This window comes from Scomber japonicus, chromosome 17 (assembly GCF_027409825.1).
Source record: "Scomber japonicus isolate fScoJap1 chromosome 17, fScoJap1.pri, whole genome shotgun sequence".
Classification (NCBI taxonomy): domain Eukaryota; kingdom Metazoa; phylum Chordata; class Actinopteri; order Scombriformes; family Scombridae; genus Scomber; species Scomber japonicus.
The window spans coordinates 29,015,294-29,086,946 of record NC_070594.1 but is presented as its reverse complement, the minus strand read 5'-3'; the positions used below and the strand labels follow the sequence as shown (position 1 = coordinate 29,086,946).

At 40.1% G+C, this 71,653-nt stretch overlaps 5 protein-coding genes across 5 annotated transcripts; 2 read left to right on the top strand and 3 right to left on the bottom strand.

Moving 5' to 3' along the window:
• Positions 1–466: 466 nt before the first annotated feature.
• ephx1 (epoxide hydrolase 1, microsomal (xenobiotic)) lies at positions 467–4,816 on the top strand. Its single transcript, XM_053337043.1, has 8 exons — positions 467–649; positions 857–1,037; positions 1,135–1,353; positions 1,741–1,870; positions 2,004–2,218; positions 2,573–2,681; positions 2,855–2,977; positions 3,072–4,816. The coding sequence occupies exons 1-8, from the start codon at positions 467–469 to the stop codon at positions 3,280–3,282; spliced, it is 1,371 nt and encodes a 456-aa protein (XP_053193018.1). The 3' UTR covers positions 3,283–4,816.
• A 1,602-nt stretch (positions 4,817–6,418) lies between these two features.
• LOC128376896 (transcription factor 24-like) lies at positions 6,419–11,851 on the top strand. Its single transcript, XM_053336751.1, has 4 exons — positions 6,419–6,571; positions 7,234–7,386; positions 7,540–7,704; positions 11,546–11,851. The coding sequence occupies exons 1-4, from the start codon at positions 6,419–6,421 to the stop codon at positions 11,681–11,683; spliced, it is 609 nt and encodes a 202-aa protein (XP_053192726.1). The 3' UTR covers positions 11,684–11,851.
• Positions 11,852–22,382: 10,531 nt separating this feature from the next.
• Positions 22,383–30,256, bottom strand: slc5a6a (solute carrier family 5 member 6a). The gene is made up of 16 exons (XM_053336784.1): positions 30,023–30,256; positions 29,710–29,931; positions 29,089–29,154; positions 28,328–28,379; positions 27,766–27,833; positions 27,472–27,626; positions 27,244–27,384; positions 26,993–27,122; positions 26,796–26,884; positions 25,441–25,553; positions 25,150–25,217; positions 24,810–24,896; positions 24,483–24,667; positions 23,683–23,786; positions 22,731–22,852; positions 22,383–22,620 (listed from the first exon to the last, which is right to left on the bottom strand). Exons 1-16 carry the CDS (start codon positions 30,146–30,148, stop codon positions 22,417–22,419), a joined length of 1,932 nt encoding a protein of 643 aa, XP_053192759.1. The 5' UTR covers positions 30,149–30,256; the 3' UTR covers positions 22,383–22,416.
• A 10,916-nt stretch (positions 30,257–41,172) lies between these two features.
• rpl7l1 (ribosomal protein L7-like 1) lies at positions 41,173–46,698 on the bottom strand. Its single transcript, XM_053336539.1, has 6 exons — positions 46,664–46,698; positions 46,030–46,138; positions 45,393–45,556; positions 42,865–43,002; positions 42,660–42,769; positions 41,173–41,992 (listed from the first exon to the last, which is right to left on the bottom strand). The coding sequence occupies exons 1-6, from the start codon at positions 46,675–46,677 to the stop codon at positions 41,784–41,786; spliced, it is 744 nt and encodes a 247-aa protein (XP_053192514.1). The 5' UTR covers positions 46,678–46,698; the 3' UTR covers positions 41,173–41,783.
• An 18,920-nt stretch (positions 46,699–65,618) lies between these two features.
• Positions 65,619–71,300, bottom strand: stxbp6l (syntaxin binding protein 6 (amisyn), like). Its single transcript, XM_053336750.1, has 6 exons — positions 71,147–71,300; positions 70,300–70,430; positions 69,833–70,160; positions 69,633–69,751; positions 66,004–66,153; positions 65,619–65,642 (listed from the first exon to the last, which is right to left on the bottom strand). Exons 1-6 carry the CDS (start codon positions 71,298–71,300, stop codon positions 65,619–65,621), a joined length of 906 nt encoding a protein of 301 aa, XP_053192725.1.
• Positions 71,301–71,653: the final 353 nt, after the last annotated feature.

Below are 71,653 nucleotides of genomic sequence, written 5' to 3'. Positions count from 1 at the left end.
ACATTGCATGGTCAGTTTAATCATTTAATTGCTTCAAATTAAAAAAAAGAAAAATCTCAGTTGCATCCTTCTCTGTTGGCTATGTCTAGTGGTTACTCTTCATATTTAATAACTTATATGTGCTTTAGTTTTTTAGTGACTTCATATTTGCCATTTAATCCATGTATTTAGTGATAGTGAGATGATTTCACAGCTAGCTACATTTCTGAGTTCTGAATTTCATTATTTTTTATATGAATCAGCTGAAATAAAAATGCAAGAGAAAACATGTTTACTCATTAATAAAAGCAATAACACATTTATGAATGTATTAAAGAATTGATAATTCCTTTTTTGACAAACAATTTTTTTTTAATTTAATTAATTTCTTCCTCTTTCTCCATCTATCCCACTCCTCATTCCCTTGTCCAGTGTTACTACATCCATCCCTCCCTCAATCCCAGTTTCGTAGCAGACACTTGGCACCATGTTCACAGAGTTGCTGCTTTGTCTGGTGGTTGGAGGACTGATCTATTTCCTGGTTCAAAGGAACAGGAGCCAGGTTCTGACGACAGAGGATGGCTGGTGGGGGGCCGGAGCCCCCCCTGATGGTGGAGAGGACGACAGCATCCGCCTCTTTAAAGTCACCACAAGCAAAGAGGAGCTGGAGGTTAGATTTTCTCAGTTTGTCACTCAGGTTAGTCACTCTGTAGTATTTAATAATGAGTTTGCAGGGCAGGTGACATGATTCTGTTTTAATGTAAGTATGTAAGTATGTAAGTATTTATTGATTTGTAGAAGAACATCACATAGATTACAGTATTATAGAAGACAAATGGTCAGAGCCTCCATCATGTTTTCTCTCCTCTTCTATCAGGACCTCTGCAGGAGGATAGACCTCACTCGTCCTGTAGCCTCACTAGAGGACAGTCAGTTTCAGTATGGCTTCAACTCCCACTACCTGCAGAAGGTGGTCTCTTATTGGAGGAATGACTTCGACTGGAGGAGACAAGTAGACAAACTCAACCAGTACCCCCACTTCAAAACCAACATCGAAGGTTAGTTTCCACTGCTGACACATCCTCATTTATCATCAACCAATACTAAGTCAGTACTTCATCTCTAACTTTATCTTACTTATGAACTCCCGCCCAGGCATTGACGTTCACTACGTGCACGTGAAGCCCAAGAGGGTGCCAGAGGGGACCAGTGCTGTTCCTCTGATAATGGTTCACGGCTGGCCCGGCTCCTTCTACGAGTTCTATGGGATGATCCCTCTTCTGACGGAACCGTCAAACCCAAATGACATCGTGTTTGAGGTGGTGTGCCCCTCCATACCTGGGTACGGCTTCTCGGAAGCGCCGCATAAGAAAGGTGTGTCCGAGTTCTTGCACTGGACATTATGTATGAAAATTCCCAGCATCACCGGAGCGTTTTATGGTTGTGATGTTTTGGTATTCAGAGATTTCCAACAAAGAGGAAGGTGTTATTTCAGTGCAAATGTTTTTCTTTTTGTTTGAATAAAGAGAGCAAGTTTTTATAGGTCTTTACCATAAGTTAAGTGCCATGAGTCCATTCATATAAAAATGTATATAACAGAGTAAAAAGATCAACTAAAATGTACTGTATGTAGGACAAGCACACATATTTCAGGGCTGTTTTAGTCTCAGTTAGGTGTCCCTAATAAACGGAGTGTGTTTTTCCTGTGTGTGTGTGTGTGTGTGTGTGTGTGTGTGTGTGTGTGTGTGTGTGTGTGAGCAGGTTTTGATTCAGTGTGTGCAGCAAGAATCTTCCACAAGCTGATGAAGCGTCTGGGCTTCCAGCAGTTCTACGCTCATGGAGGAGACTGGGGCTGGCTGGTCACCACTAACATGGCTCAGCTGGAACCCAAGTGAGACACAAAACAACTTCCCCAACACCTGAAACTATCTTTGTGCTTACAATCAAAGATTATTCAGTATGTGTGTTGAATCATTTTACTTTGTAAGAGTTTTATCTATTGCTACATGTTTTTTCTTACTCAGGACAATCAAAGGATTGCATGTGAACTTTGCCCCGCCTTCCAAGCCGGGGCTGCCCATGGCTTTGTCCATCATGCTTGGCCGACGCTTCCCCAAGATGTTCAACTTCACAGATGTAGACATTCAGCGTCTCTTCCCCTGCATGGACAAACTGGTGGTGGAATCCATCAAAGAGTCTGGCTACATGCACATCCAGGCCACTAAGCCTGACACTGTCGGTAAGAACTGAGAGCAAGCACATTTGACTTTTTAGTTTTATATCTTAGGTAGAGCCTTTTAGCTGCTACCTAGCAACTCATTTAACCATTTATCAGGTTTTAACCATCACCCTACCAACATATTTAACAAAGACCCCAAGAATAAACTACTGTCAGAAACAACCGTAGCAAAATTCTATTTCTTTTCAAAATATTATTCATTATGTAATCATTTGGAGAAAAAATCTAACCAATCATTTGGTTTTTGGTGATTTGAGTGATTCTTCAATCACAGCAAATGCAGTTTTTATTCACTGACCAATCAAATATTGTTTCTAAGAATTCGTATCAATGATTTGATGCTCTGTTGCTCAGGTCGAGGACTGAATGATTCTCCTGTGGGTCTGGCTGCCTACATTCTGGAGAAGTTCTCCACATGGACAAGCAAGGACTTCAGGGACCTGGAGGATGGAGGACTCACCAGGTCAGTGCTGCAGTGTGCCACCACCCATTTCATGATTTTGTAGTATGTAGTTTTAGCAGTGGCTCTGAGATGCAGAGTTTATCGAAGTATGGCCGTTCCTAAAGTTGCCATTCCTGGTGTATTTAATCACTGAGGTCATGATGTGCTCAGCTTGTATGCGCGATACGTTACAGGAAGTTCTCTCTGGACGACCTGCTGACTAACGTGATGATCTACTGGACATCCGGCTGCATCACTTCCTCAATGAGGTTCTATAAGGAAAACTTTGCCAAAGGCCTGGACCAACCCCACTCTAAGTGAGTTACAAACAGTCTCAGTCCAATGAAATACCTGTAGACAACTCTTCATCTCTGCCCTACCTAACACATCATCATCATCATCTCTTCCCAGGATACCGGTGCAAGTCCCCACTGGGTTTGCCTGCTTCCCAGACGAGCTGATGCACACACCCAGGCTGTGGGTCAAGCAGAAATACCATCAACTCTTGACCTACACACCCATGGGAAGCGGAGGGCATTTCGCCGCCATGGAAGAGCCCCAGCTGATGGCTGAAGACATCCATCTGTTCACTAAGATAGTGGAGAAGAAGAAGAAGAAGTAGAGAGAGGATTGATAAACACCTGAATGGCAATGAGAATGAATAAAACTGCAACTTTGTGGTGAGCAGTGATTGTAGATAGTTGAGTAAACACTTTTTCAATGAGGTGAGGTTGATTATAGACTGTAGCATAGCTCTAATAAGACTTCTTCATGATTGACTCAGTCTTGTTGACTCGCAGTGTTGGTACTAGAAGATGTAGCTTTTAGGAAACATTTGTAACATTGACTGATGAAAAGAAGCAAAACAGAAGAGAGTCAGAAAGAAGCATCCTTTTGTTCTTCCTCCTGCTGCTGTTCATAGTCTCTTTCTTCTTCAAAACCTCCCCTCAGTCTTGCAGTTTTGGGCAAGGTCGAGCAAGCAGCTGCAGATGGGAGGTCAGTGTGTAACTGCTGTGTATTGACAGCACTGAGAAGGTACCAAGCATTCCTCTGACTGATAACACTAAACCCTCAAATTATATTTACATTTCTTTTTTCTGTCACACCCTTTCACACTCATGTAGTTTCAAAGCTTCGATGAAGTCAGATTAAGTATTTTTAAACAAGCCACAACTTTACATTTTGTCTTTTTTTTTGGTTATGTACTGCTTTGAAGCATTAACTTCTTAATTATTCTTATAGTTAATACCTTAAAAACATTTGGTATTTAGTAGTTTTGATGTATAATACTTAGAAAATCAGCATCAGAGGTGTATTTCTCTGAAATGAGTCTTCCTCTATAACCTAATTCGAATTTCATTCCTTATTATTTTCAACAATTAAATTACATTTGAGTTTTTAATGCTCATATTTTAGCCTATTATTAATATGTAATATGCATATACACACTGTATGCACAGGCTTACGCATCAGCAGTGCCACTATCAGCATGTGGTCGTTATACATTCTGTCCACTAGAGGGCTTTTCAACGTTATCTCTATACAGGTGTTAGCTTCCTTTGCTAATTAAGCTTAGACACAAAATGAATAACACTAACTAAAATATAAATATTAAATAAGCTTTGGATCATAATTAACTACACACTTAACTGAAATATAAAAAATCCAGGTCAGTATGTGTTACGTGATGTATTATTTGTGTGGGAATGCACTGCAAGCTCAAATGTTGCCTTGTTGTTTCATTTTTCCGTTTGTGAACCAAAATCCAAAAAACTTTTCACACATTGGTTTTACACACTGCATGACTGACAGGGTCTCACACTACAAGATCTTTCATCAGGAGGAATCCCTGATGAATGTGTTGGACTCCTAACTATGTTTTGTCATGAAAACACATTAGCAGCACAGGAAATGATGCAATACCATGTGTGAATAGGTTGTTTTTTGTTGTTTGTGCACTGGAATAAAGACAATTAAAAATCCTCCCCTGCATAGTATTGCATCATTTCCTGTGTCACCTCTCACTTGTGTTTTTGGATTCTTATAGTTTGGTGCCATTACAAGATGAGCAGAATGACATGTTGTAGTTCAGATCATGGACACAATGTTTCTTTTTTTTTGACCAAATAAAATTCATATGGAGAAGTGCACACAAACACTGTGAGTCTCTTATTCAAAACAAAGCAACCCAGATCTTATTTAAGTTGATGACTACATCAGTATGGTGGTACCTCTGACTGGTGATCTTGATATCTTGGGTACAAGACCAGTGTGATGCTGTGTGTGTGTGTGTGTGTGTGTGTGTGTGTGTTGGGGGGGGGGGGGGGTCACTTTTTCAGGCTTGATAAATTACATTATTACAATAAATTGACAATGAAATAATTGATTAAATCTGACTTAGGGACTTTATATAATGAAACTTAAAGACAATGCAACATCTCACCTGAGGGGTTAGGATGACATTGGCATGTTATACAGCATGTTAGTTTCAGGCATCAGTTGTCATAGTAACAGACACCAAACTTGATGTGGAAAAGGAACAAAATCCTGCCCAACACTATTTCCCTAAATTTAGTTTTTACAGATCTGACTAATTAGCTTCTTTTTTGTCTATTCTGTCCTGGAGCTGCTCTGCATGTGCCCACTATATTGCACACATAGTGGGCATAGTGTTGTGTTCTCAAGATAAATCAAGATTAAAATAAATATTTGTTTCCATGGGGAAATTTGTTTTGCAGCAAAGAGTAATGCATAAAACCAGTAGCACACATGTGAAGCCACCAATAAAAAAGGGAGGATGGAGGAGGGGGTGGGGGGGCATAAACCAGCAGCATAAAAAACAGGATCACTCACAAAATGATGGTGACCTCAGATCAACAGGATATTTTCTCCTTTCAGCCAATCCCAGTGAAGCTTTACATGAGATGCTCCCGGTGCTGTGAACCAAAATGTACTTCTGCCTCTCTTTCTTTGGTAATGTTCAGTGTCGCACTGCCCCCGACCCTCCAATCCCACCCCTGTCCAGCTGTTACTACAGCTTTGAGTTTCCCAAGCCCCCCCAGTGTCCTGGCTCAGGACCACCACCACCCCCACCCCTCCCCAAGTGCTGCACTCCCCCAGGCCTGACTGCCTGCCTGCTCTTCTTGGCAGCTGAACAGCCATGGGAGGATCAGGACAACTGGGCGGCTGAGATAAGGACCACATGAAGTTCTTCACATTACCTCACCCGATAAGGAAGCAAGCAGAGAGAGAGAGAGAGAGAGAGAGAGAGAAAGCAGGAGAGAGAGGGGCGTCAGACTTTGAGAATTTCTCTGAATGGATGGTGATGCTTAGAGAAGCAGCTGGTGACTGTGGAGTTTTCACCTTAGTTTGGGGGTTTGGATGAAAGTGGGGGTCCCACAGTGGCCTGGTGAACTCTGAAAAGCTGTTGGATGAAGTAACCGTTGGGAAACTTCTCTGTTTATGCTTTCTTGAGATCACATGAGTGATTTCAGCATTTTTTGAAACATTTTTTAAAATGGACTTCAAAGATGCTTTACCAGATGTAAAGATGACCTCTGACTGTTTTCTGTAGCCTCTTTATCTTCACAACAATCTCCAACTCTGGAAAAGGAAACTTCCACCCTGCCAATGAAAGTAGCCTGAGAGCGATCCAAGTTCTCCAGGCTTCAGGACAGTCTGCAGCCGTCGTCGGGTGGTGGTGGTGGGTGGGTGGGCGGAGGGGGGGGGGGGCTGTTATCTCTTTTTTGCGAGAATCCATGGAAGTGAATCCTCTGGAAGGTCTCATGTCAGTCACTGTGAACCACCAGCTTGCGTCCTGCTCGGCAGCAGAGCAGCAGAGCCAGCGTGGCCCAGCATCCCTGCACGGACACGGACAGAGCACACGCAGCAGCAGGGAGGAGAGGAAATGGGTGAGTCCAATGTGTGCAAACTGAAACTTAAAGACAGATGTGGCCATGCAGCGGTTAATAATTTGAAGCATCCAGGGAGGTACTGAACAAAATTCATTACAAGCTGAATATACCAGAATATAACAGGGAGCAAAATAACATGGAAACCACTGTCCTAAATTTAGTTTATTCACTTTCAGTTATATTTATTCACTATTACACTATGAAAAAAAATGAGGCAATTATCAGTGTGATGGGAAGTTGAAGTTCTGGAAACTTCCAGCCAGATTTTAAAGAGACACTGTTAGTGAAGTGAAATGCAAACTGTTATTTATCAGTTTATTCTCTGTTAATGTCACAGAGCTTAAATTATACATGAGCTTTAATATATTCAGTTAAAGTTGTTAAAAAGCTTCTATTCATGCTATAAAAGTTAGCAGATGTCCTTTGTTTATGGGGGACTTTGGTAAAGTACAACAGGTAGAACAGACTCAATTGAGAGTAATAGTAATAATAAAATAAGGGAAAACAGTAACTGATGATTTTAAATAGAAATATTGATTATTATATTACACAATTCATATATGCTGTACTGTAAAAAGGTCCTTTTAAAAGGTCAACAGTCCTTTACGCTCGTGTTTGTGCAGAGATGTCAAGCTCCAAAGCTGTGTCATTTGCTGCAGGTGCAGTCTGTGTGTGGGTCCAGGTCCAACTCTGGCTCCGGTTGTGGTTCTGCGGCTCAGACCAGGACACTGAGGAACCAGTACTCACCAGAGAACGCAGCACGAGAGCGGAGCCGAGTACGCAACCTGCGACAGGCTTTCCACAGCCTGCAGGTTGAGCACACACACCACACACACACATATATGTACAGAAAATACATATACTGTATATACTAACTATTTCCACTAGACTAACCTCAGAAGGAATGTGTATTAAATATGGTTAAATGGAATTAGATGTGAGTGTGTGCTTTGCTCTGTCCTCAGGCTGCTCTGCCATCAGTCCCACCTGACACCAAACTGTCCAAGCTGGATGTTCTGGTTCTGGCTACTAACTACATAGCCCACCTGACAGAGACTCTGGACCAGGGAGGGCTGCTGGCTGAGCACACCTTGCCCTCCCGGCCGGGTGGATACCTGCACCCTGTTAAGGTAAGGAGGGGAACCATACTAAGTGACTGTGACTCATACATAGAACAAGAACTGAGGGATAATACTCCATCCTTATGAATGAATCAGGTGCTGCTTCTGCTGTAGGGCCCTGTCCCATTTTAGGGCCCTGTCTCACTTTAGGGCCCTGTCTCACTTTAGGGCCTTGTCTCACTTTAGGGCCTTGTCTCACTTTAGGGCCCTGTCCCACTTAAGGGCCCTGTATCACTTTAGGGCCTTGTCTCACTTTAGGGCCCTGTCTCACTTTAGGGCCTTGTCTCATTTTAGGGCCCTGTCCCATTTTAGGGCCCTGTCTCACTTTAGGGCCCTGTCTCACTTTAGGGCCCTGTATCACTTTAGGGTCCTGTCTCACTTTAGGGCCCTGTCTCACTTTAGGGCCTTGTCTCACTTTAGGGCCTTGTCTCACTTTAGGGCCCTGTCTCACTTTAGGGCCCTGTCCCATTTTAGGGCCCTGTCTCACTTTAGGGCCCTGTCTCACTTTAGGGCCTTGTCTCACTTTAGGGCCCTGTCTCACTTTAGGGCCTTGTCTCATTTTAGGGCCCTGTCCCATTTTAGGGCCCTGTCTCACTTTAGGGCCCTGTCTCACTTTAGGGCCCTGTCTCACTTTAGGGCCCTGTATCACTTTAGGGTCCTGTCTCACTTTAGGGCCTTGTCTCACTTTAGGGCCTTGTCTCACTTTAGGGCCCTGTCTCACTTTAGGGCCCTGTCCCATTTTAGGGCCCTGTCTCACTTTAGGGCCCTGTCTCACTTTAGGGCCTTGTCTCACTTTAGGGCCCTGTATTACTTTAGGGTCCTGTCTCACTTTAGGGCCCTGTCTCACTTTAGGGCCCTGTCTCACTTTAGGGCCCTGTAACACTTTAGGGCCCTGTCCCACTTTAGGGTCCTGTCTCACTTTAGGGCCTTGTCTCATTTTAGGGCCCTGTCCCACTTTAGGGCCCTGTCCCACTTTAGGGCCCTGTATCACTTTAGGGTCCTGTCTCACTGTAGGGCCCTGTCTCACTTTAGGGCCCTGTCTCACTTTAGGACCTTGTCTCACTTTAGGGTCCTGTCCCACTTTAGGGCCTTGTCTCACTTTAGGGCCCTGTCTCACTTTAGGGCCTTGTCTCATTTTAGGGCCCTGTCCCACTTTAGGGTCCTGTCTCACTTTAGGGCCTTGTCTCATTTTAGGGCCCTGTCCCACTTTAGGGCCCTGTATCACTTTAGGGCCCTGTCCCACTTTAGGGCCCTGTATCACTTTAGGGCCCTGCCTCACTTTAGGGCCCTGTCTCACTTTAGGACCTTGTCTCACTTTAGGGTCCTGTCCCACTTTAGGGCCCTGTATCACTTTAGGGTCCTGTCTCACTTCAGGGCCCTGTATCACTTTTGATAGTTAGCTAGTTATTTTCTCTATGTAGCTACATATCTGTAAATGAAAGGTCAATAAGAATTCTTAAACTAATTATATCATTATTATTATATTAGCTACAATTTATTATGTCACTATTGTGGTTTTATGTACTTACAATATTGACCAATAATTGAATGTACCAAATGAGAATATTGACACTCATTAAATGGTTAAATAATTGGTTTATACAGCTGTTAATTATAATAGTCAATAGTTATCACATTATTATATATTATTATTATATTATTACTACTATTATTACTAGATTTTGATGTAGGTAAACTTTTGAAGTCAGAGAGCATCAAAGGTTATGATGATCAGAAAAGATCATTGAATCATTTTCATTTATAACTATTAAGAGGATTGGACTTTAAAAGCCTGGATTAAATTGTTGTTCATTCCTGATCCAACAGACTTGACCAACAACACTGATCAAAAAAGGAAGTGAAATGGCTTCATTTCAGTTTTTATTGTCAGCATGTACCAAACCTGTTAAATGTGAGCTCAAATAATTAAAAGTCCTCTCCACACATTTATTTTAAAACATGTAAAAATACTCTGCTTTTAATAACAAGGTTTGTCTGATATGGTTATCCCACAAAAAAAGTTCAATCACCTTAAAAAGTCTTAAAATGACATCTACTTCTTCTTTAAATATGCAAATATTTTTCATTTCAAAGTTTGAATGTGTCCTGTTCCACTGTGATGTACATTCTCACATTTGTGTCAGTCTCATACTGTAACAAAGTTGGCTCTGGACTAGTTGTGATGTCACAAATCCTGCATGTATGTACACACTGCAAATATTCACACACATTATAATAATAATACATTTTATTTATAAAGCACAAATGTTTGAAGTCCCTTTTTAAAAGGGTCAGTAGACTGTGGCCCTCAGCTGTGCAGGAAGAGTGTTCAACAGACGAACAGAAGGCTCCATCACTCATGGTGCTGAGTCTAGTCTTGGGGAGGAGGAGGCCATTTGAACTTGTAGAGCAGTGGGGTTGATTGTTAGTGGGCTTCACCATAAAAAAGATGACTCACCAGTGCATCTATGGTCAACTAACAAAACAGCACAACACATGTTTGAGTGGTGGGGGGCTTTAATATTTGATTAAAATCCTATATGATTGATGGCTCTCTCTCTGAGCTCACACTGATGTTGTTGAGCTGTGGAGGAGGAGCCAACTGAATGTTTTGTTTACAAACAGCAACTGAAAAATCCTGCATAGTGTGCCTTTAATGAAATGACTGACAACATTGAAACTCAAAGTAGCAGTCCTGAGGCCTGTATTACGAAGCTGGATTAACCTATCCAGGATCTCTCTCCGTTACCTGGATTGACTTAACCAGATATTCGCAGTCTAGGATAAGCTTTACTACGAAGCTGGTTATCAACTCGGTAAATCAACCCAGGGTTTTCCAATCTGGATCTCTGCGCGTTCACATAAAGGGGAGGTGTTTGCAGCGTCTGACCAATCACAAACATGGAGAAACCCTGCAGAGCAGCCTACTTTACCCTTTACCATGGAGGAGCAGACAATTATTCTTCATAAATATGAAGAATTCAATCACATCATCCAGGCCAAAAGCAACACTGTTGATGCAGCAAAAGCCAGGAAGGAATGCTGGCAGAAAATTGCCGACTCTGTTAATGTGTAAATTCATGAGATCATACAATATTAATTTATCAGACAATATAAACGGACAGCACTCTGATCACACAATGTCACTTTATTACGGCACAGACGTTTGGGGCAGATCGCTTCCTCAGTGCCCTTCCTTTCATAAGAGACATTAAGTTAGTTTAATATTCAACATTCAAAATACAAACCTATTATGCTTCAACCATTTGAGTGAATGATTTCAAACCAACTGTATAACATACAGAATAATATCCCTCATGTGCCTCAAGGCTTATTTTACAAATATATATTTTCGTCAATTTTTTACAATTACAATAAATAAATACAGTTATTATGCTCCCTGACACTTTGATCTCAGGATGTCAAACCTACAGAATAATATCCCCCACGTGCCTCAATGATTATTTTTTAAATATATATTTTGGCCAATTAAAAAATTGCATCTATCCCTAAAAGCTCATTCTCTCCTAAGCGCTCCTCTCATGATCCGCACCAATGTTGACAGGATCTTTTAAGAATGGGCAGGTCATTTTCTAAGAGAACTGATTGGTCAGGAGGTGGTGCTTTTGTACTCATTGATCTCTTATCCAGAACATAACCTGCTCCGGAGCAGGTTAGCCGTTCAGCATAAGTTACCATGGTGATTTACCCCGGTAAGAAGTGAACCAGCTTCGTAGTACGGAAAACCCAGGGTTAACCCTGAAGTTATCTCGATAAGAGAAAATCCAGCTTCGTAGTACAGGCCTCGGATCCCAGAGTTAATCTTAGTGTGTACTGTGTCTCTCCTCAGAAATGGCCCATGCGTTCCCTGCTCTACTGTGGCAGTGTGGGGGAGCTGCTATCAGGAGTCCCAACCAATCAGGGGCCTCCACCTGGACGGGACGGGATCCACTCTCTGACTCCTGCCTTAGAAGCAGACACAGAGTGATAGTGGCACATAGGACGTACCTTTCACACTGTTTCTTATCTCTTATCTTAGCTTTTATTGACAGTAAAAGGACAAGTCAAAGCAAAGAGAAATTGCAGCTTTGAAAGTATGTTACACACTTACTTCAGATTTTTTTAAATCACTTTTGCCTTCCAAAAGCAATAGGACAGCAGACATTTTAATACTTTGCATGGAGATCTAATACATTCATGCAGTTTTTGGTTTGCCAGGGCTTAAATGAACCTTTTTAGCCTCAGCTTTTGCAAAAGTTTGTAAATATCACCAGTCAGTTTATTTCAATATTTCAAGATATTTCATTTCACTCTTTAATGCTGATACGGCTTGTTGTAACCTAGACATTAAAAAGACAGATGGTTTCCTGATAGTAAAAACCCAGTAGCTGTTTTGTTGTCTTGGATAATATAAGACACATACATATCCAGGTTGACACACACACACACACAGAAATGATGTGAGCGTTGGACAGTCAGGACATCAGGAACAGACCTAACATGAGGAAATGGAAAGGCTGCTGCTTCACTTGACTAATTACACCATAAATCACCAAATGCAGGAACAGTGTGTAACCATTTATCTTGATTGACAGGTTGTACAGTGTTTTGGTTTTATTGTTGTCGGATGTTACTTTCACTGTCTGGAAGATTTCTGTCACCTGTGTCCCATTTTTTAAACTTTTTTTAAAGCATATTTGTATGGGGTCTCATTTTTGAAAATGTCGATGTGTGTGTGTGTGTGTGTGTGTGTGTGTGTGTGTGTGTGTGGGAGTAAACAGACAGACAGATGAGCAGTAAGGGAGGGATTGTTGTGGGAACACAGCAGCTGTCTCACTTTGTATTTGTGCAGTAATGACCACTTAGTTCTCATTACAGCTCTACCACAGAATGTAACCTTATACTTTGAGTAAAACTTTCTACAATAACAGCTCGTGTCTGTGTGTGTGTGTTGCTTCTTACTTAGATTTACTTCAAACAAACACATTCTAGAGGCTAAAAAACAATCTCACGCTTGTGATTAAATCTCAGGGGATGAAACTGAACTCCTCAACTTTTGTTCATCAAAGAGTTATTTTGTTGTAAAATTGAAATCTTGAAATATTTGTGAGCTTAATATAGCCTTCTCACCATCCATTAATATAAAACATTACATATTTATTCAGTAAGCATTTAACAGTCTGCTTTAAATGCATATCCCTCCATAATATATATGAAATGATACTGTGCTTGTGATCATCAACACTACACTAGAAATAAGGCCTTGTATATATTGTAATCTTTCAGATATATTTTAGACAGGAGTTTTGAATGAATTCATAATAATTATTAATCCCACATTAAATTCAGGTGTCCAAACTGTTAAACTGTTTCCTGCCACTTTACCTTCTTCATAAGTCAACTTTAAAGGTATCACCTCACTTTAAGTCCTCCTAGCATTAATAAACAGTATATTAACACTTAATAAATGCTTTATAACTCACTATGTATTCCATATATAAGCATATATAAGTGATTATAAGTGATATGTATTTATCAACAACTATAACTCTTCATGTGGGCATCCCATCAGTTCTTTTGTATTAACTCTTGTATAAACAGGTAATAAATAATAATATACTAAAAGCTGCAATAATATAGAATACATCTTTATCGGAAAAGTTATGATTATTAACAGTTACTGTAAATTATTAAACATTTCAAATGCTCTCACAACTACATTATAGAGTTATTAACCATGAATTCAATGTTTATATACTGCTTATCAATAAATAGGCAAAAATATTCCTGCTGTTCATTAAAGTAATCTTTTGTGTTTATTATAATGTAGTGTTGCATCAGTTTTATCAATGGCACATTTTGAAACTAAGGCATCACATGACTATGGTGAGATTAACATTATATACATTTTTTTGACCAGCTCTAGAAGAGTTGTTGATGTCAAAGCTTTTCACACTGTTAAACAATTAAGAACTAAATATGAATGTAGACTGAAGCGTTCACATTTTTCAAAACTCTACCCTTTCTTCCAGCTGTATGAAAGCATGCAGCACTCATGGAACAATGTGAATACTACCTGAACCTCACAAAACCTCCAGACACATCACTTAATTTTCATTTCATTTCTATAAGTAGGTAAAGACAGAAAATCTAAAGTGCACCTTTCAAATGAATCCAATTCAAATAGTTGAAAGAGCTGAATTGAAGCATCTTAAAGGGCATTTGACCCTCACTGAGCTCCGTCCTTTATGAAATATAATGCATCAAGCTGCAATTTGAGAAGAAATCCCCTTGACCGTCTGCCAGAATATTAGCACAGTTTGACTGAAAAACACCTCCAGATACAAGAAAGATGAATAAGTCTCTCTCTCTCAGTGTGTGTAGTTTCTGTATCTTCGCTTGTAAATCACTTTGATTTGGATTTTGTTGCTATGTGATTACAGTGTAATTGCGAAAATGAGAGCTCAGTGCCTAATAAGTCATGTTGATATGTTAGCAGGCTGGATAAGAGAAGACTGTAGACCTTCTCTCTCACCACGGATGAGATCCCAGACTTACCGAAAATCATCTCCCCCCTCGAACAAGATGGGCTCAGCTCCACGAGCAACAGCCCAGCGTTCAAGGCTAGCTCTATAAATCTGTCCAGAGTAATAGGGGGGGTGGGAGGGTGGGGGTGCAGCCCCCATTTCCCATGTGTGGTGATGACTAATTTGGGGCTGCTGGATTCTTGACTATGAAGGCAGAGGTTACAGCAGGACATGAGAAGCCAGACACTTTGGTAGAGCTATGGCAAGCCAGACTGAGGCTGAAGAAAGAAAAGAAAGAAAGAAAGGAGAGAGACACACAGGAAAGTTGCTGTATATCTTCCATTAAGGATGAATCAAGATTTGGGAAGATTTATTTGGATAATTCATTTGGAAAACTCCATCAGTCACTAAACCCTTTTCTTTACTTCTATTTTATTAACATTTATATGTAATTCATTTTACTGACTTCTGTATTTTACAGCTGCATTCATACTTTTGTTGCCACATGATGGAAGTAAAACAAGCCACAAGCAACAATATTATTTAATGAACTGTTGTATAATGTATTAACATATCCAGCAGACATGAAGCAGTTATATCTTTTATTATGAGTCCAAGTCCAAAATTCAATTCAAATATGTGGCTCTTTAGCTGCTAGTCGCTGACTAGCCTGTTTGTTGTTTAGAGCTGGGCAGCTGATGTACAGTGAGTTTAACAAAGAGTTTTCAAAAGAAATGTATGAGATGTGTGAGACTGAATCATAACAGTAAAATGATGGGTTGGAAAATGAAAACACGAGCTAACAGAAGCTAAACGCTAACCATAGATCTGAAGGAAACTGTAGAGCTGGAGGATGATGTGTTCCTCACCATCATCATCAGCATCAGCATCATCAGCATCATCAGCATCATCATCAACATCTTTCACTTTACTCACAGGTATGTGATCCAATGTTAATTATGAAAAGGATTTGTGCACCTTGAAATTAATATCATCATTGTTTTTCCAATAAAAGCACAGATGAACAAGAACACTGTATTCATTTTAATCCAACATGACTTCATTTTTAATAAAGTAATCTAATAAATTAAAGGTAATATTAATAGAATATAGTTCCAGATGTGGTCCATCAGAAACATCCACTTCTGTTTGTGCTTCATTGTTCAAAATAGTATAAAATCACCTCATTCTAATATACAGTGCACACTATACCTGAGCCACAGGTGCATTCACAGGCCTGTGTGTGTGTGTGTGTGTGTGTGTGTGTGTGTGTGTGTGTGTTGTCTCCCATGAGTCCCATGTAAAGACAGCTATTTATGTCACTGGAACGGCTTCAAGAGAGTGTGTATCCAAACTGTCTGCCCCCCTCATCCCCTCATGTTTTGGAGATAATCAACATTTTTCCACTATCTGCAGCTCATTATGGCCGGTACACACTGATTACAGGCTGGATTTATGGAGCTCTGAGCCACACTCCCCTCGCTCTGGCAGGGCCTCTCACTGGAATTGGGCAGAAGACGAGGGGAAAGGATGACAGCTGGGAGGAGGAGGATGACTGGAGAGAAGGATGAAGAGGAAGAGGGGAGGGAGGAGAAGAGAGAGAGAGGAGAGAGAGAGAGAGAGAGAGAGAGAGAGAGAGAGAGAGAGAGAGAGAGAGAGCAAGACTGTGGGGGAAATGAATGTAGAAAGAGAATAAAGGAAAGGAAGAGACGGGAGGATGAAGGACGACAAATCATAGAACGGTGAGGAAGAGGAAGACAAATGATTCGTTTATTTATTTCAGCCATGATTCTACTGCTGAACAGTGCAAACACTATAAATAAAGCCCATCTGATACGCCTGAGACAAATGACACTTTACTGTCTGATTTCTCAGAAATTACACTACGCTTAAAAGATGAATCTTTGCTTATCATTTCAAATATGAACTCTGTTTCATCTATTTACCCTGATGGCAAAAGGTCAGTGCCTCAGGACATTTCATGAATCTGCTTTAGTTCCTTATGTAATGTCTCCCTCCATGTTTGTAACCTGGTGTTATTATCATTTTAAAGTACACTACAAAACACTTTTAACCTGCTTTGAAACTTCAATTGAATAATTAGTTCAAAGTTGCTAACCCATTAACTAGAGATAAGCTCAATAAACTAAAAGTTCAATCTAAGCACAATGTATATATATGGCACTACAGTTGCACTCTAATATCTATATATCTATATATTATTTGTAATATACATATATATGTATGCTGCTGGGATGGGAATGCTAAACAAAGTTTTGTTGTATCTTATGTGCAATGACAATAAAGTATCTATCTATTTAACTGTTCAGTCAAACTGAATATGTCACATGTCCATCTTCATAGTCAATTCAGGTCATAAAGGTTATCTGGTGCAGCTGATTTTGTTGGAACCAGACAAAGATAACCAGTCAGGTTGTTCTCCATTCATGTATTCAACTTCCAGTGTACAGTGGTAAGGACTGAATATAATACTAACCATCAATGATTACATCGTTTTCATTTTTATGAAAAGAGACAACCAAGACTTACCTTTACATGTGTTAAAGATACACAGCAAGTGTCCATCATGTATGCTTTCTTCAAATGACAAAACAGAGAGTTGTCCTCTCTTCCTCCTATATGAAACTTAATTTAATTCATTGGGTCAAAAGACTAATAGTCAGAAGAACGCATGTTTCAAAGTTCTCCAGTCGTCTGAAAATTAAATTCAATGTACTTGAAATTGTTGAATGTACGTATATTTATGTTATGTTAATGTAAAAAAAATTGTTTCCAAGATTCCACTAAATTCCTGTGATGGTTTTCAGTGTACTGAAGTAGACCAAGCAATAAGCTGTCATCAACTTTCCAGAAATGTCAGAAACCAGCTTAATGATCATGAGGCTTTATAATCTTTATTCCTGTTGTATTGATCATGCATCAGACCTGTGCATTATGATGGTTCACACACATACTGAATACACACATCTCTGATTCCATTCTGGCTGTGCTCTTTGTTTCACATCTTTTCCTGTCACTTTTCTACACTGAATAAAGGAATAAAACAGCTGTTTTTAATGTCACATTATATTATGGAGGCTTGCATCAGCTCTTGCGGTGCATTATGGATTTATTGGTATAGCATTATAAACATGACCCTTATAGAAAGTGTTTCAACACAACTAGCTTTCATCTTTTTTCTCTTGACTGTCAATATATGAGTGACAGCATGGCAGACATACAGTTAGTGTGACCCAGCTGGGCTATATGTGGGACAGAGAGACCAACATAGACTACGATAAGAGTCTCCCCAGAGAGCCACGCTGAATATGAACTGTGCAGCATTTAATCTTCTACTCCAGCATTTCAACACAATGTAATGATGATGATGATGATGATGATGATGATGATGATGATGATTAGCAACCCTGATCTGTCAAAAAGACTACAATACCCATAAACTCCACACAGGTTGTTCCACACACATTTACACACAGAGAGAGAAACATGTTGTTCATATTCTTTTTCCTCCTTTTATATTTGATCATGAATCTGCAGACTTTTGCTGTTTATGTTAGCTCCTAGCTTGTTATATAATAATAAAATAAAATGATGAAAGTTAAAATGACACTAATTAAAAGCCAGATTGTTTTCAGCTGTTTAAAAATGTTCAGAGTTCACATTTCACTTTATTGGTTTATAGGTGTTTATAGGTTATTGGTAGAATATTCCATTATTTTGGAGCATAATTTAAAAAAGCTGCACTTGCTGTTTTCTTGTGTTATAATTGTGTGTATTTAAAAACTCAGCAGTAGATGATCTGAGATCTCGTGAAGGATTGTAAAATGACAGAGAATCTGCGATGTAGGCCGGTCCCAAAAAACAGATCAAGGGAGCCAATTAAGTGCAGCTAAAACCAGAGTCACATACTCACTCCTGTTCGTTTTGGTTAAGTCTATTTGACCTTTGACCTGAGTATTTGGTATGATCTGTCCTCTGCAGCAGGGAGATATATTAAGCATAACATTGTATGCAAATAAAATAAAAAACATATGCCCAAATTATTCAATGCTCCTTAAAATAAATGGTTCTTTACAAGTGGCTAGTACGTGTTAGTTTCTTTATGCGTCACTTCCTATTCACTATACTAAACAGTATTCTAGACTAATCACACAGGCCAGCTGAGAGAAATGATTTAAGTGACTGATCAGAAGTAAAACCAAAATGACTTGTTTTAAAAAATCTTCAATGATCTTCATCACAAATAGCTTGTTCCAGTACTGTGTCTTGTTTTGTGTCTTATGTGCTTGTACGGCCAAGCAGGAGGCCAACTGCTTACTCACTGAGAAATAGTTTCAATATTCTCCACTAGGTGGTGCTAACTCTTCACCACACACAAGAAAAAGCACCTGTTGTGAAATTTATCAGCGTCACTTTTAATATCTCAATTCAAAGTACATCAAACTTAAAAATCTAATACTCATATATCCAAACAACAGTGAAACATGTCAATAGTGCAGCCAGTTTTACCTTTTCACTGAATTAAAGGTGCATGCACCAGTTTTCGGTTTCCCTTCATCAACATTCCATTGGGATTCTTCTTCTTTGTCACTGAACGCTACATCTGTATGATTCATTTCTTTATTTACCTATCTCGGGTTTTGGTCCACTTCTGGACAGATGTTTTGGATAATCCTGGATCATTACATGAAAACTGAACATCAGGATACAGAAGGTGTTCAAAACAACATTACCACAAAAATGAAGGCACAGCCAAAGCAGAGGAGTCATCTCGACTTCAGTGCTTATGGGCTTGTAGATTTTGGTTTGTTTTTGGAATGCATAACAGGAAGAATTCTTGTGAATGGGAAACATTAAGTATAATAAATATTGTGCAAAAACAATATTTATTATTGGTGGAAATTACTAAGTGCCGTGCTGTTATTTCTCTGCACTTCTGACTGTAAAAAGGCAACTAAACCATAGAATAAGAATATATATCACACTCGTAAAAGACTTCAATCAGCTTCTATTGTAGTCGACATCATTCTGAACTCATGGACACAGAATATAAACTGCTTTTACACACGCTGATGGCTTCAGTCAGAATCTTTCAATAGCGGAGGACTACTGAGTACTGACCTCGTTGTGCTTTTATTAGTTAGTGTTCATTAGAGTCACAGTGTGTGTTCATAACATGAACATGACATCTTTAGACAGCAATAATATGAATATAACATATCAGCACTTGAGTTATGTTCCCTCACACTATACTCATCTGTGTTTCATTAAGGTAACATTACAGGCACACACTTCAAGTAATTTCAGGTATGAAGTAGAAGGATCCATCACTATGTAATCACAAATAAAAACACATCCATTGTTACAGGATGCAATATTAAATTATTTAAAAAAATTAAAAAAAATCTAGGAACCATTCAAATGTTTTGAAAAGTGTGAATGTATCAGCTGGAATGTGGGATGTAGCACTGGGGGGGGGGGGGGGGATACAATATATCTGTATGAAATGATATCAAAGGTGAAGAATGTTTCTCTTCTTATTTAAGGTGCTCTGGTTGTTTCTATAAGTAAGTAGACTTTTTAAGGTGGACTGCTACATTCCCAATTCAGCCTGTCATTCACAAAAAGAAAAACACATTTCATGGTTCTTGCATATAGAATTCCACATTTCAGTTCATGAAATGTGTGCAGGCTTCATGTGAAAATTACAAAAATATTTCATATATGATCTCAAATAGACTCTCTGTTGGTAGAAAACAAAGCTAAAATATGATTTGCGTTCTATATGCTTTGGATAGATATTTCTGAGTGTCATGATGACTGTACAAAAACAAACAGCTGTTTACCAGGTTCCTTTAAATGTGAAGGAGTGGTGGTCTGTAAGCCTTCTCACATTAATGACACACTAAGCTGCTTGTTTCTCTGCTGTTCAGCTCTGTCTCCTCGATTGTCTGAGCTGTACTCAAAATACAACATGGGTAAAGTTGAGAAGTGGACATCTTAGCTATCAACATGAGATAGAACAAGATTCAGTGTCTATACACATCAGATGTAGGTAAACATCTGGATGCAGGTATTTCATGTGGAGCCTCCATAAAGACTAGAAAACTCTTTGGGAACAATAACTACTATTGTCTCAGAAATAATCATGATAAACAATATTATTGTCATTTGAAGATCATTTTTTACCACTGATATAAAATGGCCTGATGGGAACAATGTAAAATAAGACTGTTTTTTAATGGGCTCTGTAGTGTTGAACAAACCATTGTAAATTACATGAGTAAACTAAATGCAGTCCAGCCACAGACATTGAAGACTGACAACACTGCACACATGACATCTGTCTTCTATCACAGTGATGATGGATGACTTCAAAACACTACGAGGAGAAGCCATGAGGGTCAAGAATTCTGTGATTCCAAGAAACAGTGATGGCGATGATGATTAAAAAAAACAACAACAACTACAAAAAACACACACTCAAAGTACACACTATTATTACGTAAATCAATCACGTACTGGCACTGACAAACACTTGCATTACGAAAAAAAAAAGATGGGCACTTGATGTTTAAAAGTACATAAAGAAAAATGAGCAGAGATGATCTGGATCATAGTAAATGCCTAATAGAAGTAAAGCAGATCCGTCTCAAAGCTCCAACATGGCTTTTCTACTGTATGTGATTCAGGCCAAGCAGGTCAGATGGGAGCAGAGGTTAGTTCCATATTCATTTCATTTAAAGGGTAAAACACGCACAAACATACTGTATGTGTGTCTAATGATAGAACATTGCTGATGTGTGTTAATGCATATAAAGCTAATCATAGCTGAACACACTTTACAGAATTAACATTAGATCACATTCTATTTTAATAGCAGCTCACTGAATGAACATTCAGGCAGCTGGAAACCAAATGAGGCACTTTATAACTTAATGGATGTTTGTGTGGGTTAGGGTTAGGAGACATGTGACTCCACTGTGTGAAGAGATAGCTCAACATGCTCCACAGTTATGGTAAAAAAAAAAGAAGAATAAAATGTATACACCTTGTTATTCTTCATTGTCCTGCACAGAGACCTGACCTCAACACCTTTCGGATGAACAGGAACACAGACTGTGAGTCAAACATGACTGGGAGCAGATCCCTGCAGCCAGGTCCCAAAAATCAGGTGGAAAGCCTGAAAGCAGAAGCGTGGAGGCTTTTACTGCAGCAGATACACTCCCACTGTTTTATAATGACATGTATCGGGTGTATGTGTTATGTTCAGGGAGACTGGATAGCTTCCTCCTAATGTATTTAGACATATGGCAGTTGAGGATTGACTGTACCTGACACCATCTCTGCCCTCACCTGAACATACCTCTGTGCCTTTGTAGACTTTGAAGGATTTCTACATCTATAATAGCAGCTAGAAGGTGACTATCACTATTAATCCAAGGCCATGTAAAAACACTTACACTATTACAGGAACCGAGGCCTTCAATTAAAAAAACATTCTAATTCAATTTCAATCTCTTGGGACATAATATTTCTTTTTTTTTATATTAGATTCTCATATTCTGGGATTTTAAATCATAATGTCATCTCTACAAAAATAACACATTTTTTTACATGTTGTCTGTGTTAAGTACCTTTGGGTCCAGTCACAGTGCAGCAGCTCCTTGTGCTCCTTAACTTTAAACTACACACACACACACACACATATAGACAGCACATCTGCACACCTCTGGACCTGTGTGTGCAGCTCAGTGCTCATTGCTCTGTTTGCTGCCATATTGGGCTTTTCAGTGCACAGTTCCAGCCTGGCAAGACTTTCATATCCAGTTTTCTTCATCTGTTAGTTTTTTGTTTGTTTGGAGAGAATGGGTGAGTGGGTACCAGTAAAAACAGCATTTCCTCCACACACACCCTGAAGTCTCTCTCTCTCACACTCACACACTCACTCTCTCTCTCTCTCTCTCTCTCTCTCTCTCCCTCTCTCCCTCTCCGTCTCTCCCTCTCCCCCTCTCCCTCCCTCTCCATTTGGGATGGCTCCACCCTCCACTTAAGAGACCGACTTCACATCTATCGTCCTCTCCTCTGAGGAAAAAGCAGGCTGAGCTCAGACTGGATGGTTTGGGATGGAAAGTGTGTGTCTTGTGTGTGCAATAAGAAGGAGGAAAAAGGATCACAAGGCTGTTTCCTGAACGGTGTGAGCTGTCAGCTGGCACGATGGCTGAATGACCCTCGTTTCTGCTTCGTCCTCCTGATCTGTTTGTGCTTTGTCACTTGCTGCCTCTTTGTCCTCGGTGACGGTGTCCTCTTTGCAGTAAGCTGCTCCGTTTCTGTCCTTCTTGGCCATCTGATAAGGCTGTGTGTTGATATCTTTGGGCTGTTAAACAAGGACAAAGAAAGCTTGAAGAAATCAGGTTACCATAAAGAAAACAACGCCCCCCCCCCCCCAAAAAAAAAAAAAAAAAAAAAAAGTGAGACTGAGGTTACCTTGGAAGACAGAGGAGTGACACAGCACAGCTTCTCTCTGTAGCGCTCAGGCAGGAAGAAGAGCAGTGTGCCTAGGACTGGGAACACTGTACCAGGGGCCAGCTCCTTCTCCTTCATAGGTCCTAACATGTACACAAACATACAAAAGGTAAGCTGCTGCTGTCCTGTCTATCATTGTTACTTTTTAAAATGTAAATATATTAATATATTAATAATAATGTAAGAAATGACAGTCAGTCAGTGAGTGATTGTGAACCTTTTGAGTGTTGTTTAACTCTAGCTTTCCTATTCTTACTTTTATATCATAGAGATGGAAGACTACACTGCTGATTTTAAAGCAAATCATTATTTTATGCTGCAATCTTATATTTAATTCTATTCTAGTATTTTATTTCTCTCTTTCTATTTTTCTGTACTTTGTTTTTATTATTAGTGTGGGGTGTGGGGGGTTAATTGTATATTTTAATGTTTCTCAAATTGCATGTTTTTCTGTTTTATGTAAAGCACATTGAGTTGCTATTGTGTATGAAATGCGCTATATAAATAAAACTGCCTTGCCTTGCTCTATTTGTTGTCTTATCAATTGCTAAAAGAAACTGCTGCTTGACAATAATATTTTTTTCGAGGTTTTACTTTTTTTGTTTGTTATGTCATGTTCAATTACTTTTGTTTTGTCTTTTTAATCTATTTTAAACTAGTTTTTACTCTCCTTTAAATAGACCTTTTCTCTTATTCTCTCCTATATTTTTTTATCTTGATTTAAATTTGTCTATAAATAAATGTAAATAATTGTAACTAAATGTTGTCTTATTATCAACTTGTCAATCGACTATGAAGCACTTTGAACTACATTTAACCTGTATGAAAGCAGTTTTGACTCTGATTCCTAAATAACTGCTCTGATAATAATATCAGTGGACTTGAAGCTCTAAGTGTGTATGTGTATGTGTACCTGTTATCAGGCTGACCAACAGTCCCACCACTACCACAGTGGTGGAGTTGTGAGCACTGTACCACATGTAGGACAATGAATAGAGCGCCTCCACTCCTGTTGGCCTGAGGGATGAAAGAAAAATGGAAGTTAAAAGAAACAAAAGGAAACACACATGTCAGACCATGGTCACTTTCGGGGACATTACATAGACTTACCTTCATTTTCTGAAGACTTACCCTAACCTTAACCATAACCACTTCTTACCTAACCTTAACCTTATACACTGACCCAAAAATCAACACATCCCCAGTTGGTCCTAAGTCTGAAATTTGTCACACACACACACACACACACACACACACACACACACACACACACACACACACACACACACACACACACACACACACACACACACACACACACACACACACACACACACACACACACACACACACACACACAGTTTTAAAATGTTCATCCTGCCTATTGTAGATCATTTCCATGTGACTCTGTTGTGTACTGTACATCTCTTAGGTAATGATGTAATGATGTACAGACACCAAAACTCACACTTGATTTGAAGTCAACACTAAAATAAGAATAGAATTTGATTGTACATATGGTGATGAACTAAATCTAACTTCTTCTACAGTTATCAGTGATTTGAAACTTTTACTCAGAATTAAGAAGTGACTAGCAAAGGTTAAACTGATCAAATCCCACAACCTTAAGCAGCCAATCACAAATCAAAGCTAACCGACAATTTGTACAATCAGCTCTGGACCCAGCACATATTTACAGTAAAAAGGTGTTACCTCGGCTTGGCTGTGGCAGCAGTGACCAGTGTAGTCATGGCGGTCGTGGTCATGTTGTCAAACAGAGGTGACATGGTGCTGTTGATGGGGGGCACTGGGGTTGGACCAGGCAGGCGCATCACGAAACTGCCAATGCCGATCCAGAAGGCCATGGCGAGGCCTGCTACTAGTCCCACCACTGCTCCCTGAGGGGGGAACAGAGGACAGGCAGGGGTGGTGAGGGAAAGCAGAACATGACAGGTTTGTGGGGGAAAAAAGAGAAATATTCACACCTCACATTAGAATTATTGACTGAATCAAAATGCAGCAAGTTAATGGAGGACTCACAATGGAGTTTGCCCAGGGGAAGAACATTCCCAGACAGAAGAGGCCCAGCAGAGGACCACCCACCATCCCAAAGATACTGAAGGCTGCCTGAGGGAGCAGAGCACAGAGAGCATGGCTGTGTGACACTTTGAGATGCTGATGCCTGTATGTACAAGTTCAGTTACACAGATAATAAATGACATTATTTGTACAGTTTGAATGCATGTTTCTTTATAAACTGTTCCAATAAAACAGCTTTATTTGGTTTATAGGTCAGGGATTCTGCCTGTCTGAAACATAATTTCTCATTTAGTTATGTGCTTCTGTGCTAAAACAATAACTCAGACATGTGAGCAGTTACCTGCAGCACAGATCCCATTATGGAGGCGAGGTAGGCCATAGCCAGACATATTAGCCCATAGGCCAAAGCTGTAGGAGACAAGAGGGACAAAAGTGGTAAAAATCTGCTACACCTGTACAGTCAAGAAGATTCAGATGTTAAAAAAGCTCTATCACAGTATCATAGTATGTTTTGTTAAAAACTATCAGTGGTTATTTACAATGAAGCACAACGACAAATCAAATCTTTGGAAGAGTTTGTGAGAATATTAACTGACACAGTATATGACAAAAAAAGACGTGTGTATGTTACCCAGTGCCTTGGACAGCAGTGTTGCTTTAGACTCAGTCATGTTTGGAAAATGGGGTTTAATCAGGTCCTCCATAGTTACTGTTGCTAAGGAGTTGAAGGCAGATGAGATAGTGCTGTGGGGAGAAAGACATGGGATGAATTAATTACTGGAAAAGACAGCAGCAGCACTGTCCTTAAAAACGTTTAATTGCTTGGTGACCCAAACCATAGCAAGGCAGTGCCAAACTATATGAAAGATTTACCAATGTACCCAACATTGACAAATCACCAACCGTAACATGTATTTTGTGAATGCAAGTAAAATGAAACAATAAACATTTGCCTGCATGTTGCCATATTGTTTATTCTGTGGTAGTTCTTCCTTTAAAAAGGTGCAAAATACAACATTCAGTCCCACTAGAGGTCAGCAAACAACTATTTACTATGTACAGATATAAACTAGCCTCTTGACTAACTCTGACACATTGACATTACTGTGTGAATTAAAATGTTGACTGATGTGTGATGCCAAATAAACCTTAAATAAATAAAGATAAAGTGAAGGTAAGTTTGAGGTAAGAAACGGACAATGCAGTAACAGAATCTTGATTTGTATTTTATCAGCACTGCCTAGTTTGACACTTTAATATGAGTTTTGTAAAGCTGTGTTCAGGGACCACTTTCTTTTTTTCCCAACTTTATTGAGTGTACAAAGCACACATGTGTTTAGGTCTGACATGCTGGTGCTATAGTGTGACATCTAGTGGCTGAATGTTGTAAACTACACCATTAATAATCCATGAACAGGACAGACTTTCTTTTTGTTTCAATTTCTTAATTTATCAAAAATAAATGAAATAACCTTCAACTGTTTGTTAATTTGCTATATGCATGTGTGCATGTAGAATTAAGTGCAAGACAGACAGCATTAAATTAACAGTGTAGTAAAATTTGTATTAATATGGGAAGCAGTCCAAGTTGATGCAGTGTCATGCTATAAGTGGATTGAAGGATCCAGTAAAATCCCCCTCCCCCTTTACACACACCAGTAAAACTAATGGACAATATCCCTTTAATGTTTTGATAGTCACATAAATAAATAACTTGATTGCACATAAAATAAGCTTGAGCAGTCAGGTATGTTATTACCAGGCTGGGTTGAAGCCAAAACTCATAAATGATTCAAACAACCGATGTGACAACAAGCTTTACCTTAATTAGTTCTTTACTTTGTTAATTTGTGTTAATCAGCTTTGTTATTATACCAGGCTGAGTTAAAACCAACAACATAGTGTTTCTCTTTGGACAGACAACCAACAAGCTTTTAAACAGTGGTTGATCCGTTACTGTCAGGCCTGGTTTCTTGGGTCATTTACCTGAGAGCTCCACTGAAGAGACAGGCCACAAACAGGCCAGGCAGCCCGGGCAGATCTTGGAATACATCCATCACAAAGTACAGCACCATCTGCACAAAGACACCAAACATGAAGACGCACCTCCGGAGCCGAGAACAATACAAATACATTCATAATCTATTGATACTGGACAAACATGAAGGCAAATGAGTGTTCACCTGATCATTGGTTTGGACATAGCCTTTGTCCAGAGGGCTGTCCTCTCCGTAGCGAGCAAACATGACCAGACCCATCAGACAACCCATACACAGGACGATCTGCTGGCATGGGAAAACAACGTAGCAGGACCTAGGAACAACAACAAACTGTTACACAAGTATTTCACCTTTGAAGATTTACAATTAACTCTCCAGGATTATAAAAACACACAACTTAGTTACGAATGTTCTGAGAAACTGATGATACCCACATGACGGCCGCTTTCTCCGTGCGGGAGCTGAGGTATCTCTGGACCTGGGCCTGGTTGACCCCATACAGAGCCAGCATCAGGAAGACTCCACCCACCCCGAGAGTCCAGAAGGTGTGGCGCTCCAGAGGGTTGGGGTTCAGGCTACACAATCAGAGAGTGAATGAACACACAAGCTCTGCCCCAACCTTTAAAAAACTGATGACATGCAACAGTACACAGACTACTCACTCTAATCTAGCAATGCGGCTGCCGTTGTTGGCTTTCCTCCAGACCTCCGCCATGCCCCCTGCCTGACTTGCCCCCACCACAATGACCGCCAACTGGCCTGCAAACATTACCACCGTCTGGAACACGTCGGTCCACATCACCGCCTTCAGGCCCCCCTGTGAGCCAGAAACACAGGATTACACTTGTAGTCTTTCTGACACAGCAGTGGACTTACTTTAGAGTCCATAATGATAAGAGTTACAAACTGTCTTTTGTCATTGTTGCAACTGATGACATGTTTCATTAGTGACTCACCATAGCTGTATACAGAGTGCACACCAATCCCATGGCTAGCACTGCCCCCCACAGGTCAAAACCAGTCACTGCAAGTGAAAAAGAAGAAAATCATTACCAAACCCTACAACAGCAGGTTACTCAATCATCCAGGTTAACATCATGATCCTGTAGAAAACTACAACACAAAACAAAAATCAGCTCTTATACATTGTCACTGTCAATACTTTATTATATACTTATATTTAATTAATGTGGTAGCTGTGTTTTGGTCAGGTGACCATCAGGCATTTCACATAGAAAAAGACAGTAAGTCTGCATACATACACAGAACAGTCAGTCATTCATTCATAGGGAGCAAGTGATCAACAATCTTATATTCTATTCATCTAGTACTTGTAGTGACTGGTTATCAGTAGGCTTTTTGTATAATTACCCCTTTAAAATATAATCCAGGTTGTCTCCCTCTGTTTACAGAGACAACTATGTGCATTGTATTAAATACTATCAGTAACTGTGTGCCCTCATTAGAGGAAAATGCTAAATGGTAAATTAGAGTCAGATGTGTTTTGGATCTTGTTACCTGCATTGAGTGCCAAAGCTGGAGCATACAGGACCACCCCCATATAAATGACCTGCAGAGAGACAAAACATTTTATTGCATGAAGCTGAGCTCAGAGGTCATGTTTTGGAACAAGCTGAAGGGAGGGACTGACCCACACCAGTCAGATTAAACACTGCTCAAATGTAAAACTAATATTTAGTTTTGGAGTGATCCTATTGGATGCATAAATGAACAGAGAGTGGACTAATGTCCTGATGGGACACATTAAGGATGAGGAGAATGCAAGATACTATTGAACACTGTTCAAATATATGATAATAACATCATAAAACAGATACAAAAACCATAATGTACATTTTACAAGGACCAATGTGACATTCCCAGGGCTAAAGTCTCACTCTGTCTAACACATGGTTGGCAAATAAATGCATTATTGTTATTTCACATCTCATCATGGTACTCAACAGACATATCAGAAATAATCAGATAACTGATGATGCCTTGAACTTAAAAAGTTACTCAGGATCAAGTTGGCTTTCAGTTGGATTTATTTTGGATAGCATAACACTTTTATTACTATTTAGAGGATGATTATCTTTCTTATTTAATGACTAACTATAATTGCTGACTTCCTTATCTAAATGAAACATAAATATATCCCAATTCACCTAGATAAGAAAGTGTGGCCATGCTTTTGACTGGTACTGTATGGAGGGGATCATCATAGTAAAGCTTCTAAACTAATGTACACACTAAATATGAAGCAGTAGACAAAATACCATCTGAAAGATGAAGGTCACAGTCCCACATATGCGAACAGTCTTGTTAAAGCGCAGCTCCAGATACTGTCAAGAGGAGAGGAGTGAAAGAAAAAAAAGGATTATTAAAAAAAAAAAAAAAAAAAGGCTTATTATCCATCATCTCAGAGTCATACTGTCATTTATAGTCACACAAGCCAGGTTAATTTTTGTCATGGGACATCTCTGATGGTAAACGACTCTTTGAAAAGCTGTTTAATCCAGATATCAAGAACATCTGTTTCAGTTGGACTTTAACAGGTCAAGGACAAGACAGATAAGACAGATAAGAGAGCCGAGCTGTGAACATCATACTGGAGAAGGACAAAGATAGGAGACGCAGGAGAAAAGGGTGTTTTGTTGAGACAAACAAAGAGCGAGTGATAAGAGAGAGAAGAAGAGATGACTAATTTTACATTTATAGTCAGAAAACACATAGTGGCAGGTAGATTCTACAGCTTACCGAATGCTCACAATACTAACAACTCTATTTGACACAATTCAAACATCCATAACGCTCCAGCGTACTTTAACAGCATTCAACATACTTGACACTTTTATTTTGAAAGTGAAACTGTCTGTTACTTCTCTACTTGTGTGTACCTCGTAGGCGCTGGACAGTCTCAGCCTGTAGAAGACTGGTATGAAGACATGAGCTGGGATGAGCAGGCCCAAGAAGTATGAGCAGCCCAGGAACCAGTACTGCGTCCCAAAGGTGTACACCTCTGACGGAGCGCCCAGGATGGCTACGGCCGACTGGAAAGTGGCCAGCAGGGACAGAGACACAGGCAGGCAGCTCATAGAGCGGTCAGCCATCAGGAACTCCTGCGGAAAAGAAAATATGTAGGTCAGATGTGGACCTACATATTTGGAAGTCTCAACCTCCTCCGTTGTGCCCTGAACAGTAGAAGCCTACCTGTGTTGTGCGTTGGCGGCCTCCAGAGAAGGCGTAAAACAAGCCGATGCCGGCCGAGGCCACCAGCAGCAAGACGAAGATGACGTAGTCCACCGTGGTGAAGTGCATCTGGACTACCTCCCCCATGGTGACGGTGGATGATGGAGGGGAGAGAGGGGTGTGGAGGGGTGAGGAGGGTAGATGGGACAGAGAAGGCCGTTGGATGGTGAGCGATCAGGACGTCAGAGAAGGCGTATCACCCATAGGGAGCCTCACACAGAGCTACAGGAAGTAAAGAGGAGGAGGATTTAGGTTAACTTCACTCACTGAGACCTGCACTGTATCAGACCTGAACCTGTCATGCATGAAGGTTTTATTATTACTGCACCGGTAATAAAACCTAATTGAAGAATATTAAATGTATGAGTGCCAACTGTGACACCAGCAGCATGAGGCACCAGCTAAATACTGCTTCATATAAATGACTAAACCACTGAGCTAAATCTGATCTGAGAGCAGACGAGTAAAATGAGCACAGCTACGGGAGGAAGTGGCTGCTTATGGAGGATGGAGTCAGAGCCAGTGTTATGTATAAACTATGTGATAAAAAAATAACTGCTCTCTGTTGGATTTGTGTGACATATGATGATGTAAAAGGTCTTTGCTGCCATCTGAGAGCATTAGAGAGAAATAATTGCTCATATTATGTTTTATTAAAAATTCCACCGGTCTAAAATGATTTAAGAAATGAACCATACTTTCTGGACCAAGTAAGTAATACATCATCATAACTGATCTTACTATTATATTCCATGCATTGCTAAATTGTCACCTTTCTTATTACACTTGTGAAACTTTAGCCTTTCTGTGTATTTGTATGTATTTATATATATTTCTTTATTCTTAAGTTTTTATGTATGTATTTTGTCTCTTTTCCTATTCCCAGTATTCTGCATTCATTGTGTATATTTCATGTTTTTTTTCCTTTTATGTGCAATAAATTCAAATAGAGAATAAATAAAATAATAGCTGGCTAGTAGGACAGATGGGCTCACATGCATCTTCCTTCATTATAAATTAAATCAAGGTGTGTATGTCACCTTCGCATCAGACATAAATGAGTGTGTACGCATGAGAGATGAGAGAAGGGAAAAAGTGCTCTTATGTTCAACAGAGAGACGAACGGTGAGAAACTACTTGACTGTGTAAAAAACTGAAAGAATGTGAGGAAACATATGAGAGCGACCTTGCTCGTCTATCTGGAAGAAAAGAACATCTGATCTAAAAAATAAAAAAAAGCTGGTGTAATAAAGCAGCCTGGGAACTTGATTAAACGGAGTAAACAGCTGACTCAAGTGGGAGGATGAAATGTCTATCAGGACAGAATGACTTTTGTCCCTAAAGAAAATCTAAAAAATGCAACAATGTTTCTCTTCTAAGTTTAATACATGACAGCATTTGGTTTAAAATGAAAAACTTTGTGAAATTAAATAACACTTTAGCAGTAAAAAAAAACAAGCATTCTAATATTTTAACAGTACATTTAATAGCATCTACACTTTACTATCAAGTCTCCTTTTTAAACAGACAGTTACAATATTTTTATGTCCAAATTTGCACAATGACTATATTACTAAATACAATGTTAAAGTTGCAAAACACACAAGATCACAGTCCTCGCTTGAATATGACAGAAAAAAAAGGAAAAAGCTACAGAGTAAAAAAGAGGAGAGGACTCACCGAGCTGCTGAGCTGACTGACACACACTAGTACCTCGATCACCACATCCAATCACGACTGGCCTGAAGGGAGAGGAGACAGTAAGAGAAATACACGAGCTGTCGCAATGTTGTTCCAAATGAACTCTACACCTGTGTAATCTAATCTAGCCAGTCACAGCCCTTTCTTTTCATGTGGGTGTGGATAATTTAAACCAAACAAAACTCAACCTGCTGTTATGTTTTTATAACTCATATATAATCTGATCTTTTTACACTTTCCACTCAAAACGTGTTTTTGTTGTCAACGACGAAGACGGTTTTTAACCTCTCGCTGTGCTCCTCTGAACATAATCCTCCTCTCCTCTCCTCTCCTTCACCGTGTCACTGGTGAGGAGACGAGGAGCAGCTGACTGCAGAGAGGTGAGGAGAGAGAGGCTTTGTGGGGTAAAAGAGAAGTGGAATGGAGAGAAATGGAAGAAAAACACAAGCTGACAGTAGATGTTAGAGTGGTGAGAAAAGAGACTCCTTTATTTAAATGAGTTTAACACACTTTTTATAAAATGAACCAGAGCTCCATTATTGATGCAACTGTTGATTAAAACACTTCACACTCACTTTTATACAAAGGCCTTCTTATGGGGGTTTTTTTTAACTAAATGTACTCTTTTTCTTTTTTTTGGTTATTTTTTAATTCTATATTTCATCTCTATTTCATGTAGTTCTTTGTCATGTTTTCTTGAAAAGCCCTATATAAATAAAAGGTCTTATTATTATTAGAGCTGGGTATTGGTACCTGATACCTTTAAGGAATCAACTGAAATGAATGGATACCAAGTAGTATGGAAACGCCTGTAATCGATCCTTTTTGCACCCAGAGCTAGAAAATATGACTATTAGTATGGACATGCTCACAGCCAATCAACACAAGTGTTAAATATTCATAATTTAGAGACTTTCAAAATGCATTTGTGTAAAAATCTAATCATGTAGATGTGGAGGAGTGGTGGCATTTTATTTAATTTAATGCTTCTATTCACATGATGAGTATCAATGAAGTACTCAGTTGGTATCAGTATGACTTTAAGGGTTATTGGATTGGTACCAGTATCATAACGTTTTAAACAATACCCAGCCCTGATTATTATTTAGCTGTTTGGTCCATTAAATTTCAGAAAATGGTGACAAAAAACAGAAAATATTCACATTTGAGAATTTGGAATGTGGAAATTCTCCTTTAAATTGATCAGTGTAGTTCTCTAACTGATGCTGCAGGGTCAGACTTTGATTGTTGCTCTTTATCTCATCAGATACATCACTGAGAGATTCATAAATCTATTACGGTATATAAAAAGCAAACTTGGCTAAAACAGACATAAAAACAGACCTGCACCACCTAAATATCATATTTGACCAAGAGACACACACCTTCAAAGATTCATTCCTCTCTGCCCATCACCTGTTTGAACTGTAATAATAAATAATGTATGAATAGTTTTTAACCCCAAACAAACCCCCAAAACACATCACAACTTTGTGTATTATTATGTGCAATAATATCTATGAGCAAATCCCATTTTAACTGCACACACTGGCAATGAATGAGTGCATAGTATGCTTGGCTGTGCAGATGAGAGTATGAGTGAATGAATGGAATCATTTATTTTTTTATTTTAGATATATTTGAGCCCAGTCCTTAAGTACAACTGACTTTCATTGTAGGTTTTGTACAATGACAATAAAACATCTTAAATCTTGAATAACTCTTTTTGTCATTATGGGACCTTTGAATTAGAGGCCAGCTAATAGATAGTACACATCAGCAGCTGCTCCTGGCTGGAATATTAGGGAAAACGTGGAAGATCTGATAGGAACATTAGTGATTAAAGCTCTCTGTGTCCACCTGCTCCTCTGCTCAGTCACATGCTGGCAGCTGTAAATGGCACTGAAGGGCAAATGTTTCAAATGACAAGAGGCCAAAGATCTCAGCGACGTCACCACAGTCCTGCTTCTTCTTCCAGCTGGAGCGCTCACTTATTGCCTCTTTGTCAACTTCTACAACAGTCAGACCAACCGGTCTCTATAGCAACCAGAGAAAAACTCAGCAAAGATTTACACGTGTGAGACTGTGAGTGTGTGAGATTACATTTGTGTGTTTAATGTTCATCAAACAGGAGAGAACCTGTCTGTGTGAAACTCTGTGCTGGTGTGATCAAGCTCTGGCTGAAGTCATGTGACCTGGTTCAACTCTCCCTCTTATCATTATGGCTCATTAACTGTGATCTACCTGAGCTGTGACTGTCTCAGTATGTAAACTTCTGAGGAGCGTTCAAACAACTTAAAGCATCACACATCATGAGTAAGTACAGTGTTAGATCTGTCTGTCCTCATTGTCCTTTGTTGCACATTCAGGGCAGACATAGTAAAACTCTGAACTTTTGAGACACTGTGTCACATAATACATTCAATCCTGACAGGTTACCAAGGATCCTCACATTAAAACCATTCCAGAAGCCTAAAAAACACAAGCAGAAGCAGTGCAGCCTCACAGTGTGTGTTCACCACAGTAAAGCTACTTAACATTCCTGTGCAGTCAAGGTGTGGGAAACATCATTTCACTACAGTGGAGCTAAGTGAAAGCACAGACTGATGCATCTATGAGTAAGAGACAGTAACAGAAGCAAACTGATGACATAGTGATGCACTTCTATACTCCACGTCTAGAATGAGGTGTAATGATGTAACTGAAATGAAAAAAATCCACAGTTCAAGTATCTTTAATAACTCAACAGCTGTTTGAATATGTGAACTTGTTTGGTTTGATGAAACATGAGCAGGATAGAAGAAGAAGAAGAAGAAGAAGAAGAAGAAGAAGAAGAAGAAGAAGAAGAATGACATGCTAGTGGTAAAGCCATTAGCCAAACCGAGCCTTCATTCCCATAAAACATGAGAAGAGGGGCGTAGAGTGGTCCAGCCAGTGGGAGACAGGTACTCATGTGTAGGTTTATTTCCTCTGGTTTAGCTAGAAATGCTGCGTGGGTCTCTGACTGTTTGCTCCACAGTGTGTTCCTCTCTAATGTAACACTGGATGGTCAGCCTGCAGGCTCTGTGCTGATGATAGCTTTCTCCTACACACTCTCAATAAAAGAACATGGCTCACAGCAAACTATTAGCTTCTGCACCAGTTAGCCCAGTCTTAATTCCCTGCAGCAACACCAGTGTGCATCACTACTAACAAGTGATCCTCCTGAAGCTTTACGTTTTAAACGATACAAGAGGAAGACAGACTTTTGTCCTAGCAAAATAACATTCTTTTTTTAAAATCAGCGTGACTGTAACCATGGCAACGACAGACCATCAATCACTTGCATCCAGATTGGAAAAACTGTTGCAGTTAAATTTTGTCAAGTCATTCATGGTCCCCAGAGGATGAATCAAACTGATTGGTTGAAATAGCAGCAAAAATGAACGAATCATTCATTCTAGAGCCAGCCAGACCGATATATGGCTCAGCTGATATTATTGGCCGATATTGGTCTATCATAAACATATCTGTATTGGCAAATATGTTGTCTGGTATGCACCAATATTTTTAAGCTATACAGCCAGCTTTTATGTATATTTCTCCTTTTTAAGTTTAAGGTGTACACATATTTTTTTATTATTTATAGTCATTCATAATTATTAAATACCCCAAGTTTGGTGTTTCATTTTATACAATAAATATAGTTAAACTGTAACATATCATGCCTCCATTACATATCTTTGTCACAAGTGTTTGATAAACACACATAAACAAAATTCCTTTTTATGTACATATTCTGTATAAGACTATTGGCTGATATATTGATATTGTAATTTTTCCCTAACTTCCTAATAAAAATCCAGTAACACTCGGTTCCTAATCCATCCATTCATTCATTCATTATTTTTCTAATTGATAGCGTGGTTTAAGTTCAAACACGTGTGTGTCTGACAAACAGTCAAATAGCTCAAAGGTATTTAAATGATGAGTTTAAACAGCAGCCAGTCTCCATATTTAACAAGCTAAACTCACTGATAGATGATTTATTATCAATGATCAAAACAGCTGTAAATGATTGACTAAAGGTCTCAGCACAGAGGACACAACACCTCACATTCAATAAAACATCCAACAACATCACAGTGTCTCACTCTCACACATTTATCAGTGCTTAGACTTCAGCTGAAGTAGGTAAAGGTTCATTTACTTGCTTGCGCTGATCACTTCTAATCCGTCTTACTCCTACCTTTCATTTCAGCTGAGTGTGTGTATGCCTGTAACGAGATTGCATTGAAAATATTTGATCCCCTGATCTTTTCATTATTTCCACACACTGTCAATATAGTGATGAAACAAGAAGGAAAAGGATAAAGTGAATCATAGTGCTTGTTTAATATTTCGCCAGGCTCTGTTTGTGTGTGTGTGTGTGTGTGTGTATAAAGAGGAAGAGGCAGTGTCATCATCACAAAACATCACAAGGAGGTCAGGGAGGCCCAGGGTTGCCTGGCAACACAGGGACAATGATTGTACATTACACAGGGTGAATTGCTGCTACTCCCCCGCCTGCTTTTGTGTAAATGGTGGAAAATAGAAGAAGCTGCTGTTTGATGGTGAGACGGCAGGTTAGAGCGCGGGAAGGACTGCAGCTGCTCAATGACACCAGCGATAGTTCAAAGCACATCCTGATTTTTCCATTCTCTCCATCCAAACCATGAGAGGACAAACCCAGCATCAGATTAAAGAGGAACACCACACTAATACTGACCGCGACAGCAGGAAACACAAATAGGTACATTTACAATTTATCAGTTTGAGCCTTTTTATACAGACAGCAGTGATATGTCACGTCATGTCTGTGAATCTTTCCTTTCTGTCAGATTCAGAAACTCCAACCAACTGAATCTTTCTCCATCTCTCAGATTGGCTGAATCCAGTTCCTCATTATAAACAATCCATGCCTGTCATTTGTTTTTACTTTGGGCTGTATTTATATTCCATTTATTTTGTTTTATATATTTATTCCTTCATATTTTTGTGTGTGTGTGAAGCACTTTGTCACTGTAGGTTTTAAAAAGTACCATAAAGCTTTAATTACATCTACCTTTAGTGTCAGTGAAAGGTTTGATTTGGAAAGTGTGTGAAACTCTCCATTGAGTAACAACTCTAGTAGACTAGACTTAATCTTGGCCCATAATGCTTGTTGGCTGTCTCACATTAGCATGTAACATTTCCCAATTTGTACTAAACACAAAGTACAGCCGGGGCTGATGGGATATCATTACTTTTGCCAGTATTTCATCAGTAATAAAGTGGACTAGCATATATCAACAAACTGACTGCACCAAATCAGTGATATCTGAACCTAATTCCATGGCAACGCACCAAACAACTGCCAGGACTTCACTTCACACTAAAGAAAAAAGAAGGGCTTCATCCTCTGGGGACCATGAATGTTAAAATTGGGAGAAAATGAGATCATACGAAAATCCATTCAACCGTTAGAGATATTTCAGTGTGGACGTGAGTGTGCACTGACCCACTGATAGAGCGACACTACTAATGTGGCTAAAAGATGTTGTAGATATAAACTCAGCAGTCTGTGTTTGAATAGAATATGTAATAATAATAATAAATGTAGTCAGCTATAAGTCAATAACCCAAAATATCAAAGTATAAATAATAAAAAGAGGGAAAACCATATAATTTTTGGCTGAGACAACCACAACACACAAACAGCTGTGTGGTATGCCTATTATCAACTATATACATGTGTACGCACAATGTATGCACACCTATACACAAGCGCTGCTGTCCTCTATGCAGGCCCCAGCTCAGCTTGTATCTCAGTGACCCAAAAAGGCCAATAACATGAGTAATGATTAAACCCTGAGCTGAACCCTGGCCTATTTTTGTGGAATAATCACCATCACACACTGTGAGACGGAGAAAGCATCAGTGTGTTTTTATAAGCTGCAAAGATAAAGAGCTGATGTAAAATTATCACAGCTGATTAATGTGCTGACGTTGTGAATCAAGAAGTCGTCTGAAAACTGATAATACTGACCAAGATGTGACATGAACACTGTGTTAGTCTCTTGTAGGTGACATTAACAGAACTCCGAATGGTGTTTGGTTGAAGCTTGTGTGTAATCATTATCTCGTAGATGACATGGAGGTCAGCTAGTTCATCCTCAGGTGATCTAAAATAAAATTCACACGACACCTCAGACTCACCTGTGTGGACGTTCACCAGTGTCAGTGAGGTCAGCTGATTGAGACATACCTTGTGATGATCAGTGCACTTTAGAGATCATTACAAACTCTGTTCAACTTTCTCTCAAGACTTTTGTGAAGAACTATATCGCCCATAAAAATGTGATTGAACTGAAGTCACAGAAGCACATTTAAGACATAAAATGCCTCTGCTCATTCTCTGTTAACTACACATCTGTCCACTGAATCTTGTAAAATCCAATACTGCAAATCAATGACAAATGCTGCATAATATCAATACAACCAAGAACAAAGCCACAATGGTAGAAAACTGCTTATTCATCTGAAGTAATTTCCATTGTCTCATGGTATGTCTATCAGGACATTGACTATATTTGAGATATGATGATATGTATAATGTACTTGTTTGGTTTTGGGGCTGATGCTAGTGATAATTTATTTATTCATTTATACCTGCTGGACAATAGTTTTTGTTTTTTTTAAATGCTGGTGTGAACCTGTATACATATATATAAGTGTCATGCATATTTTAAATGGAGTTTTAATTTGTATTCCATAAGGTTCGACACATTTTAAATAATTGTGAAGAGGTCAATATAAGCTTTAAACAGCACAGGTGTAGTGTGTAGTAGTGAAACCTAACGGAATGTATGTTTGCCGTACTGTCGCAAAGGTCAGGCGTTTACATCCCACATAAAACACTATTTAAACAACCCAACGTGTACTTCTAAAGAATGAGTGCATGCTTTACAGTCAGATACAGCGGTTCCAACAGTCTGAGGGTCCAACAGTCTGACACCACAGACCGTCTATGGAGTTGGCTAATTGGTCTGCACGCGCTCCGGCAAGTCATTCATTTGAGCTGCTGGTGTTTTGGTTTAAATAGTGACCGTGTTAACTGGTGACTTTCAAATAGGTGTCCTCCTAAAAGCCTTTCAATGTAGTTGAATCATTTTAAGATATATACTCAGTTGTGTTTAATATCTTCGCTAGCCATTTACGTAGCTTAAATTGTGCTCGGCAAGATTCATTTACATCTGGTAATGTATCTTGTAATGTGAGAAAAAAAACCGGAGCCTAGGCTAATAATTGGCAGTGCAGCTGTGGCCCATTTTGGGATTATTCTATACAGTTATTCTCAATAGGAAAGAGGTTCATATTCAACTAAACCCTAATCTTTATAATAATGTCAAATTCCTAATGAGACGCTGGCTGCTTTGCTAATCTATGTTTCCTCCACATTAGAAGAAATGTGAATGCTTCCTGTTTGAGACAGTGTTTCATTTACTCTGTAAAACGAGAAGGACTATATAATGAACTGAACATTGAATTTCGACATCATTTAAGGCTTTTCGACCGTCACCACGACAACTACAGAAGCATTCGACTGCTAAAGTCACCAGTTAACACGGTCACTAGTTGAAGCGAAACACCAGGCAGGAGCCAGTCTAACTGGTTAGCGTTTGCTTAACGTTGCTTACCACATTGGTGCAGATAACGTAACTGAAGGGGCCATTATCCAGCTGTTCATTTATTACAGCTGTATTAAACACTACAGCGGTCTATAGAAACAAGCAGCAGAGAGAACACAAGTACACCAAACAGCTTAATATCAAACAGCGTGTCCACATGGTGCTGTTGCCCTATCATTCAAACTTTCCTCAGGCACCGCGTGCACCAACGTGACACGATAATCTGACACCCGGCAACCTCAGAACGCGCAGTGACTGTGAAACGCATTAAAGGCGTTTTAGTTCCGTTTATGAGAAAACTGTGTGTGTGTAAGTCACTAAACACCCTTACCTTGGCGCGTTGCTCGTGTCCACATTATCGCTTCACTAAAGCACCGGCTCATCGCCGTGAACCGCACCGCCCATTCTCCTTGACACTGTAGAAAAAACACCTTTACGGGCACCTCGGAAAACTGCATTTCACCCAATTCGCACTCACCACTGGAATCTATTTTTTTCCTGCACTTTAACGTATAACAAATGCTGCACACTTACATCATTTTAATCGATTTTATTTAAAAATAATTATGTAGTTCCTATATTTTGTAGGAGCTATATTTTGCGTTATGTTTTTGTATAAAACATGTTGTGATAGCCAAGAAACGGTTCACGTCAGATGTGAAAGTCAGTGTATAGCATGTTATACCGTTATTGCCGTTACATCAAGAATACGCCTTTACTTTAACATAGCAACCACTCATTCGACACATTTTGTAACTGCATTTCATAATTACGACCTTTACGCTGTCATTGAAGGCAGCGTAACACGTGCTTGATACATAGAACACTGGATGATTAGTGAATTGATTTATGAGGACAAGTTTTATTCTTAACATTGACCTCATTAACAAATTAAACTAAATTAAATATTAGATAAATGAGGAAACCTGCAGCTGTAGAGAACGTTTGTTTTGTGATGAAACAGAGAGATGAAACAGCAGAAGGTTCAATGTTTATCATGAGGCCAGTGAGCATCCACGGCTGCGCTGCAGGCACGGAAAATCGTCATCATGGTAATCAATCACCATGGCAATAACCACTGATTGATTTTATAGATAAAGAGAGCGGATGCCTCCATCACCCCGCACATCACAGCCACACTGATGTCACATTTCTTACCTGTTCATCGCTACGTCGGAAGTAGGCTTGAGTCCGTTTAGAAAGGAGCATCCTGCAGTCACACGCAATGACTCAGTTCAGGGGGAACATGGTGACATTCATCACCCACTACATCCTCCATTTCTCCCAGTGCGCATTGATACAGGCGCAGCTGCATAGGTTGTTCCATCTCTCTCTCCCCTCCTCCCGCTAGTGACTCATGGATCTTTAAATCTGTAGTGACACCAGTCTAACACGACACAAGAGAATGACGCTATGACAACATCTACTGACTGATGGAATATTAATCACTCAGCATCACCTGAATATGGTATCAATAAAAAGAAAACCTGTTTTTCCAGGATAAACTGTCAGAAATGCATTAAAAAGAGAAAACACTAATGATATAAAGCCTGTAAAAAACAAAAGATTCTGGGTGATTGGACAAATGTTGGCAATATTTACCAACAGTGTTCATGTAAACCTTTCCATCTCTTGACTGACTAATTATGCCAAACATTTCAATTCTCATTGCTAAAGTGCTGAATCATTTGTCATTATAGAATCAAACATTTATCATTATTATTGCAAAACAAAAACTTTATTAACAGTGAACAAATCAGAGTCAATCAGTTTTTCACACATCTTTTCACACTGAAAACTAAACGCACTGAAAGGCTATTTATTTGAACTGGTGGCTCCTGCATGCAGGGCAGCCAGTCCTAATTATACAATGACTTTCCTTGCATATGTTGCAAGTATAAAGTAGATACATATTCCTCTAATGGTCTGAGGGGAATATCATGTGTAGAAATCAAACATCCTTTAACATAAAATATTTTACATGTCAACAGATGATTGGAAATATTTGTTATATTATCATGGACGAGCCCAAATGCTTCCATCAGTCTGCGGTCAGGAGCGCTACATGATGTTACACCATGAGTGCAAACACAGAAACAACACACATGAAGGCAAGAGTCCAAATTTTAAGTCCTCCATCAGGCTCTCAGTGTGCTAGAAATACAACCAGAGACCAGATGCTCAGAAGCATGTTAATTAAATAAGACTCTGGGTGAGACTGTGAGCTTATTAGCCATACAAACAACAGGATGTTTAGTCGTCGTTGACGTTTTATCCTCCAGATGTAAAAATCCTCCACGTTGCTGCTGTGAGTCCTTTTTGTATGTTCCTCCTCAGTTGAGCTGTCTGATGATGGAGTTAATGTCCGTGCCGCGGAAGCCGGGGTTGCCCAGGTCCTTCAGGATCCCGGCCTTGTCCTTGGCAGCGTGACGAGCCACCGACAGCTTGAAAGGCAACAGGAAGTTGTTGGCCGCCCGGAAGCTTCTGCCCACGGAGTAGATCTCATGAATCAGGTCCTCCAGACAGATGATGCTGTGTTTACCTGAGAATGAGAGAGGAGGGGGGCAGGTGAGAGGATGGAAGGTGCCTTAGTGCTCACTCTATGTCCGGGGTGGGAGAGGGGGGGGGTCGTTTTTTTTTTTTGAAGGTGTGCAAAGTGTAAAAACAGCCAAACCTTCAATTTAAATGTTTCCAAATGGGTGAAATTAAACAGTGATGGGAAATCTGTCACTTTCTCACACTTTTTACCTGCACTGAAATTAGCAAGTGTGTGTGTGTGTGTGTGTGTGTGTAAGTAATTGGGGGAGTGAGAATAATACTAAAAGTGATTGTAAATGAGTTAGTGAGCAAATGTATGTCATTTAATTTCTAGAAGGAATGATAACTATGTTGAACTATGTGTATTGTGTCCTTGCTCACTTAAATAATTTGTAGAAAACAGCCCTCTGTTGAAGTGTTTAAACAGCTCCATTCTAAACCGATAGTCAACAGGAAAATAAAAGACTTCACATTAAGGTTGTAACTTTTTATAATGCACAAGTTAGTATAATATTAAATGGCTGAGATAACACACATGCTTTGACCATTCCCTTATATTTTTTATTATGTTTAGAGTATGTTGTTATGGCCTTTAATCTGAAATCCTTTAATTGGGGAATGACACACAGTTACACATTATAGTTGGTTTGCTGTGCCGGGTTGTAACTCACCCATGTGCTGCTCGATGAAGGTGTTATCAGTGAGAGGAACTCTCCTCCTGCCTATCCTGGTCTGTCCTCTCTTCAGAATGAGCTCACGAACAGACTTCAAGTTCGGAAATCTGTTGGGAAAATTATAAAGTGTTTGTTATAAACAGAAGAAGAAGAAGAATGGAACATGAATTTAAGTCAAGCACAAGAGTGACCAGCTACTGACCCCCATGCCACATAGGGCTCCACCATCTTCATCATGGCTACAGACGTCTTGTTGATTTTGACGAAGGCCCCGCTGAAGATCTTCCTCAGCCTCAACATCTGGATCACCTTCATCACTTTGGGACTGACGCCTTTAATCCTAACAGGAGAGGATCAGCAATGTCTGATTATTATAAGAAAATTAAGTCTTTTTTACTAATATACAAGCTATAATGTTAACCATCAGCTTGTCAGTGACAGTGAACATGTTCACATTTGATGTGTGATGTTAAAACAAGCTGAACAAGTTTTTTTCTAATGTTAAAAAGGCCTGTTTAACCTAACTCAAACATGCAATAAGAACTTGTTCAACACTGCTTTTAAATGCTTAAAAAAAAAAATATATATATATATATATATATATATTAGGGCTGTCAGCGTTAACGCGTTAATCGCGATTAGATTAATGCAATCCATAACACGTTAATTTTTTTTTTAATCGCATTTTAATTTTGCAAGCCTTTTTGTCCCTTCTACTCACCCGTAGACGGCTCCTCTAGCAGTAGTGCTATGCTTTGAAGTGGCCTCCTGCAGTAAAGCTACCGTGGTGATGGAAAGTAAGAGAGCTACTGGACTTTTGAACGGCTTGTTTAAATTTAAAACACTTCCAGACGGTTCCGTTGACAAGTCAAAAGTAAAATGCAACCTGTGCAGGGTTTCCCGCAGAAAATGTGTTAGTTAAGGTGGTGGGGAGCGGGGGGATGTCTTGTCAAAAGTAGGCTATAAGAGAGCCGAGTGTAAATGGTAAACGCCACTAGCCTTAATGGAGTGGACAAAATATTAGGAACACCATTCAATATAATGCACACCATAATCACTCTATAATGAACATTAAGCAGAATTTTCACCTTCTTGTCAAAAAATGTGTAAGCTTCATAAATGTAGAATCTATAGCAGAGCTGCTGTATTGGATTAAATTAGATTGCACAGGTTAAGTAGTGATATTCAGCTTCAGTAGTATCACGTTTTTGTTGAATCTGCCTCTCTCTCTCTTCAGGTCAGGTGAATGAGAAACATCTGAGTGACTTAAAGTTGACGTTTTGTAACATCAGCTGATAAAACGCGCAGCACCGCAGCATTTTACACATTGTGCCGTTAATATCAGCTGTTTAGTTGGAGCCGTTCATTTACTCTGAGCCGATTAGCCTGAAGCTTGTTGCTATAGTAACGTTACAGTTAGATTGAAGCTTGATACTATAGTAACGTCACAGTTAGCCTGAAGCTTGTTGCTATGGTAACGTCACAGTTACCTGTCTGAGGATTACCGTTGTTAATGTTGACATCACATGGAGCTGTTTGCATTAGTCTTTTAGGGCTCCGCTGTTTTTTCTGAGCAGGTTCTGCCTCAGATGATGTAGAGTTATGTTTTAACCAGCGGTCTGTGTTTGTTTCCTTAAACTTAATATCACTGTTAGCCGTTAGCGTGTCCGTGTTATGCTAGCGGGATGTACAAGGAGCTACAGGTAGGTGTGTTCAGGGTCGCAGTCAGCCAGTTGGACACAGCGGTTCCGGCCCGCTGCAGACGTTTGTTGGATATATTTATTTTATGTCATTAATTTTTTTTTTTTTTTGAAGACGTTAGTTAAGGCGGGAGGCTTGTGTTGCTTAGGCGGCCGCCTTAGCTGTAAAGTGCTGTGGGAAACCCTGCTGTGTCAAACTGAGTTTAACTACGACCGCAGTACGTCGAGTTTGAGTTAGCACCTAAACACCCAGGTGCAGCCAAGCCAGCCTCAGCTCCACCAAAGGACCATTTTGGAGTGTGGGAGTCGCAGCAGAGCCGTGATTGATTCCCAGTTAAGACACTGGTAAGAAATGCTTTACATTATGGGCTTAAAACTGCCTTCAAATGGAAAATAACAGGATTTTAAACATGCAATTCAAAACGTGATTAATCTATGAAAATTCTGCGAAAAAAAATGGGTTTATATATATATATATATATTTTGATTTGGGATGGTTTTGTACATGTGTGTTTGTGTATACGTTTCTTCATATTCAGACACAGCACAGCACATTTCCTTGTACTTATTGTGCAATATCAATAATCTATTGTCTTCTAATGACAGCATACATTTTGACTGTATGTCTTCACAGGAAATGATGATTGATGATTTCTTACACAGAGGAATGTTACAAGGTGACCAGTTTCAGTCATCCAGAGAAGAAGAAAAGAAAAATAACCCATCCTCTCCATGTAGATTTAATAAGAGAAGTTATATTAGACACCTCTATGTCTAATGTGTAATGAGGAGAGGAGAGGCTGGGTTTGTTCACACTGAGCCAGGTCAACATGTAACATCTTTTTCTCTGTCCACAAACAGCCAACACAGCCCACAACACTTTCCAGAATGAACACAGAGCTGTAGAGATGCTATAATACAAGCTGGTAACACTGTGCTATGATTATACATTCAGATAAACCCTCATTTAAAAAAAACAAACAAACAAATCTTCTTGAACCAGTGATCCACACTCCAGATTCAGACTCACTCTCTGATGCGGACAGCGAAGGCCAGTCTGTTCTTGGCTGGAGGCAGAGGAGCAGGCGGCCTGTGTTCATTTCTGCGGATGCGGGTGTCATCGCGGTGTCTCCTGTGGCTGTCCTTTAAGAAGTCTTCCAAACGCTTGAACTTCAGCGGTTTGCCCTTTGACACCTGAAACACACACACACACACACACACACACACACACGTTATTTTAAGAACTTTACTATACATGCAATAACAATCTGTGCTACTGAGCCTGCACCTTGTGAAATTTGGGATGATTATTCTGCTGTTTACCTTTGTTCTTTATTAATACTATATTTATTTGTATTGGATTTTAAATGTACCTGTGGGGCTTGTCACTAAACACTGATTTATTCATAGGATATTTGTTAAAGAGAGGTCTATAACATAACAGTCACACAGCGTTGTGGTGTTTAGTCTTCAATAATGTGGTTCATGTTGGTAAGGTTAAACATTAATCAAGCAATCTTTATTTATACAGCAACAAATCACAACAAAAGTCATCTTGGGGTACTGTTCACATAGAGCAAAGAGAGCAAAGAGGGGGAGAGAAGACTAAAGAGGAAAGGGATAGTGACAATCATTTAATTAATCAATCAATCAACATCATCACTCACCTTTCTCTTTTCAAGCAGGGCAAGTTTGGCCTGTGTAGCTTTAATAGCTTGGTATGCTTTCCTCTTCTTCAGGAGATACTCAGGAACTAACTTGATGACTTTTTTGGATCTGGTAACAGAATGACACGTAACGTTAGAGTCACAGAAACACACAGCACATTCACAACAGGCAGCGGTGCAACTGTTGCTGTTTGTTCATTATACAGCTGTAAAAAAAAAATACAGTTCGTTCTATAATCTATTTAGCCTTTTTAAAAATGGTCAGACACAGTGACACAAACATTTCTCCATACACAACCAATAAGCTACACGATCATTTGGTGAGATGGAAGTCTTTTAGTAAGTCTCAGTTATTACTTTGTGAAAATGACCCTGCTGCTGTCTATTTCACGTGTCAGTTACACCACCAAAGTTTCACATGTTGACAAAACAGCAGAGCTAGCTGAGCTAATGCTAATTGTGTACATGTGAAATTAGGCTCCCAACAGTCAGCCTTTTATCACCATCAATCCTGTAAATACAGCTGTTTAACGACACAGTGGAACGTACACTACTCTGAAACACTGCAAACAGTTAAGCTACATGTAAAGACAGAGCGGATGGACTTAGATAGAAACAAAACAAAAACGCTTACTCTGATTCTGCCATGGTGGAAATCTCAAGGCTCGACCAGCAGGGCTCGACTGACGATGAGGGATGACGTCATCGCTCTTCTTTGTGTTAGTCGCGTAAATCAACATTAAAGGTGCATACCGCCCCCTGCTGACCGCTGTGTGCACATTCCTCACATTAGATCAGGTATCAGGGGTCATATACCATAGACATATATACGTATATATGTCTATGTCATATACAGCCCAATTTGATCTCAAGTGGGCAGGACCAGTAAAACCATTGCATAATAACCTATAAATATATAATATATATAACTTTATTATAATAAACCACCTGTTTACAAAACAGATGGACAGAGTGAGATGTCTTAAGAAACTAAGTAAAATTTCAACATTATGATGTCTCAGCCTTCTCGCAAAGAAGCTGCTGACTATAGTTGTAATTCAATGCCAATCAGATTACAGCACTTTTGGCTGCTGGTTCTGAATATTACTTTCCCTGTCAGTGTTACTGAACTTCTACACTAGTTATTCAAAATTTCACATGAGGCAGGTTAGAATCAACATCTGTTCAGTCTGAAATCTGTGTATAACATGTAATATAGTATAACATATATTATCAAGACTGATATATAATATTTTACCTATTATTCATATTGAAAAAAAAGCTAACGAATGCTTTGAAATTGAAATAAAGAGAAACAAGTTCTTAATTGAAAATCTTTTTAATCAGACCCACTCCAACACGTGCCTTCAGTGGAAAGTACTAAAACAAGTATAAAGAAGAAAAACAAGAACAACTTGAATTCTTTAGCTAAACGCCCCTAAACCATTTCCCATTCATTCTCTATGGTAGTGCTAAACCACTACGGATGTAATATATTTTCGGCCGCTACGACTTGGTGGCGCTGTTCCCAGCTCGCTCCTCTACGACGTCGTCATTCTTCATTTTACACTGACTTTAGTGGAGACAAGTCAACTGAACGGTTTACTTCATACAGTCATTTATCAAAGGTAAGACACGTAGTTTGTGATAAATATGGGTAATAAAATAGTAATACACTATTATTATTATTATTATAATGATCATCATTATTATACTATTATAGCTGCAGTATTATTCAAATGTATGTTTTTACACTGTATTTCCACTCTTCTTCCCACACACCTTTCTTAACCCCTCACTCTTTTTCATCTTAATTATCACACCTCCCCTCGCCCCTTCTTCACACCTCCTACAGTGCTTGTGCGCTCACACACAAACTCAGTGCTTTTGATCTGTATCTTGAATGAAGCTCAGATATCAGAGAAGATGTACAGAAGAAAGGTTTTAAAATGTGATGTGAAAAACACCTGAAATAAATAAACGAAAGGGGGGCTGCTCTCGCCAAAACGGTCCAGGTTACATTGGGACATGCATAACATGAAAAATAATAAATAAAATAATAATAATAAAAAAATAAATACAGACAAAAACACTGTATAGAGGTGTGTGTGTGTGTGTGTGTGTGGGGGGGGGGGGGGGGTGTATGTCAGGTGATTCAGGTAAATACTGTGTACTGTACTTTCACAGGTGTCTGTGTAATGTTAAGTATGCTGCTTTGGTGGGTATTGAGTAACATCTCACCACAGCCAAGGCACCCCTTGATGTCTGTGACACTATAACAATTAACACAATGCACAGACATGCCAAATGTAAAGTTTCACTGTTTCAGGATTTCCTATAACCACTGTTTTCCTTGATTTGAATTGGCTGTGTTGCACCTAAAATTAATTCCAATAAATATGGATTAAATTTGATCAGAATAGTTTCTAAAGAACAAAATCTGGAGCAGCAACAGAAGAAAATAATAGTTTTTGTACATTCCTGGTCATTTCAGGAAAGATTCTGCCTAAAGTATGTCATTCATGGTATTTTTACTGTTTGCAAATGTCAAAAAAGTAAGTTGTAAGTACATTTTTGTTGATTTTGTGCTAATTAAACATTCACAATTGATTTTAACTCATTAAATGGGAGTTTCCTATACCATCAAATGTGTTTTTGTGTTGCCAGCTGCTGCTCCATCAGCATCATCATCATCTTCTGTACCAGGACAAGCCACAAGAATGAAAACAGGTTTTGTAAAAGTTCACAAATGATGGATCGAACCACAATGAATTGTTCTCCAAAACGGAACCATGAATTAATCCGTTCTTTTTGTGTGTTTTCTGTGTTCAGGCCATGTTCCACTAATGTTATGTTTGCATGCTGATGTTCCAACTAACCAATAGGGTTCATGAATTGATTTCCTCAACGATGAGGGTAAGTACCCATTTTTTTCGTAGGAAAAAATCATATTGCTTCCCCTGCTTCGACTAAAAAAAGGGCTAAAGAAGATTATTATTATTGGGCACCGGTCAATACAAAACTATCCAAATGTATGTATGAATTAAGTGTATTGTTATATTTCCATTAAATTAGTACCCGTTGAACTTTTAAGACTTAGCGGGTGAAGAACGATTTTGTTGGTTTGTGCCTTCACTAAGACCAACTGTGTCATGTTTCTAACTGACATAATATTGTCTGCTTTAGTACCGTCTGCATTACTGTCCAGACCATCTGCTGAAACCCAAAGGAATCTGCACGAGCCACTAGAAGATGGTAATTGCATTATAGGTTGTTTGTCCATTTGTAATGTATTTCTGTTAATCCAATAAATAAATTATCTTATGCACTGTGGTAATATGAGTAATATTTCAGTCATTTACTGATGAATGCTTTTTGTTAGCTGATTGTCTTTCTGTCCCTTTCTGTCCCCCCTTGTACAGTGAAGAGACCTGTGTCCCTTCCTCCTGAGCTGCAGTTTCTGGTGAAAGAGCTCCCCAGCTCACCAGGTGTGTATAATGGGCTGATTTTCAATTTAATTTTTTTTTCAAATAAAAGTCTGCACTGTGGCCCATGTGAGTGTTAAAGTTCCTACATGGCTGTGCAGCAGTGGTAGCAAATATGGCAATAAAATAAATGAATAAATGATACAGTATAAAGTAAATAGAGTTAATTGGAGTACATTGATCTTTTCAGAAATCCTCCCACCATCTGAGACCTCCTCTGCGACTCGTAGACCTGAGCAAACACACAGTAGGATGTTTTCATAACTCTTTAAGCGTTACTGTTCCCCAAATTTGTCTTTTATATACAGTCTATGATAATAACAATAAAACGTATAAATATTCAGACCTCTCATTAATCTTTTTCTTTTTTCATCCTTGCTGTCTCAGCTAATCCTTCTGTTGCCGTTCCCCCACGGACACTCAGACCAGACACACAGACACCTGAGCCACCACACAGTAAGATGTTTTTATGTCTACTCTGAAGATGTTACTCTGGCCTTAAAAAGGGTTTAATTTATTGTACAATCTATGATGATAATAAAATGTATAAAATGACTTAATTTCACCAAATATATTTACTTTGTCATCCTTGTTCCCACAGTTCCCAGTTCTATTCTAAAAATGTTATTGTGCCCAAAATATGTCCGTTATTAAACAGTCTATAATAACAAAAATAGCAAGTGTAAATGTTCATCTCACTAATCCACTTTTTCTTTTTTCATCCTTGCTCTCTCAGCTCATCCTTCTGCTGCCATTCCCCCACACTGAAAAAAATGACTTTTTGGTGCAGTAAACTCTATTAGATTAACTGTCATAATTTCTACCTTGTATTTTTAAGATTCAGTAAGAACTAGAGTTTCTTAAGTAAAATTAAACATTTTATTAATGTAATACATGAATTATGGGGGAAGAGTAAGTTTTACTTCGGTTTCCTCATACTATTTAAATGTTTAATAGTTGTATGTACATAAACCTAGAAATACTACATAAACTTTATGTGCAGTGAGAGTTCAGGTGTAATGTTTCTTTAGAATGACGTAACTTCCTGTAGGGCCTGCTGGAAAATAAACAAATGTCCGAATGAGCTGAAAGCGTCGGAGTCCGTCCGTCTGATTCTGAGACTGTCTGTTAATATATAGTGACATAACACTTTACTCTGAAAGTGCAGCGTTTTGAAACGCATGCACGACGCATGCGCACAATACAACAGGACTGACTCTGCTCCGGACGTTACAGGATCACAGAGCAAGGTGTAGCACGTACGACAGTCATTTCGCAGGTAAGTTATTACCGTTGTGTTTTAAATGTGTGATAATATATAAGTCTGCATGTAGTTTGACGCAAGATATGTCACTGTTCATAAGTTAACTTAAAGTTAGCATAGCGCACGACGCTGAAGTTAGCTTCCGATTCGCCAGCCTCCGATTCTGCATTTAAGGGAAAAGTTAAGGGGGAATGAATTTAAAATGAATGAATGAATAAAATTAATGAATCATAAAAACACAGTCCCTGATTTGTGAAACCCTTAATCTATTTGTGAAAATGCTATAAAGGCACATTTCACTGTTTGTTCTTTTGTTTTTTTGGACTATAGACCTCATTAGACCAGGTCCAGATTAAAAACCACTGACCCTTGACTTCTCAAATCTGGACTAGATTATCCTACAGACCCTGTTTTTATTAATCTTCAGGGTCTGTGTATTATTTTACTCAGGATTCGTGTTTTTGTAGAATCAAAATGTGTTAATTGTTTTATTTAACTAGACAAAACAAAATGTTAATTTGTGTTTGTTCATGATAGTTTATTTCTTATGAAGTCTTATTAAAATATTTTTCAATCTATCAACAGGAAGCAAATCAGAACAGAACATTATTCTCATCATTCAGGCAAGTAGAAAATAATGTATGCATGATATGATATTGTTTTGTTATTTTCCCTTATTCATCCATCATAACGTAATATTAAAATTGTGGCTGAATTTAGACCATTGTTTTAATACCACAAATTGTGTCTCTTCATTTTCAAGGTGCCCTTTGGAGGAGCCAGTGGACTTTGTGGACAGTTGGAGTTGAGGTCTAGGGAGAGGAGGTCGAGGAGAAATTCAACAGGGAGAAAGAGTAGGCCTCTTGTGATATGGGATGGTCGTGCAAAAGATGCAATTTTAGGTCATCAAAACGTTTAGAGCTCATAAAACATTCTAGGTTGAAGCATCCACACACTGGTCAAGGCCGGTCACTACCCTGCTTGTACTCAGATTGTACTTGTTTATTTAAAAGTTGGGGGGCACTTCATGCACATTTGTCTAGAAATCATACACAGACTCAACAGTCAGGGCAGATAGTTTCATTTTCGTGTCTTGTATGTAATTCATGTAGTTTTAACACAGAAGCAATATTTTGAACACCTCGGGACTCATCTGAAAAAGCACGAAACTGTGTTTTTAAAGATTGTGACTACAGTACGAATATATATTCAACTTTTGCTTCACGTAAAAGTAGGAAGTACAATCCTCACTGCATTGAAGATTTTAAATATACTGTGTTCCAGACACATTCAAGTCAGGCAAGTGAGGTAACAGAGGATAGTAGTTTGATTGAAAGTGAAGTTAAACTGTTAAATGTTCTTGAATATCTGAGTATTATATTTCTGTAATGAACATTTTTCACTGCGTATTTGAAAAGCACTATTCCAGATCTGTACTGCATGTACAAAAGTATTGGGACACCTGCACAATCTAATGCAATATTTATTTCCAGTACAATAGCTCTGCCAGCTTCTACTTTTGTTAAGCTTCTACATGCTCACTTTTTATTTACATTGTCAGTAAGGTGATCATTCCACTATTACTATTCGTTTATTACTGAAGTTGTGGTGGATGGTGCTGGTCTACCATTATAGTGCATTATATTGACAGTGTTCCTAATATTTTGCCCCAATAGTGTATATTGGATGTGTATACTGTGTAATACTGTCTGTTTGTTCTTTTTATGTCATTCATGCCAATGTTACATTTATGGCTGCCCCATTAAAAGATTGGGCAATTCAATCCACAATAGTAGTGGATTTACTTTGACTGTTCTTGTTTGTTAAACTGTTTAAAATGAAAAATAAACAGTTTAATTGCATTGTAATATAGTTGTGTGATATGTGATAAATATATATTAAATGCATTAGAGTATTGGTTACATTTATTTGGTAACATTTATCAAAAGAAAACTGGCAATGATTACCTCATTTTAGTGAATAATGTAATGTAATGTAACCAAGTCAATTAAAATGTCAAGCACAAGAAAATCATTCAAATCTACTAAATTACTTCATAACAGCAAATACTACAGGTATATAAAATTTACTTAACTTGATGTTGAAAATAAGTAGACTTTACTTAATTCGTTTAAATAAATATAACTTCAAACTTGGATGTAGTTAAGTAAATGTTACTTAATATCTTCACAACTGTTGTGTTTTATGGTAAGTAAAATTTACTTGATACTGGCAAGTGAGTGTTACTTGATATTGCAGCATTAAATTTTACTTAAATCATTTGCGTGCAAATACTTACAATATATTTTTTAAGTAAATCTTATGAGTTGTTTTTTTCAGTGCATGGACACTCAGACCAGCCCCACAGACACCTGAGCCACCACGCAGTAAGATGTTTTTATGACTACTCTGAAGATGTTATTCTGGCCAAAATGTGTTTAAATGTATTATATAATTTGTGATATTAATAAAATATGCGTGAACATGACTACATGTCGCTGATTATGTTTTTGTTTTTCATTCTTGTTCCCTCAGCTGAGCCCTCTACTTTTGTTCCCCCACCGGTACTGAAGTCGGATCAGGATATCAACAGCTGGACCTGTTCTTATCATCAGAAGGTGTGGATGAGGACAGAACTCCAGTCTCTGGGACTGTGGCCCGGGTCCCACCATATGATCAAGCCCGGAAACGCGTCTCCCTCCACAGCTAGAGCTCATCGATACTGTGTCAACTCTCCCATCACAGAACTTCTTTCAGCTCCATCCATTCTTCATCTGGAAACCAGAGAGTGATATTATGGTGAGCCTGAGAAATAATTATATACTCCCATGTCTTCACGGTTGTCCAAAGCCAGACATAGTGTCAGCCGGTGTGGGGAGGCCCCGAGTGATTGTTGGCACCAGTGGACAATATTACATCTTTGCTTCAAGCCTGCGCTGCAGGATGTGCAAGAGTGTCTGGTTTGCCGATAGTCCTCGGTGGCTGGAAAAACTGCCGAAACGGTTCACTAACATTCTGCCAGCTTTCCTCACATACAAGAAGGCAATTTGCAAGTCTGTGCTTCATGAACTAAGGTGCGCGAGCAAATCACCCAAAAACCAGGTGAATGAGCTGATGCACCTTAAATAGGAACAAGCTCATCTGGCATACCTTCACAGCATAGAGAACATCAGGGATGCTGAAGCGGGGGCGTATGGGCAGAAGACTCTTGGTAACCTTGTGAGGGTGATGACTCGCCACAGTCTTTTGGAGCCTATGATGACACAGATGGGTGGTGTGGAATCTCTGTCTCTGCTGCCTACCTCACTGACTGTCTCATTGATGAGTACCGGCGCCAAGAGCCAGCCATGACCAAACTCTTGCAGGGCACTTTTGGACAGGTGTTGCGGTCTGACCATACAGGGAAGGTGGCACGAAAAGTGACCTTGTCATCTGGCTCCATGTCCAGTTATGCCATCATGAATGAGAACTGGATGATTGCCTCCTGGGTAATGGTGCAGTCAGAGGCAGACACATCCCTTGAACCCATGTACCAGGGTTTATCCAAGAGATACAATGATGCAGGGGTGGAGAAGGCCAATTACCACTGGGTTGACAGGTGAGAAACAACAGTATTAGCTTTCACTCTCACTCATAACATTCATCACATTTATGATTTTTAAAAAAGCAATTTTTGAAATTGTAATAATTTCCTGCTCCTTGTTTTCAGAGATTGCTGCGCACCATTTAGAATCCCTGACGTTCACCATGGAGAGCACCTCAACTGGGATGTCTGGAAGACCACAGAGTTTATCATTACTGAGGCCACTGCTGGGACTCTGGAGAACACATGTGCATCCCGTACGCAGTACAACTCCAGCATTGTGGTCAAGCTGGATTTGTTTCATTGCATGAGGCGTTTCACACGAGAGTGCACCTCAGAGCATCATCCACTCTACAGCACCTTCTGTCAGCTCCTCTCCGCTGCCTTCTCTGTCGTGGATCTGGACAACCTGAAGAAACTCAAGGATGCATATCTGTTTTGTGGAATTCAGCCACCAAATCCTACAAAACAGCACATCAGAGAGCACTGCAGGACCAGAATTCCACCGTCAACAAAACTGGTCGACAGACTACAGAAAGTTCTCTAGCATTTCCACCTGACCACTGATCCAAACAATACACCACTCTTTAAACCCTCCATGCTGAAGACTTGGCGCATACAGCGTGTGCACATTCTCCATGGTTGCCTCGGTGACCCTGAACTCCCTGACGGCATCATGTACAGGTATGGTGAAATCCTTCATGAACCATGTACCTGGTGAAGGTGCCAAAGTCCCTATGTGGATCCCTGTCAGACGTACATCGCAGCAGGAGGGGTACCACTATCATCTGTCGTCCAGTCCCTCTAGATTGGGACAAACACAGAACACAAAAGAGAACAAACCAGTTGCTCCCGTGTCACCTGTCCAAGCCCCAGACACAGCACCCTCCCCAAGTTTGACACTGCCCTCTGCCTTGACATCACCCGGACCAGCACCATCTGTCAGCCCTGTCCACTCTGCTAGTGCACTGCAAAAGCAGGAAATGCCACAAGAGGATGATCAGAAGCATCCAGTTGCAATGGGTAAGTTAACATAACACTGTGTATAAAGTTTTTCTGTATGTTTTAATGTAATAACATGAACAACTGAGGAACTCTTATCGCCTGACTGTGTTCCAGAAATCTCACATGCCCTGCCCCTGCCGCCGAGTTCTTCACCAAGGAGTGCTCGCATCGGACCCATATAGACGGGTGGGCGGGTCTTTGTGTTGGACCACAAGCGCTGGACACCACCTATGAAAGAAGCTATCGATGGTCTACTAGACAAACACCGCAGACAGAAGGACATGTTGAAGCTTGTGGATCAAGACTATGCAGTTATGGTCACATGGTAACAGTCTGCTTCACCCCACAACCAAACACCACATAACACAATACATAAAACACCTTGCAAAACAGTTAAACACCAGCTCATCACTGAATACCAGTCCAGAAAAATTGGAGGAGACACAAAAACTGTGGCAAAGTTTAACGGAGGGCAGTGCAACTGTACATATCCCGGTTTTAGAACTGCCACCAGCTATTGTTAATCCTGTAGATCAAGTCCCACTGCAACAACAACAACAGCAGCAGCAACAACAACCCAGACAGACAAAAAAATGTCTGTCGTGTGACCAACCAAAATCAAGCTACCAAAGTGATGGATCGTCAGTCCATCACTTTTACCAATCAGGACCAATCAGATACTACTACTGCTCTGTAAAAGTGTTCAAATCGTATTCTGCAGAGGGCCTGACCAACCCTAGAATGCCACTTGAAGAGTTTTCACAGACTGACTTCTTTCAGCGTGAATTGCAGCTGACACAGCACAGAGTGGAGGACAAAGCTGAAAAGAAGAGGAAACTGTCAGATCGTCAACATAAGGGAAGACTGTGCCGTTTTTATCGGACACAGCTAAAGCAGGGCCCTAACAGTTAACACATTCACACAGGGTTCCCAGGAGTGGCAGGGAAATATATTTACTGCCCAGCTAAAATGCTAAAGGAGATGTCATGGAGGGAATTTCAAGCCTCTTCATTCTATTCCATGGAAAAGGAGGGGTGGGCAGCAGAGAAAAATACATAGAAGTCTCTGGTGCTCTGCTGGAAAGTCCCATTCATTAGTGCCTTCCTTACTGCGTCTGAACAAGACAGAAACCTGACTACAACAGGAACCTTGATAGCATCCATGGTGACTTGTGATATAATATTTTGTATATTTGTATATTGTATTTGTGTATTGACTGATGTAATTTGGATGGTAGGGTGAAAAATTTGATTTTCCACTGAAGGCACGTGTTGGAGTGGGTCTGATTAAAAAGATTTTCAATGAACTTGTTTCTCTTGATTTCATCTTCAAAGCATTGGTCAAAGAAGTTATTTTTAATTCATTTTGAATGCAGCAGTATATCAGTCTTGATAATATGTTATACTATATTACATGATATACTTTGGGCCTCCCTCTATACAGTTATATACAAATGATACACAGATTTCAGACTGAACAGGTGTTAATTCTAACCTGCCTCGTGCAATTTTGAATAACTAGTACCAGAAGTTCAGTACCACTGACAGGGAAAGCAATATTCAGAACGAAGGACAGCAGCCAAAAAGTGCTGCAATCTGATTGGCTGGCAATGAATTACAACTATGCGCGGCCCGCGCGTGACAGATGGCGATACTGTCCACTATACTAACGAGGAATTGAACCTACTTCTTATCAGACACTTCCATCATTTTGTATTCAGTTTTTTAAGTACTCATTAATATGGATACATACATACATACATGCGTTACACATTGTATTGCATTTGCTCTGAACTCCAGCTTCAGAATGTAACCTGATTGTGTAAACTGACTTGTCACCATCAGTGATCAGTACTAACACCTTTTTTAATCACCATAATTAAGACGAACTTCTGAGTTAAGATACAACATAGCAAATAGTAATTCGTATACAACGGCGTGTGACACTGGTTATACTACTGGCAGAATAAAAACATGGTTATTTGTACAACAGAAGAAATGGCAACAGCAGTGAATATTTAGGCTAATCACAAGTTGTTACGACCCCGATTGTGTCTAGGGGGTGGGGAAGTAACAAACAAAACAACTAAACAAAAATATTCCCAGACACCAGAGGGGTATTGCACGAAACCAGGATAAGGGATTAAGACGGGATATGTTAGTTATCCTGGCTGAATTTAGACTCAAGTCGGTTGCATGAAAGCAGGTTAAATTTAACCCGGCCCAGTTACTATGGTGATTTATTCTCTGCAGCTAGCCTGCTCCAGACCAGGCTAACAACCAGGCTAAGATTATTCTCAGGGTTAGGGGCAGTTCTACTGTCAATCATGTGACAAATTAATGGGTTTTACAGCATTTCCATGGTCTTTCTAAATATGTTGATATAATAGACTATATTGTCGTTTCATTAAAGTCTGTTGACTGTTTAATTGCAACAGTCATTTTATAGTCATTCATGTGGTATCATTATTGTGTATAACGTACAGTAGATTTACTTTGTACTATTTACTAGCCGATACTCACAATGTTACTTGGCTGCTTCTGAGGCTGAGCAGCATCTGGGTCCTGTTACACCTTATTTTCTATTAGCACCAAATCACTGACTTCATATCCATTATGGGCTAAATGAGCAAGACATTTCCACAAAATTGACATGATACCTCAAGCCTGGAGTCCAGCAACACTGTCTCCTCATCTGCAGAAGTGCATCCTGCAGCTGCAGATATGCCTTCCCCCTGCCCTACACCTAATTATAATAATTGTTTGCACTTAATTATATTTCCTGAGTAGCATGCACTTTTACTTGCCACATTTAAATCAAAGTGTTTATTTTAATTTAAATCAAAACTGTTGATTAGTGGGCTTGGACAGTAACTTCTTTAGTCCTTTAATTGTAATTTTGACAGTTCTAGTGGACTGCACTGTTGTATTAATTGTACTTTTTTTTAAAGTATATTTTTTGGGCTTTTTGCCTTTGATGTACAGTTAGTAGAGAGAGACAGGAAAACTGGAGACAGAGAGGGGGGAATGACATGCAGGATAGGAGTGCTTGGTGCGGGATTTGAACCAGGATTGCCTGCAGCGAGGACTGTAGCCTCAACACATGGGGCAAGTGCTCTACCCACTGAACTATGCTTAACCCGATAATTGTATATTAATTGCACTACTTATGCATTGAGCCGGTCCGCGATTGTCTGCCAGGCTTTCTCCTTTTCCTTGATTACAGTGCTTTGTGCTTATGTTGCCTTTTTTTCTTTATTCTTTATTTTCTTTAACCTCATCATGAAATTCCATCAGGAGCTGTTGTTCAGCGGCCGTGAAGAATGACGCGCAACACCTTTCCATTTTCCAATCTGTGATTCTGTGATCGATGGCATGGGTCTATTTGAGAATGCCGTGAACACGCACTTATCCCAACTATCTACACCTGGCTGACATAGCCGCGCCTTTTCATCCTGGCTCAGCAAACGTGCAACCGAATAAGCCAAGATGCACCGGTCAGACTAGATCAAGCTGCGCTTGCTCAGTTGTCCTGGATTTCTTTATTCTACTTTTGTGCAATACCCCTCTGAGATCCAAACCAAAAACTCAATTTATTAACGGACAACTAAAGATGAGCTTCCAAAAAACAAGGGAAACCGATCGATGATGAGGCAGTCAAATCACACCGCTGACAGGAACGACAGGAACGACAGGAACGACAGGAACACCAGGAACACCAGGAACACCAGGAACACCAGGAACACCAGGAACACCAGGAACACCAGGAACACCAGGAACACCAGGAACACCAGGAACACCAGACTCAGACACACGCACACAGCTCTGTTCAGCACACTGCCAGAAGGCCAACTGCCCTGGCATCAGCTTCACAGGGTTCTTAAGCTGGACAGCCTGATGAGCCACAGCTGCGCTAATCAGTGGGGGAAAAAAGGGGGCGGTACCTGCAGAAAAAGAAAAGGAACAAGAAACCACAGAAAGCACACAGCACGTAACAGCCCCACCCATAAAAATCAACCCCACCTCCCACAAATCATCCCACAGGATGCCCTAACAAAATAAAGCTTGCACACCGGGTGACACCACACCAGCCTGAAGTAGCACCGCTCCAAGGGCACGAGTATCCACCTCAAGCCTAAAGGCCCAGAGAAGTTCGGGTGCAGCCAGCACTGGAGCACTGCAGAGAAGAGACTTGGCATTAACAAAAGCATGGTCACAATCACCATTTCAGACAAATAGCACCAAACACCACACAGCATGTAACACCCAAGACCGATGGTGCGTAGCACTGGACAGAAACTCTGAAATGACAGCCTGCCACACTGCTGTCCAGAAGACATCCCATCATCCCCCTCAGATTTTGCACATGCAAGCAAAGGATCATCTGCCTGTGCAGCAATGAGCGCCTTAGGGTTCAGGGGCAATGGGGTTGCAGGAGTAACCACAGGTTCAGTCACCTTCTCTGGTTCCTTCAACCTGCAGTTCACTGAACCTTCACTAGAGGGCAACACATCCTGCGATAGAGCAGCCACAAACAATGAGTCCGTCAAATCAACTTCCGGTGCCTGCTTTCGGGCCTGAGCTCCAGTTAACACACTAACGAAGGCATCAGGGTGCCGTTTGACTTGACCATCCTGCTCCGACTCAGGTAGAGGTTCACTAACCACCTCAGACACAGGATAAACTTTACCGCCAGCAATGTCATTTCCCATGATGAAGTCAATGCCATCGATTGGAAAACAGGAACGGACACCAACAGGGACGAAACCAGTGGCCAGATCAGATTTTATATGTACACGATGTAGGGGTGCAGGAACAAAACCCATTTCAATCCCTCTTACGACCACAGCACTCACATCAGATGTGACAGCTGCAGGTAGGACACTGTCAAGAATAAGAGACTGCGAACAGGCAGTGTCACGCAAGACTCTCACCAGACGCTGGTCCTCTGGCTTTCCTGTGACACGTAACAGGAAAAAATAAATGGTCTAAAACAGTCATCGGGTACCCCAGACAGGTTGGAGGTGTCACTGAGGGAGGTTTTGATCAGCCCCACCCCTTTCGGTTTCAATGGAGCCCCCTGATTCCAGGCAGTGCAGTTGGCAATTAAGTGACCCGTCTCATGGCAGAAAAAAAACACTCTCTCAGACTTGGAGGAGGTAGAAACCTCAGCACCAGGCACCGGTGAGCTAGGCCTTGGAGACCACTGACGATAGGCAGGTTCACGTCTGACAAACATACCCTTATGTGTAAGCGTAAACTCATCTACCAGAGTAGCAGCCTGCTGCAGAGTGGTCACCTTCTGCTCATTTAAATATACCGCGGTACGCTCTGGAACACAGTTCTTGAACTCCTCCAGTAGCATTAACTCTCATACCGAAGCAAGATCCCTAGCTTTACATGCAGCACACCACCTGTCAAACAGCATCCCCTTCTCTCTGGCAAAGTCGATGCGATTTTGGTTCTGGGCTTTCCTGAGACCGCGAAAACGCTGTCTGTAAGCCTCCGGCACAAGCTCATAAGCACGCAGAATAGCACCCTTAACCTGCTCATAGTTTAGCCCGTCTTCCACCGACAAAGAAGAGCAAGCCTCCTGAGCCCTGTCTGTCAGCTTACACTGTAGCAAAATAGCCCACACATCTGCCGGCCAGCGTAACGCAGCGGCAATACGCTCAAATGCACCAAGGTAGGACTCAACTTCTGCCTCGTGAAATGTAGGGACCAAAGAAATGTGTTTGCTTACATCAAAGGAGACAGCTGGGCCCGGTGTAGCTTGGACCTCAGAGGACAGAGCTGCACGGGCCTGCACCTCCACCTGGCGCAGCCTGACAGCAGTGTCTGCCTCCAGCCTCTTAAGCTGAAGCTGATACTCGCACTCGCGCTCCTGCTCCCGCTCCCGCTCCTCCTCCTCCTTTTCCAACTGAAGTCGAGCTAACCGGATTTTTAATCTGGCATCCAATTTGGAGCCAGGGCTTGACTCAGCAGAGAAAGGAACAAAAGGCGGTAACGTGACTGGCTTCATGATCACTTGATCCCCCTGCATGACCGGAGTAAAACTAACCGGCTGTCCGGCAGTCCCGCCAGCCGGATGACCTGAGCGGCCCGCCGCCGAAAACCTATCCGCTTCCTGGTGACTCACACACGGGGAAGCTTCTGCCCCGACCGCAACCTGGGATACATCCCCAGGGGCTGGCAAACTTACCACTCCCCTAGTCAACAAACCCTCCAGAACGACGGCTCTAAGCTCCGCTTTCGGCAGAGACCGTGACACATCAATCCCATAGTACTCCGCAATCACATGCAAGTCAATCCAACGCAGTCAGAGACAGGTAGGAGGCAAACACATTTACATAAAAAGTTGACATGCTTCCCACACACCTTGGGAAAAGCAAGACACACACACACCAACCACACAGCAACGCGGTTGCCACACCACCGGAAACCAACACGGCAAATATGACGTCGGAGACCAAACAGCAACAGCGCCAATCGACGAAACAAACCTCCCCAGAACCTGCCCAATACAAACTTACCTACCTATCTTCTGAGGCGTGCTGGGCTCGAGGCGTCTTACAGGCCTAAACATCAGCGGACCCTGACAAGCCAGCCCCCTCTGGAGAATAAAATCCCCGCCCGGAGTTAACCCCGAAGATAAAAAAGGCAAAACAACAAAAGAGTGCCCGTTGGAAAGGCTGATTACTCAGCCCAGCTGGACACTCACCTGACTTAACTGGGGAAGCCACACACCACACATCGCAGGCTGATGGCACTCAGACACCACTACTCACCGTGAGACACACCGGACCACTATCCCGGACGAGCCCCCAAATCTGTTACGACCCCGATTGTGTCTAGGGGGTGGGGAAGTAACAAACAAAACAACTAAACAAAAATATTTCCAGACACCAGAGGCCTGTACTACAAAGCTGGATTAACCTATCCAGGATATCTCTCCGTTACCTGGGTTGACTTAACCAGATATTCGCAGTCCAGGATAAGCGGTACTACGAAGCTGGTTATCAACTCGGTAAATCAACCCAGGGTTTTCCAATCTGGATCTCTGCGCGTTCACATAAAGGGGAGGTGTTTGCAGCGTCTGACCAATCACAAACATGCAGAAACCCTGCAGAGCAGACTACTTTACCATGGAGGAGCAGACAATTATTCTTCAACAATATGAAGAATTCAATCACATCATCCAGGCCAAAAGCAACACTGATGCTGCAGCAGCAAAAGCCAGGAAGGAATGCTGGCAGAAAATTGCCGACTCTGTTAATGTGTAAATTCATGAGATCATACAATATTAATTTATCAGACAATATAAACGGACAGCACTCTGATCACACAATGTCACTTTATTACGGCACAGACGTTTGGGGCAGATCGCTTCCTCAGTGCCCTTCCTTTCATAAGAGACATTAAGTTAGTTTAATATTCAACATTCAAAATACAAACCTATTATGCGCTTCAACCATTTGAGTGAATGATTTCAAACCAACTGTATAACATACAGAATAATATCCCTCATGTGCCTCAAGGATTATTTTACAAATATGTATTTTCGTCAATTTTTTACAATTACAATAAATAAATACAGTTATTATGCTCCCTGACACTTTGATCTCAGGATGTCAAACCTACAGAATAATATCCCCGACGTGCCTCAATGATTATTTTTTAAATATATATTTTGGCCAGTTAAAAAATTGCATCTATCACTAAAAGCTCTTTCTCTCCTAAGCGCTCCTCTCACGATGCGCGCAGCAATGTTGACAGGATCTTCTAAGACTGGACAGGTCATTTTATAAGAGAACTGATTGGTCAGGAGGTGGTGCTTTTGTACTCATTGATCTCTTATCCAGAACATAACCTGCTCCGGAGCAGGTTAGCCGTTCAGCATAAGTTACCATGGTGATTTACCCCGGTAAGAAGTGAACCAGCTTCTTAGTACGGAAAACCCAGGGTTAACCCTGAAGTTACCTCGATAAGAGAAAATCCAGCTTCGTAGTACAGGCCTCTGAGATCCAAACCAAAAACTCAATTTATTAACGGACAACTAAAGACGAGCTTCCAAAAAACAAGGGAAACCGATCGCACACCAGGCACACCAGGCACACCAGGCACACCAGGCACACCAGGCACACAGCTCTGTTCAGCACACTGCCAGAAGGCCAACTGCCCTGGTATCAGCTTCACAGGGTTCTTAAGCTGGACAGCCTGATGAGCCACAGCTGCGCTCATCAGTGGGGGGAAAAAGGGGGCGGTACCTGCAGAAAAAGAAAAGGAACAAGAAACCACAGAAACCACACGGCACGTAACACAAGTATAGAAAATACACCATTGACCTCTGGCTCGTAAGGCCTTTAAACAGCAAAAAACATTTTGTTTACAGGACATATATGTGGAATTGATCACTCCTCTTATGTATTTTCACAGCACAACATTTTTATTTTATCTGATTTTACCCTCCTCATAGGCTACTATTCACTCTTCTTTTGATTTGAGACTGTAACTCAAAATAAAAGCCTTTTATCAAACTAGCCTGTTGATGAATTTGTTGCCTGTGCATTTTCTGGATACTCATAGAGTTCCAGTGGCCCCTAACCTAATCCAATAATCAATAACCTCCACAGCTGTATACTCAATGTGAAATAATGAATTAATTTGATGACTTGAATATTAAATTCATATCATCTAAAATAATAATTTGTTGAAACTACGTTTTATTAACTTGAAATTAACTTTTAATATAAATTATGTAATAGTCATAAAATGATACCTACTGTAAGAAAGTGAAGTCTGCATTTGTATCTACAAGGTGCAAAAGTTTATTCTACTTCTTGTTTTGTCATGCTGCTACTTTTTGTTTTTGTTTTAGGTCAAAAAGTAATAATTCATATTTGATGTATAATATAGTGAACACTATGTTTGAAATGTTTAAGTTGGACATAAACAATTTTATTTGAACTCACATCAGTTACATTTCAAACTGCTACACCATACAAATGTGGAAAGTGTCTTGCCTGCTGTTTGAGCACCATCTGGTGGTTAAAAGCCTGAACAGCTCATCTCCTGGATGAGTGCAGCAACAGACAGACAGCTCAACAAAGGTCCAGCATGATTTATTTGGATCAGAAAGGAATGGGAGCTTTGTGAATAGGTTAATTAATCACAGACATATACATGGCATACATGCAACTGAAGCTAAAAAAGAAACACAACATATTAAAGTCTCAGGAAAATGCTTGTAATATATAGTGTAAGATCAAACTGAATTCAGAATCACAAGAATGTAGTTCTGTTGTGGTTCAAGTCAGTCTTACACTGGCTCACTGAAAGAAGTGATGCAAACACAAAAGAATTAAACTAAAATAAACATTTTGACCTTCTAACGTTACCCTGACCTTTATACATATACCAACCTCACTCCCTCTGCTCCCAATGAAAAACACAACATACCTGAACCACCTGATCAACCTGAACTCAACTCTCAAAGACACTTACAAAACAGTGATGACATACACAAGACAAGACAGAGGACAGCAGACAAGATCCAGACTGACAACATGAAAACAGAGAACACAGAGTCAACAACATGACACTACAGAAACACAAAATGATGACAACCAGTGGTGATGACAAAGCACAGAGTGAAGTTCTTTAAATCAATCATTTAGTGCAATTAAGCCAAATTAAGTCCAAACCATGAGGTGCATCACCAAAACAGAAGTACGATTCATGCTGAACAGAACTACCCATCACACAGCTCATAGGTTAGGCTTCTCATAGACATGGTCTTTTTAAATAATGTAATAAGAACGTTACTATAGTCCTATATAACAATGAAAATAAGGTCTCTGCAGGATGTTTAAAACTAACATAAAAAAGTAATGTCAAATAATTGCAGCTTAAATCTAAAAGTTCAACTTTATTTTTCTCTTAAAGTACAAGAGACTCATATGATGGCAGGCAGGATATCAAAACTGAACATAGTGCAGATTATCCTCAGACCATGGGAACAGGCTGTACCCAGCAGGAAAAGCAAATACTTCAATCACAAAGGCTGAATATTTAGTTGGCTCTCCTGCAGATATGAAGGAAACAGTTAGTGGGAGTGTCTCTTCTCCAGCTATCTTCTCACAGACAGGTTTTTATTAGGAGTTAGCTGCAACTGTTGGGCTCAGACTGCCTTAGACAGTGTTAGTGATTCCTCTTTATCCTCTTGAAGGGCTCCATTCATCCTCCAGCAAGCTCTACTTAGAATACTTCAGGGCAAGCTGCACAGGAAATAAAACAAAAAAACATGAATGCAATAAAAAACAAAACAAACACATACTATTCAAATCTGAACTCGTATATATCAATCAGCTGTGGAAGAATACATCCTTTACTTCAGTAAAAGTACCAATAATGCAATGTAAAAAGTACATTAATATTATCAGCTTGGTTTAGATAAAGTATAGCAGTAAAAGTTGTGCTTTGGCCACAAATGTATTTTCAGTTTTTGGACTTTTTCTGTAATCTTTGATTTTTGCTGAAATATTGGATCATTTGAACATTTATTTAAATGAAACCATGTGAGAAGTTTAGAGGTAAAAAATCACAATTTGGTGGAGCTGTTAACAACTCATAGGTCACCTTATGAGCAGTGTCTGCAAACTGCTGGGCTTTGTGCATCAGTTCCACAGTCTTGTCCTCAGCACGAGTCAGTCTATCACCACGCTCTCCAAGAGCAACATTCACCCTGTGAACTACATTACCCATGCTCCCTTTGACACGCTGCCCAGACTGAACTGTTCATACACACATAAGAAGAGAAACATGTAAAGGAAAATTAATTCAGGTAAATAGTCAGTGTAGCACAAGTAATAATTCAAAAAATATAGTTTAGAACAAACATTCCCAATCATAAATATTTTTTTCTTCCAAGCACCAATAAAAAGGGTGGAAGGCGGTCACCAAATACATTTTTCATATGTTTCATCCTCTGGGATCTGTCAATATCCACAAGGAGCATTCTGACCTGGTGCTAGCATCACTGAGGTCAAGTGGGACCATGGATATGTAGACTATATGTCCTGTCAGTCTGTTCCAGAGAAAGATATCTCAACAACTAGTGGCCATAGTGTTGACAGACTGAAGAGTGTGAGACATCACAGACTGGCAAAGTTGTATGGTGAGTGCATTAGTGTCAGTGTGAAAAAATCCCACCAGCTTCAAATGTTTTTTAGATTCAAGATTAGATTGGATTCAACCCTGAGTCAGTCAGAGGTTATTCCCTTTTCTTATTCACTGAAGCATCACTCTGTTTTATCAATAGTACAGCATATCATCGGTCGACTGAGGTTAAGCATGTTGCAGTGCTGTTTAAGTGTAAGTTGGTGCCTTGCTGCAGCCTGGCACCTCTCCCACCCATTACACGGCCCCTGTCAGTGGGTTCAATGGTGCACCGTGCTCCCTCTCAGTCTCAGGCCTCATAAAGACCAGCCTTTGTGTCGACCTCCCCGAAATAAACAAAGTCTCCTCTCATCTGACCGTCACATCACAGAGCACAGAGACGCCTTTCTGCTGCAGCAGAGAGGTACATTACAGTGAAGACAATAGACAAAAAGGCAGCAGGGAAAATAACCCAGAGAAACAAGCCCAGGGTAATATGACCTGAGGAGTCATGGTGTCATACAGTGAAGATGTTAGGGATGAAACCTGTGGCAAGAAGTTGTTTTGAGTCCCAAAATAGAGAATAGGCCGAACATAGTAAAATGCTTAGAGAAAAAAATGCAAAAACCAAAGTCTTTCTGTAACCACTTCACTAAACAAAATTGACCCTGTCGGGTTTGACTGTTTATAAAGCATGAGGTAGAAATGATCATGCAATTCCATGTTAGACCTTTTTAGCCAACTACCTCATATTCAAGTTAATGTCTAATGTGCTGCCAGGTCAAAATTGACCTGAGGACCACAGGAGTGTTTATAGATAAGAAGATAGATCCTGGTAAAGTGTCATTGTTTTAGCTTTCATACCTCTGCCATCATATTAAAAGTTACTCCATTGGTTAAGTTAGATAGATAGAGTGGGTTATGGTTCGATCCCCAGATCCAGTCTGCATGTCAAAGTGTGCTTGACCAGGATACTGAACCCTTAAATTGTGTGCGAGTGTGTGTGTGTGAATGATTGAGCACAGAAACATTGTGGGTCACTTTAGGTAAGGAGCTCTCTATTGCTCCTGGTGAGCAGGTTGGCACCCTGTATGGCAGCCTCTGCCATCAGTGTATGAATGATGGCCACACTCATTCATACACTGATGGTATGTTGATATGTGTTGTAGATGGGGCTGGGTATCGGTACTCAATACATTTAAGGTATTGACTGAAATAAATAGATACCAAGTAGTATCGAAACATTTCCTGTCAAATAACACCTGCAATCAATCCTTTTTGCACGCAAGCATTCTACGATTTAATACAACATGTAATTGGCCCACTGCCACAGCAGCTACAACTCATCTGTGATGGTAAAGTCACGGTGAGTTAGAGTTAGTTCACTTAGCAGTTCAGCAGCCAAGATGCCACCTAAACGCTCTAAAGTGTGGCTACACTACACATATGTTACACCAGATAAAAGCAAGTGCACAAAATGTGTGATGGGTATCAAATGAAGTACTCAATTGATCACTTTAAGCGTACTTGGATTGGTACTGGTATTATCATTTTTTAAATGATACCCAGCCCAAGTAGTGGAGCACTTTGAGTGGTCATTAAGACTAGAAAAGCACTATATAAATGCAGTCCATTCTAAATCCGTGTATCATTCGTTCTTTCTATTTTCGATTGGAAATCAAAAATCAAAATACGAAAAAGTGACAAATTATTTTGTTTTTTGTTTTTAAATCTAACACAAAAAAAGAAAAAATGTCTGGTTTTTCATATTTCAATTTTAGGCTCAAATAAAAAATACGAAATGGAAAAACGGACGACAGGACTGAATTTGATTTTAATATTTAATTGGTCGAATTTACGTGACCCGGAAGTTTGGTAATGAGCGTTAGCGTTAGCTTTCTAGCCGCCATCTATCCGGATCACGTTCAACCATCGACCATGGAGAGCTATGTGCTGTTTAAGGGAACAAAGCGTGTGACGCTAAAAGAGGAGGACATGACGACTGATAAAATCAACAGGATTTTTCAGATTACATAAGATTATTCTTCTTTCTGCTGACTTTCCATGAGATATGGGAGGTTTTTGTTTTTATTGTAGCTTATTAAAATGCAAGATAATTTTTCTGACTGATTTTGCCCAATATCGCCGTGTATTTCGCTTTCGGAGAAGTTCCGCTTCTTTCCCCCGCCCTCTCACCTTGTCTTTGTTGTCAATTTGTTGTCACTTTGTAGCCGCTCCACAGAGGGCACATGGCTAATTAATATGCACGTGCTGACCATATATGGTTGTGTCCAGGCGGGGCAGAGTATGAGGTGTGTTTACTTCCGCACCATTCTTGGGTCCGGTGTGATATATCAATGGAAAATTGCGAAATTGTCTTTTCGCCGTATGCAAAAATGTAGTAGCAGTTTTACACCCTTTTTGATAAACGAGGCTCCAGATTTGTAATATTTACAATGACCAGTTACCCTCACTCATGTAAACCTATCAGTGGGTGTTGCTGTTTGCTTTCTAAAGATAACAATCTCCATCTTATTTTGTGGCTTGTTTCTCAGCTGTTTATAGTCCCACAGGTATCCATGTGGTTATCATTATCTGCTTCATTTGCACTTTTTAAAGCACAAGCATCACCTGACGCCGGAATTCATGCACGGGCTATGATAAATTCTCTCTGCTGCGCGTAGAGCCATTTCGGAGTCACGTAAACCGACCAATTAAATATTAAAATCAAATTCAGTCCTGTGGCCCGTTTTTCCATTTCGTATTTTTTATTTGAGCCTAAAATTGAAATATGAAAAACCATTTTTCCTTTTTTTTGTGTTAGATTTAAAAACAAAAAACAAAATAATTTGTCACTTTTTCGTTTTTTGATTTTTGATTTCCAATCGAAAATAGAAAGAACGAATGATACACGGATTATTCAAGATCCAAAAAGACTCAATCCTACACTTCCCATAATGCATCCAATTACAACCTAGATGCTCCATACCCAGTTTAAACTCCACACATCCTGTTTGTAAAACAGACATTCTGTTATATATATATATGACTTATCACACTCCTATCACTTATCACACTCCTCATAATTAGCTAGCTGATATTTTGTGTACATTTGGAAGAGTTGCCTTACCGTGACCGTGTGAATGAGTTTGGTTTGCAATCACCATATTTTTCATACGATTCAAGAAGGCTTTGCAGCGGTAGATGACCAAATTCATGGTGCAGGCATCTGGCAGAACAAGGACAAAATGTTACAACAAAGGACATTATTAAAATAATTTCCAGATCTTAACCTTTAAATGTCACGTACCCCCTGTGAGTTTGGACTGGCAGTTAATAAACTCTGTCTGTTTGGGGGGAACGTAGCTCTTCCGTCGGGCTTGCAGGGTTTTGGATGCAGAGGTGGGTGAAGAACCACTGGGCCCAGCTCTGACCTCATGATGAGCACCCTGGCTCACTTTCCCCTGGCTGCCCGCCTTGCCCAGTTTCCCAGGCTTTCCCAGAGTCCCAGCCTTCCCCTCCCAGTAGGTCTGGCAGGCATGGTACAAGATCTGGACAAATATGCACTTCTCTGCTGATGAGCTAGCCACCCACTGGTCAACAGTACTGTCAAACACCAGGTCGAACTCTGGGCTGTCCTGAAAGAGCAGAGCACAGGCAGGGTATTCTAAATATTAAATTGTATGGGCATCTTTTAAATAATTATAACAAAACATGTAAACAAGACTGGGGCCTGCTGATAGACTTGTTTTGTGTGTGTTTCTGAGTGCTGCTGACCTTGTTGGGGTTAATGCCGTTGACCTGTCGAAGCTGCTCCACTCTCCACTGGGACCTCCTGGTGAAGGTGGAGGAGCCAGCAAACTGCTTCACCTTTGTAATGAGGAGCTGATGTGGCCTTGTGTTGGTCACTACACAGACAACAAACAAGATCCTCTGGAAAGTGCTCTCGATATGAATTTAGGGTTGCTTCTAAAATCTGATATGAAAGCCTTCAATAACATTTTTGCAATAGAACAGCTAGGGAACTGCAGAAGATGTAAGAAGCTGAGCATCCTTATTATTGACAATCAAAGGAAAATGGTTGGGGTAGTGGAATGAGCAGCAGAAGCAAACAGTGTTAGCATTGGAGAATAAGCAGGGTATTAGTGAGCAGAGGTGTTCAGTGTGAGTACAAGCAGAATCCTCCTAATGAAGTCGCTCTATTGAATTGAACTTTTAACAGTGAGGCTTCCCCAGTGACCAGTGCCAGCACTGTTCAACCCAGACGTGGTATACAGTACACAACTCCTTGTTTAAAAGCTTATTGAAAGAACTCTGTTGCAGATAGATGGGTGCTGTTATCTTTATCTTGTGAATAGGGTTTGTATGGACTTAACCTCATCCTGATCTAAATGTAAAAGTTCAAACCAGCAACACACTGGCCTTATTTATTGAACTTGAACATCACAGAGTCATCACAGAGTACAAACATATCTATATGTTTGTATGTCTGTCTAATCTATCTACCTTGAGTTACTGTCCTGTAGAATGGACCTCCTTTCAATTTTTAGCGCTGCATGTCTGTGAAGTAAAGATGTTCTGCTAATCTTCAGCACATAAAGAAAGCCTACAAATCAGATTTAACCTGAAACACAGATGAATGTAGTGTAGTTTCCTTTGGCTCCAGTGGGCAGGAATGACATCCGCTTTCTTTGCCTCCTCTTCACCTCAACTGCCACTAGCATCCGCTCATCACGAGGGATAAAGACCTCTTTGTTGATGGAAGACTGAATGTTCATTGTAGTCCCACGACCTACACAGGTGATAGATGGAAATGACTGTGCTTGTTAGGTCTGTTCAAACATCGGACTAATATCCAGCTAGTGTATGGAGCCAAATCTGGGTTTGTTTTCTTCATTCGAAAAAAGAGATTTTAATACATTGTTGTATTTTTCAGAATTCAATATCAAAACTTGGACTTTCAGTTGGACTTTCTTTTTCGAATGAAGAAAACTAATGACCCAGATTTGGCTCCATATTAGTGTAGCTGGGCAAAAAGACAAATCAGGGTCAAACCGGGTGCTTTTTGCCGAGAAGTGTCTAAGACTAACACAAATCAGATCACAGCCTTTATAATACATCATCGTCATTC

What these genes read in the sequence shown, in the direction of transcription:
- slc5a6a (XM_053336784.1), bottom strand. Translation starts at nt 30,148, where the DNA reads ATGGGGGAGGTAGTCCAGATGCACTTCACCACGGTGGACTACGTCATC. An exon ending in AGCTTTGGCACTCAATGCAG is followed by an intron (nt 27,834 to 28,327) that starts GTAACAAGATCC and finishes TTTCACTTGCAG; the next exon opens with TGACTGGTTTTGACCTGTGG. An exon ending in TCACTCCTCTGTCTTCCAAG is followed by an intron (nt 22,621 to 22,730) that starts GTAACCTCAGTC and finishes CTTGTTTAACAG; the next exon opens with CCCAAAGATATCAACACACA.
- rpl7l1 (XM_053336539.1), bottom strand. An exon ending in TTCGCTGTCCGCATCAGAGA is followed by an intron (nt 43,003 to 45,392) that starts GTGAGTCTGAAT and finishes CTCTCCTGTTAG; the next exon opens with GATTAAAGGCGTCAGTCCCA. An exon ending in GAGCCCTATGTGGCATGGGG is followed by an intron (nt 42,770 to 42,864) that starts GTCAGTAGCTGG and finishes TTTTCCCAACAG; the next exon opens with ATTTCCGAACTTGAAGTCTG.
- LOC128376896 (XM_053336751.1), top strand. Translation starts at nt 6,419, where the DNA reads ATGGAAGTGAATCCTCTGGAAGGTCTCATGTCAGTCACTGTGAACCAC. An exon ending in GCAGGGAGGAGAGGAAATGG is followed by an intron (nt 6,572 to 7,233) that starts GTGAGTCCAATG and finishes CATTTGCTGCAG; the next exon opens with GTGCAGTCTGTGTGTGGGTC. An exon ending in AGGCTTTCCACAGCCTGCAG is followed by an intron (nt 7,387 to 7,539) that starts GTTGAGCACACA and finishes CTCTGTCCTCAG; the next exon opens with GCTGCTCTGCCATCAGTCCC.
- stxbp6l (XM_053336750.1), bottom strand. Translation starts at nt 71,300, where the DNA reads ATGAACATTCAGTCTTCCATCAACAAAGAGGTCTTTATCCCTCGTGAT. An exon ending in ACGGCATTAACCCCAACAAG is followed by an intron (nt 70,161 to 70,299) that starts GTCAGCAGCACT and finishes CTGCTCTTTCAG; the next exon opens with GACAGCCCAGAGTTCGACCT. An exon ending in CCAGTCCAAACTCACAGGGG is followed by an intron (nt 69,752 to 69,832) that starts GTACGTGACATT and finishes TTGTTCTGCCAG; the next exon opens with ATGCCTGCACCATGAATTTG.
- ephx1 (XM_053337043.1), top strand. Translation starts at nt 467, where the DNA reads ATGTTCACAGAGTTGCTGCTTTGTCTGGTGGTTGGAGGACTGATCTAT. An exon ending in GGAAGCGCCGCATAAGAAAG is followed by an intron (nt 1,354 to 1,740) that starts GTGTGTCCGAGT and finishes GTGTGTGAGCAG; the next exon opens with GTTTTGATTCAGTGTGTGCA. An exon ending in ATGGCTCAGCTGGAACCCAA is followed by an intron (nt 1,871 to 2,003) that starts GTGAGACACAAA and finishes TTTCTTACTCAG; the next exon opens with GACAATCAAAGGATTGCATG.